The sequence below is a fragment of the Helianthus annuus genome, chromosome 5 (assembly GCF_002127325.2).
Source record: "Helianthus annuus cultivar XRQ/B chromosome 5, HanXRQr2.0-SUNRISE, whole genome shotgun sequence".
Classification (NCBI taxonomy): Eukaryota; Viridiplantae; Streptophyta; class Magnoliopsida; order Asterales; family Asteraceae; genus Helianthus; species Helianthus annuus.
The window spans coordinates 54,740,724-54,812,812 of NC_035437.2; the positions used below are offsets into that span (position 1 = coordinate 54,740,724).

Sequence of the window (72,089 nt, forward strand, 5' to 3'; positions counted from 1 at the left end):
GATTTTAACTCTGATTCAGTTGGGTTATAAGTTGCCTTCTTTGTCGCATAAAAATCTTTAACCCCTTTGGCCTTTCCCTCAACCATTTTCTCAAAAATCTTTTTCACATTTCCATTAAATGCTTTCTCGACATCAAATTCTTTCTTTTCAGAATAGAATTGATTCGAGATCTCAACCTTACCAACTTTTTGTTTAAAATTTTTATCCTTCAATGGTGGAAAAGTAACATCATCCACTGAAGGCACTGAGTTCTCTTCTTTAGACTCAACCTGTGGCTCTTCTGGCTTTGTGGAACCAGAATCATCGCCCATTTTTACATCAGACTTCTTAACAACCCACATTTGGTTGTCTTTGGATTTCTTTTTGTAGAATTTTCCTTTTGAACACTCACCAACTTCATAAGTTGAATTTTCAAAAATTTTGAACTTTTCAGTTGATGGTTCAACATCAACAACTTTTTCTTTAAGATTTTCAGAGACTCCCTATTTTGTTTTTGTTTCTTGAGAACAGTTCCATGCAATGTGACCAACTTCATTGCATTTGTAACAGGTTCTTGTCTCCTTTCTATGAAAAACTCCAGTCCCTTTCCTCTCAGCGAGAAACTCCTGGTTTGATTGTCTCCAGAAAGGTTTCTTTTGTTCTTCTTCAGCACTTCCTCCTGAAACAAATTTTGTGTTTGTTTTAGAAATTTTATCATTTTTATAATTTTCAGGTGGAATAAAACCAAGACCTTTCTTTTTGAAATTACCATTATGATTTGGTTTCTTTTGAAAACCAAAACCAGAATTGTAACCTTTTTTCTTGTTTAATCGCTGTTGAACTCTTGAAGTGTATTTTTTAGGTTTTTCAGTAAGATTTAAATCTTTTATTTCAGAAATATTAATTTCTGTCATTTTGAAAACTTTTTGATCATTTCAAATTTAACACTTCTTATTGGAAATTCTTTATCAGAATATAATTTGTCAGAATCATTCAAAGTATATGCAACTTCAAATGTTTCATCATCCAAATTCGATTTTGATAACAAAAACTCTTTACTGTAAGCCCGTTTAACCGACGTCTTTGAACTGTTGACCGATGAACTCGAATTTCCAGACTCAGACTCCTCATCTTTATCCAACACCTGATCAACCACCTTTTTTATTAACTCAGACTCATGATCAGTGTCAGACGATGTAAAAGTGATGTCAATGTTTTCTGGTAACTCATTGATTATATCAGACTTCAGTTTTATATTGACTGCCTTTTGAACTTGCTCCTCATTTGGTTTTCTGGGAGAATAATGTTTCTTACCAGTATCCTTTTTCTTCGGCTTTTCATTTTTAAATGCTTCCATACCTGCAACAGTTGGATAAATTCGATCAATAAGATAATCAGAACTAGAATAACTCTGTAATAATCGTCTGATTCTCTCGTTTTCTATCTTTTCAGTTTCTAACTCTTGCTTCCATTTTGCACTTTCTTCAATATAAAAATTTATAGCTTTCTGCTTCGACATCATCACAGCATTCGGCATTGTCAGTGCATCTTCTCTTTCAGAATTAGTCTTTTGCAGACCAGTTACCGTTCTGTTCAACACATCGTAAGATTCTTTCACGTAGTTGAGATCAAACAGTAACTTTTCTATCATCTTGTCTTTCTCACTCAGTTTCTCATCTTTTTCTGCACACTGCTTGCAAGATTCCAAGCATTTTTCACATGGCTTGATAACCTCAACAATCTTTTCGACTATTTTTTCGACTTCAACAACTTTCTCAACCTCAATCACCTTCTCAGCTTCACCATTCTTCTCAGCAATTTTAACTTCATTCTTTTGAATAGTCTCTTCCTTTTGAGCAACACTCTCACATTTCGTCTTCTTTCGTTCTTTTGCTGCTTGTCTCTCCTTCAACTTCTCCACACGATTTGCAAAATAAAACTGAAAACTTTCAGGAGATAAATGAGTTTTTGCAACATCAATATGCATTTCTTCCTCATAATCACTGAAATCATCAGATTCTATTGGAGATTGATCAAACTCTATTGTCTTTTCTGTACTATCATCTGAAGAACCAGAATCAGATGGTGTTTGATCAAAAACTGTTGTTCTTTCTGAACTTTCATCTGATGAAACAGACTCTCCTTCTTGACTTTTATCATCACTAGGAAACACTTTCATCCATTCTGTAAATAAATCAGGTTCTTGAATGGCTTTTGCAATGAGAGCAACAACTTTTGAATCAGGTGGAATATATTTGTCCCAACTGAACCCTTCTACCACTTTTTCATCATCTTGATCAATGATACCATAATAAGCTTTCTTATTTGCATCTTCGATCATTCTAGCATGTGCAGTTTGTGGCTCTTTTTGTTGTTGTTGTTGTGGTTGATGAGCAACTTGTTGATATATGGCTTTCCGATAATAATCATCCTTTCCAAATGGATTCTTTGCTCCACTAGCTTCTTGATTTTTGCATTCTCTTTTGAAATGACCTTTCTCCCTGCAATGAAAACACGTAACTTTAGATTTATCAAAACCCAAAGTAGAAACATGTGCATCCAGAAAATCATTTCTCCCTGTAATCATTCTAAACTTTTCTGCTTTCCTCAAGACACTAGCCAAGCACCATTTGATGTCCATGAGCTCCATCTCTTCAACATCGATCTGATCGTAATCCTCTTTTGTCAACATAGGATTTCCGATCCTTCCAGCAACCAAACCCTCATAAGATTGTAGCACAGTAGCAAGTAACTCCATGTGATCTTTAGCAACTTCTTCGGAAAAGCTCTGACCATTCGGAAGATTCAATGCCATATTGCACTGTATCACGCAACCATTTCCAGTTTTTGAGCTTTGATGTTGAAAGCTTGTAGTTGAACTCTTTGGATTCACATTTGGATATGAAGAAATTCCATTGCTACTGTTTGAACTTTGATCAGCAGTTCCAGATGAGTTCCCAGCACTAAACGCAGTTTGAATTTTCGGACTTATTTCAACCTCTTGAACACTACCTTTGTAATACATTTTCACATCTTGTTGATTACTTGGATTATTCATCCTTGCAATCTTTTGCTGTTCAAGATCTTGACTTTCAATCTTTTCAATGAACTATGAAATAGTCAATCCATCATATTCACCAGTGTTCTTTAAGATCATCAAAAATGTACCCCACACTTTTTGAGGTAAAGCATCAGCTAACTTGTCGACCCACTCATCTTGAGTTTTCTCTATTCCTAACAAAGACATAGATCGAACTAAGTGGCAATATCTTTCAATTAGCTTCTTTGATGTTTCTCCTACCAAGCTTGAAAACAAATCGAATTCTTTCTTTAGTAGTGCTTTCTTGCTCTTAATCATTTTCTCACTACCCTCGAATTTAACCTTCAAAGCATCCCAGATTGAACGCGCAGTGTTATCATGTTGAAGCAGGATAAAAATGTCTTCCTTTACAGCTTGCTGTACAAGACTGATCATCATCTTTTCTGCTTTATACATGTCTTTCTCTTTGTCATTCAATTCAGAAATTGCTTTTGTAACACCCAAATCTGTACGCGGTCTAACATACTTCTTCTCAATGCATTCCCAAGATCTCAAATGATTAGCTTGCACCCAATTTTCGAACCGATCTTTCCATCCATAATACTCCTCGATTCCCATAAGCTTTGGGGACTTTTGCAAAGTTCCGGTTTCGTTCTCCATGTTCATGCTTTGAGCAATGGCAGTCAGAGTAGTCGGGGATAAAGCAAACGCATTGTAAAATTCTTCGTTAGACATTTTCAAACGAGATTATATCCTTCAAACGAAAACACTCCCAAGAGATATTAGGTCCAAGCGAAATTATCTGAAACAATCAACTTTCAAACGAAATTAAACTTTTCAAACGAAATCAGATAATTCCGTGCGGAATTACTCAGTTTTTCAAACTGAATTAAGTTTGGAACGAGATTATCCAAACGAAATTAGAATTTCGTGCGGAATTAAATGCAGTTTCAAACGAAATTAACTTTTAACTGTAATCTCGTGCGGAATTAATGTACACTTTCAAATGAGATTAGGATGATGTCATCATTTCCAAACAGAATTTCATGCGAAATTACAGATTTTGTCAGATTTTGATTGAATTATGGTCCAATTCTCTCAAGGCTTTGTTAAAACACTGTTATGCATGTTATGTGTGAAATTCAGATCATTTTAACCATTCAAACTTGTTCAATTGATAAAAGAAGGTGTAGAAGTAAGAAAATGAGATGAAATCAGGCTGAATTTTGCAGAACTGCTCCTCCGAAGCTCTGATACCACTTGTAGGATCGTTGTCCGACCCTAGATGAGTCGATCAGAGGTGTTCTACTCAGAATGAAAGGCGGAAACATACATAATGAGTTGAATTCAGCTAGATTTACACTAATAACTGTCTTTGTATTGATTCTGAAACAATTACAGATCTGAAGATACTTCGACAGAGCTTCGCCGTCGGAAAACCCCAAAGTAATTTCGTACCAAATGAAACGGGATCACACCTATATATAGTTGAACTAATTCCGCATGAACACTACTCACACGAAAATACATTACACACGAAGTTACAAGTTCATGCGATATTAGCTGATTCCGTGCGGAATTACCAGAAGGTAATTCCGTGCGGAATTACTCTTTTCATGCGAAATTAACATTTTGCTTCATTTTCTCGATCTTCGTTCCATGAGCAATGCAAGACTCGATACAAGATGAAGTCGACAGACGTATGCACCAACAGTAACAAGTTTCAAACTCAAACACTTTCAAACGAAATCAGTCTTTCAAACGGAATCTCTCAAGCGAAATTAACTTTTCAAGCGAAATAACCTGCACAACTATTTCAAGCGAAATAACAACACAAGCGAAATCAGAATTTCAAACGAAATAAGTAATTTCGTGTGAACCGCCCAAATGAAACTTAATTTCGTACGGAATTATACACCAGTTCAAACGAAATTAACCTTTTTGAAGCGAAATTATAATTTCGTATGGAATCACTCAAACGAAATTACAATTCCATGCGAAATTATGTGCAATTTCAAACGGAATTATCCCCAAAATGTAATTTCGTGCGAAATTAGTATGTAATTCCACGCGAAATTTGTCACACCCCAACCACGTGGAACAACAAAACGTGGCGGAAACGTCGGGGAGTGTTGTAACAGAATCATTGTTTCATAACACATGGAAATTGAAATATTGTTTTATTGAATAAAAGAATTACAATGTCTTGACAATCAAAGAAATATAACATAAATAACTAGTCTTGCATCTTTTATTGTCACTAAGGCCCAAGTCCGCCTAAGTGTATCTTGATAAATCCTATGCATCATATCCTGAAACACATGTGAAAATAGGTACGTCAGCATAAAAAATGCCTGTGAGATACATAGGTTTTGTGAAAATAAGATTCATGACTTATGTTTAAGAAAATGCTTAGTCATGAACCTTGTAATTTGCTTTGTCTTGTAAATCATTTGAAAAGTGATAAATAAACCAAATGATATATATGTATAAAAGAATAATACATGGTTAAGTAAATAACCAAGTAAAATGAGTTTGTATTAGATAAGTTGTTTGTAAACAATGTATTGTGAAAAGTATGTTATTTGTAAAAAATGTTATATGTCTAAATTGAAATGATTCAAATAACGCTACGATATGTAATACCATACAAGCACTTATATATAGGAAGTACCAGCGGCGTATCCACCATGCTTGTATCATATTACACACGCCTCGTTACTTAAATCACTTACTCAAACCAAACCACCATTGTAAAATGTTTATGTATAATCAAATGTCAAAATGTTTGTGTGAAAACCATGTCTAATGTCTATGTCTAATGTAAATCATGAGTTGTGTATGTCAATGTCAAAATGTTTATGTCTAATGTAAATCATGAATTGTGTATATGAATGTCAAAATGTTTATGTCTAATGTAAATCATGTAATGTGTATCCAAAATATCATGTATGTTAAGTGAAATATATCAACTAAACCATATGTAAAATGCACAAAAACAAGGTATTGAAGTAAAACATGGTTTAAATCAAAGTTATGTTTTGTGGAACAAATGCATGCTATACTAATATAAACATCTATGCGGTATTGTGAAAATGCATACATCCAAGCCTTGTGACTGTGGCGATAAACCCCTAAACGAATTTAAAGGTCTATCTTGTGTAAATGTATATCGAATTCGGTCATTCCTTCCACTCAAACAAACCTAGGGTTCAGGAACGGGAGTTGTCAAGTCCTATGGTACCATTACCTACTAACGAGCGGCATGATCGGTGTTAATGAATGTACATTGTCTTATTTAAACAAACCAAATGTCATACCAAAATGTAAGCATGTGATGAATAAATGTACTAAGTATGCACACAATGGGCATACATAGCATAAAATGTAATGTAAAATGATGTACTAAATATGCACACAATGGGCATACATAGCATAAAATGTAATGTAAAATGATGTACTAAGTATGCACACAATGGGTATATATAGCATAAAATGTAATGTAAAATGATGTACTAAGTATGCACACAATGGGCATACATAGCATAAAAACAATGAAATCATGTACTATAAGTGTACTATTGAACATAACAAGCATATGATATGAAAGCATGAAAGGCATGAAAGTAACAAGTAGGCACATGTGTTTCACCCCAAAATGTTTGGAAAACAGTAAAAGAGGGGTCTATGTACTCACTTGAGATTGCTTAGTAGTCCTTGAGTAACAACCAAACAGTGCTAGAGATCACGGATATCAAACGGCACCTAATATAGGTAACTATGTTAATATACCAGACCTAAATCGGAGGATTGGATATAATGAGGGTTCGTAAACCAAACGAGTATGGGAACTCATGTAATATGGTTTAACAAAGCCCACATACTAAAATGAAACCTAACCTAAGTGCTTACGACCCATTACGACCCGTTTAGGTAGCTTATGCTACTTTAACGTGTCGTTCGCGTAAAACACGTTCGGAACGCCTAACAAGTCCTATGAAAAGTAAAATATGCCTTAACATGTCTAATATTGTTACCAAATCAGTTTAGATGTCAAAAGTTATGTTACATATGCTTAATATGAATTTTGGCGTAAAAAAGGCATTTTGGTAATTTACCTAAGGCATATAAACTACCTATCATACAACTACTTAAACGATGTGACCATAAGGTATAACCTCGGAAGGTTATTCCCTATACAACTATGGTCACCTAATGTGTTTGGTCGGATCCTAATGATCGACCAAACGGGTCGGGTTCGAAAGTATAAGCGATTGTTTAGATCGCTTATCTTACGACCCTATATAAGCACTAAACTAAAAGTGACGAGCTAAGCATGTTAAAACATGCTTAACTAAGTTTAGAAAACAGGTTTGGTATCAAAACAAACGGTTTTGACACCCAATAGTAGTTTGGTTACAAAATACGCAAGAATACGTATTTTGGCCGAAACTACGGGTCGTCACTGAGCCTAGATAACGTGGTAATCAGTAGGTATAGTCACTAGGGACTATAATCATCGTGATCACGCTCACATTATGAAGTTCGAACGAACTTCGCGTTGACCATAAACTGGTCAACGCAGAAAGTTAAACATAGTTTGACTTTCGGACACGAAAAGCGATAAAAGAACGAAGGAACACTTACAACGGGTCCCCGCAAGCTAATCTTGATCCAAATAGCTCAGGTATGAAGCAAGGGCATCAACTTAGAGCTCTTTAGATCAAATTTTGTGAGGAAGAATGAAATGGATGGTGGGTATTTATAGGAAATGGACCACCGTTAGGATCGTTTCTTGAATATCGTGCTTTGATCTTGTCCATACACTTGTTGAAACCTTATGGTAACATCAAAATGGCCCCTCATGAGCATGAAAGGACAAGTGTAAATTGGCCCCTCATTATCCTGAAGAGGCAAGTGCAAATTGGCCCCTCATTATCCTGAAGAGGCAAGTGTAAATTGGTCCCTCATTATCCTGAAGAGACAAGTGCAAATTAGCCCCTCATTATCCTGAAGAGGCAACAGCTGTTTAAACTGATCTGCTGTTCTGGGGACCCCTTACGGACCGTAAGGGTCATGGCTTACGGTCCGTAAGCCATTAACTTTGGCAGAATTACAGTTTCAGTCCCTGCACCTTGTTTCGTTGTGTAACGGCACTTCTAACACCCGTCAAACCCAATTTCAAGCTCCACAATGATGTTAAAACATAGGGAACATGAAATATGCTTGAAAACATCTCAGATGTCGGTTCGTTTGGCCGTACGATCGCGATGTTCGGTTAATTACGACGGAATGCGCATAAGCGCGAAAAATGATCCAAATGGCGTGACGAATGGATTTTTCTTATGCCAAACACTAAAATAAAATATTTTAGCGCTTACATAAATTTTTGGATGTCCGGATGTATTCAGAACGTAAGTTATGCGCGAAAGTGCAAACTTGTGCACTTTTTGACGCTTTTAGTCCCTGAATAACCCAAAAGTTTATTTTAGCACACCGAACCCCTCAAGGCCTATTTCTAAGCTATGTAAAGGATATTTATGGTATGTTTAACTTATTTTCATGTTCCGGAATGTCTGTTACAGTTCAAATTGGCATACTTTCGCAGTTTGTCAAATTTAGTCCCTATAGGCGAATTAACTTGTTTTTGACATACCAAAGCCTTCAAAACTTATTTCTAAGTTATGTAAAGGTTATTTAAGGTATGTTAAGTCTTTTTCACTATTCCGGAGTGTTCGTTGCATTAAACTGGTTATATTTACGCATCAGTGCGCGTATAACCTTCCAGAAAGCGATTTAGAGCCCAAAATCGAACAAGAATTGATATGTGCATATGATACACATATTTGTACAAATCCCAAGTATGAAATACAATATTTCATTGGTTTGGTATTTGTTTGATTGTCGCAGTGACCCAGGTGTCACAAAATTATGCTGATGTCATCATTTCGGTCAAACTTTTGTCAAATTGATCAGGATTTAGCTCGATTTTAGATCCAATTGTCTCAAGGCTTTGTTAAAACACAATTTCGCTTATAATGTGAGAAATTCAAGTCATTTTAACCGTGAAAACAAGTTCAATTTGAAAAAGAAGGTGTAGAAAACAGAAATTTTAAGCTGAATCGGTATGAACTCTTCCTCCTGAGCTCTGATACCACTTGTAGGATCGTTTTACCGACCAAACGAGTCCTTCAGAAGAGTTTTTACTCAATACGAAAGGCGGAAACAGTCGTATCAAGGTGATTCAGCAAGAATATCACTTTAAATGTCTTGTTTATTGATTTGACAAGGTTTTACAGCAAGACGACACTTCGGCAGCACTTCGGCTCTCAAACCGGAAAAGTTACAAATGAAACGAAATCAAGGCTATATATAGGAGAGGTAATTTCGCACGAACCTACACAAGCGAAATTAGCTCTCACACGAAATTAGATTTCGTGCGAAATTACCAAGTAATTTCGTGAGAAATAACTTGTTCTAATTTCATGCGAAATTAGCCTTTTGACAAGTTTTCTCGTTTTGCGTGCTCTGATCTATCTAATACAATACAAGACTCGATACAAGACGAAGTCGACAGACGGATGCACCAACATGTAGTAGTGTATTAAGAACTTGAAAAATACACTAAATACTCCCAAGGAGTATAATCTATATCTATACTATATTATAATGCATGAGTGATGGGTATTTTAAGATACCAAAAAAATAAGAACTTTTTCCCCACTTTATTTATAGAAAGACCCCTAAAATGAGGGTAGTTTAGTCTTATAAACACTATTTATTTTTTAGCCCATAAACTTATTACACTTAAATCCCTAAGGTTTTAAAAAAATTATAGATAATTAGTTACAATTCACCCATCCACAACAAACTTAGAATTTTTTACGTATTCTTGACATATCTTATAAACTATACTGTTTAAAAAAAATACAAAAATAGCATGACGACCTACACATTTTTGTCGACGGTTCAATAGTTGTCTTATTCAATATCGACGCACGGATTAAAGGTAAAAGCCGATAATGCTTTAATCTACAAGTAATTAATACTTGTGATCTAATGCCCCTAATATACAAAGATGGGCTCCATCTATGCAAACAAAAACAAAAAGAATTAAAAGTACCGTAACATAAATTGAAGATATTATGTGTCACATTTTATTTTATTAGAACTGCCTAATATCTGTACTTATATATATGTTATAAAAACTTAAAACTAACTAACAAACATCCTAAATAAAGGGGTGGCAAATCTAAAATTAAACCCTAATGCACTTCTATAATTACTACTATAATACATAGCAGGACACCTCTATATCTATTGCTAAATAAAGTTAAAAAATTGATCCAGTTCTGAATTCAGTTGCATGCGAGATTGAAAATTTTAAGGTCAGTTCTTTTATTTACTATTATGTGAATGTTAACTTATTTGATTTCTCAGATTCAGTTGCAGGATGAACATTCCAATTTAAACAACCCATTTGTTGAACAAGCTTCTAAGGTATTGATTTTGCTGGTTTTTAAGTATTATTTTTGCGTATATCTTTCATATTAACATGTTCGTTATGTTATTATATGTGTGTTTTATTCCAGGATGATGGTGATACAAGTGTTGATATTATTTCTTATGGTGCAATGTTTAGTCCATTTAAGTCTAATCTTCAACGTTAATTTAGTGAAGAGGTAATTTTAAGGTTTATTTAATCTTTTTTTTTAACTTTTGTATTCAGTTTTTGTCCTTTTGAAGGATCGAAAGTTTGAGACTCAAAGGAAGATATCCAAGAGATCCTACTGGGTTTACCACGCCACGTTAGCGCCACGTCACGTCCACATCACACAGGGGGCTTTAAGGCCCCTTCTCTTAACTTGCAGGGTGTGAGATAAAGCCCCCTTTAAGATATAGCGCCCCTCCATCCCCTCAATTCTTTGACCACCTTCCTCGATCAACTCAACAAATCTTCGTTGACATGCTGGCAAGAGTCCCATGGCGCCCCTGTTAACTTGCTCGGTATGGGTGGTGGCACCAGCGCGGGGGGGGGGGGGGCGCTATCGGCGGTGAGGTGGCACGGTGGCGCCCTCCATACCCTCCGGCCTTAGGAGCTAAAATTCAGAACTTAGTATGATATAAAGTTAATAAAGATATAAACTCTTAACATCCTATTTTTTATAAAAACATGTTTTCGAAAATTTATAAAAACATAAATTTTTTATATCTGTAAAAAACCGAAATTTAACAATTTAAGTTAAAGCTCTAAAACGTACTTACGAGTCAAATACTATTTTTTAGTTTTACAAAAACGAAAATTTTGAACTTAAAGTTTATTGAATGAGTACTATGTGGGTATTTAAAAAAAGTTTTTTTTTTGAACGGCCAACAAATCAATCCCGAGAACTCTCGGGGCACCCACTAGACAACGGAATACTCCGAGAGTAACCCGAGTCGTCCACCACCAATTCCAGTGAAAATCCTGTAATCCACCCGCCCGTAAGCACGATGGTAAATTAAATGTAAAACCCGTTTGGCTCAAGAATCGAACCCAGGTTTCCCTGGGTCTCCTATCACTGCCCACCAGTGCCTTAATCCTTTTTTTGCATCAAATGGGAATTGAACTTGAGTCTTCAAAGAAGAACACAAGTCCTCCTATCACTTGAGCTAGAGGTCATTGGCTAAAAAAGTTATATTTTATAATTTTATTCTTTAAAGTTCAAAAAAAGTTATGAACTTTAAAGAATAAAATTATATTTTATAATTTAACCAATAAAATTAACATACTTTACAATTATGTGTAGCCCTAATGAAATATATCCAATAAAAAGTTATGAACTTTAAAGAATAAAATTATATTTTATAATTTAACCAATAAAATTAACAACTTATCTTTTATTTTTGTCTTTTGATTACTAATTTTTATAAAAAAACAATATTTTTTGTCTTTTGATTATTATTTTTTATAAAAAAAAAACAAAACTTTACATATGTGTAACACTAATGAAATATATCCACCACAATAATGTGATCATAAATATATAAATATTATACGAATAAGAAAACTACCAGAAACGAGTGCCGCAATCCAAAGTGTCGTCCCCGCCGCATCGCGCGTACACCCTACTAGTACCAAAATACACATAAAAATCTACAAGGAAGTATTTATAAATATATACACAAGAATTACCCATAAAGGGGTATTTGGACAATATACAAAAAATATATATTAACATAAATATATTCCTCACAATATGTGGACTTGGAAAAATATTTGGACATTTTGGACTTATATATATATACATATATATATATATATATATATATATATATATATATATATATATATGGACAAATATATATATAGGCTAGGAGTTGGCCAGAAAGTCCAAATTTCCTAAAAAGTGTAAAAAGTCATAAAACACCATAATGTCAACCATAAAACACACCAAAAACCCACAAATAATATGATGAAGATTACTAAAACATCATGTATGTGGGTTTTGTGTTGTGTTTTAGATGTTAAGGCTCTGATTATGGAATGACAAATATTATTGTGTTTTTATATTGTTTAGCATTTTGTGTTTTATATTCATAGTTATATGATGGTGCGTTTGAAGTTTTTATGGACTATTAGAGTTTGAATATGGTGTTTTAGTAATACTCATTCTATTATTTGTGAGTTTTAGGTGTGTTTTATGCCTGAAATTATTGTGTTTTATGACTTTTTACACTTTTAGGAAACTTGGACTTTCTAGCCGAACCTCACCCTATATATATATATATATATATATATATAATTAATACCAAGTCATGAAGATTACAAAAAAAAAAAAGAAACCGGATAAATGACAAAAATAGATATATATATATATATTTAACAAGCATAACAAAATATATATATTTAAAAAAAACCTTAAAAATATATTATTTTTAAGAAATATAATTCCGGAAAGTATTAAAAAATCAAAGGATTGATTTTTGACAAATAATGTAAAATACACAAGTATTTACATATAAATACAAGTATACTTCCCTAAGTATACTTACACAAAAATAATATCGAAAATATTATTTAACAAATTACTTATATTTATTTTAGAAAATAATATAAGTATTATATTTTGGATAAGTTAAAAATATAGATTATTCTTAACATATATCGTTTTCAAATACTACAAATACAAATATATATTTTTGGGAATAAAATAAATATATTTATAAGTAAACAATACAAATTCAAATTACAATAACGCGACGAATGAGCGAGACCCGACAAACAAGGGCATGACCCTCACAAATGACGAATTTACACAAAACAAATACCTAACTTAAGATGGTGATTTGTAATTAGTAAGTTACAAGTCTAGTGATTAACATACGTAGAAACGTTTATAGGTTACGACGCCTACGAGAAGAGCCGGTGAAGTTTCGAAGTAGGATACGCAAATCAGTGAGTTCATGTCCCCATATTTAAACTTTTTCTTGTTTTCTAAACTTGGGGAAAATACATGTACTATGGTATGTAGAAACAAAACTAAGGAATGACCTATAGATCATGTTACAAATAGGGTGAAACTTAAGCACCATTAATCAACATATACATTTAGACCGGGGAGCGGAAGGTTAGATCTATTGGGTTTCAGGCAACCTCACTCTTGGCCTACTTCTACCAAAGTGTGCTTTTGTGTCTCGGTTAAGGTGACAAAAATGCCTAGGTTTGGATGCTTCCTATGTCGTGACATATGTTAGTGGCCTTGCAAACCATTAGCGATCTCGTATTCCTTACATTTACAGAACACACTTTACAAATACGTTTTACAAATTACATACCATGTTTTCATACAACTATACTCAGACATTCTATACAAAACTGCATGAATTCACACCAACTTTTGTTGACGATTTTCAAAACTTACATGTATTTCAGGAAACTAAGTGGATGCGCGCGGCCTATCTTTGCTCAAGAATATTGTTTATGTTTCAAGATATCATGTGTCTATGCTCCGTTGCCACTTTTGATGGATTTGTTTGTTATATCCCACCTCCTTGCGGAGATATAGCGAACAAAACCTTGATCTTTGTTTTGGAATGAGGTTGTAAACTTTTCAAACAATTATCTTTTGTTATGTTGTAAACTTTAAACTTAACTTTTGTTTTGAATGGTTAAATTATGAATGGCAATTTGGAGTTGTTTTAAATTCATGTAGCATGTTTACTTATCGTATGCAATGAGAACCTTTCAGATCACACCTCGTGCTTCCGCCTTTGAAAGGGGTATGGCATTACAAGTTTTACACAAAGGACCCTGGACAATCTTTGGATGGTAGATCCAGCACCTATCGCCAAAATGATGCACTTACAGACTACCCCTTGATATGTGGGGGATCTACAAAACTTGTAAATATCTTCATCAAGTCTTTGAGAAGTCGCTCCTAGCTCCTATCTGATTCTTCACGCAAAACTGGACAACCCTGGTTAAAGGAAGAACAATCTTTCTATCTTCGTTCAGATGCTGAAGCGAATGTCTTTTCAACCTCTTCAAGTCTTCCAACTTAAAAAAGTTTATTAGCAATACAGGACCCAGAATCTTGACTATAACATCGGTAACCTTCTTAATAATTACCGCTTCACCTGTTTTGCCGTCCACATACCAATAGCTAATATCATCGATCCTATCAAGATCAAACTCCCTCATCGGGATCTTCCTTAAGCATCTAGCAGGCCGGTACATAACCTTGTATTTCACCTCACCGGTGAACTTATCTTTGCTTTTAATGCGCCTGCCCACAGCCGGTTTGAAACATTTCCACCGACTGAATCTGCTTACTTCTTCGAGAATCTTTTTCAGCCCATTCACTATTCCATTTGAAGTCGGAGTGTTTAGATAAAGCTGGGCAATATGGTGCAAGTCATGTGTAGGAAGGGAGCTTAAGTGCCTTATGCTTGGTCTGAAATACTGTACCCCATCTGTTCTCTTAATCATCACCAAGCAGTTTTGCGGATCGAAATCCCAGCTGCGAATCTACCCTGAATATTCCCTATGGTATTACGGTAATGCCTTTTTTGGGTCAGATTGGGTGGAGGATAGCCATTTGTGTAGCACATTACATACTTCCCGAGTCACTGTTTCTGGATTCGATTCCACTTCAACTGGTGTATCGTTGTAGGCATGATCCCGCAAATCTTCAAAGTCAACTAATACGTAGTAAAAAACCGGTGATCAATCGTGTTTAAGTTTATGTTTTCGCATGACTTTTGGTTTCGAATGGCCTACTTTTGATTTGAATTGTGTTTTGCAGGTCTAACGGAGTTTAAGGAGCTATTCGGAGGCTTTACGGAGCATCGGGGAACAAATGGGATCAACCGGGTATGCGAAATGTACAAAACAGGAAAGCAACCTGATGTGCGTGCGGTGTGATATATATTTATGTACATTTTTAGCCCTTTTTTAACCACTTTAGTCAAGTTTTAAATTTATAAAACACGATATTTACTAACACCAAACACACATATGGGCAAGTGCACCCATCGTGAGCGTAATATAGTGTTGGTAAGATACCGAGGTCGTCCAAGGACACAAGAGCTTTTAATACCGGTTTACCTCAACGTCTAATCAAATCAAAAATTTAGAAAAAAAGTTTTAAACCAGAAAATAAAAACTAAAATGCTGAAACTAAAAATAAAATAAAAAACAGATAGACAAGATGAATCACTTGGATCCGACTCGCCTTTAGTGTAACCTTTGATTATTTCCGCACTTTTGCACTTTTTAAGAGATTATCTTAGTTATTGTAGTAGGCCCCTCTTTTGAAGGTGACATTACCCCCAACCCAGTAGTTTGAGTCAGCAAGGATACAATCCTAAAGGGTCGGATTATTGAAAGATAATTAATTAAGTTATTAATGCATATTGTGGGAGGCCCCTCTTTTGAAGGTGACGTTACCCTCGGCTAAGTAGTCTGAGTCAGCAGGGATACAGTCCTAAGTAGCCGGGTTAAAGTTTTAATAGTAGTTTACATATGAGGGGATCAAAGAGTTTGGACCCCCACCATCTAATACCATTGGGTATTGAAGGAGGTCCTACTAAATTTGACCCAGGTCCTTGCAGGATCTATACACTGAATAATGGCAAGAGTCTTACCAAACCATTCCCTTAACCCCCGACCAGGTAGCCAACATATCTCCATATAGACCGTGGAGATATGAATGGTGAAAATCTTTTATTTTATATAGACAATAAAATAATGCCAAGACACCACGGACAAATGATAAGGAAGAATCACCTTCAACATATAAAACTAGTTATTAAAGTCATTAATACATAAGCAAATAAAAAGTGCGAAAAGATTAAAAATAAAAAGTATTACACTAAATGCTTGTCTTCACCAAGTGATGCAAGAGACTTAGGCAAACATGGCCTTTGATTGTCAAGAACTCTTACGATCAATCTTGGATCCTGAGACGACTCACACACTCTATGATGGATGATGGATGATGGTGGTGGATGATGGTGTTGTGGTGGTGGTGGAGTGTGGGTGAAGTGTGAGAGAGGTGGTGTGCCAAGGGATGGTTTGCAAGTGAGCCAAGCACCCCTATTTATAGCCTGAACAGAAGCTCGGGCACGGCCCCGTGTCCATCCCTCTTCTCTTTCTTCATTAATTGCAGTTTGTCTGCATTAGTTGACCACGCCCCCGTGTCCGCTGGGCACGACCCCGTGTGCAGAAGCGTATCTGTACTATCAAGATTTCCTCAGATTCTGCGAGTCTTAGAGTTGACCACGGCCCCGTGTCCGTTGGGCACGCCCCCGTGGTGGGTGATAGAAGCTTCTACAACTTTGTCTTTTCTGCTGACACTTGGGCACGCCCCCGTGCTCATTGAGCACGGGGCGTGTTCAGCCTTCTGTTTTCTTGTTTTTGCTTGGGAAGATGCTGTCGAGGGGTCGGGCATGCCACGTTTATTCCTTTTCTTGTATTTATGTTAGATTTAGCTGTCTTTTTGCTTATTTTGTGAATTTGAGCTCATTTAATCCTGAAAATACAAAAGGAAGACAAAAGCACACTTTTTCCAACATTAGTACTAAAAAAGGGTTAGTTTTATGCCACAATTGATGTAATTTGTATGTTGCATTTTGTACACATCACAACCATACAGGTTGCGTCGCCGACGCCCTCCTGGGTCGTCGGCGACGCACCGCGTCGATGGGAGATTCGCGTAGGCAGTGGTTTAAGGCGTCGACAGCCTTCAATGTTTCCACACAGCATCGGCGATGCCAGGGGTGGTCGTCGGCAACGCCACTCCCTGGTCTCCGACGCTATTTTCCCTTGTTCTTGTGTTTTGAACGGGCTTAAGAGCCAAAAGGGGGTCACTAGTTGGGAGTTATGAAATTTTGAATAGGAACATCACCATTCACCAAACCTTAACTCCATCCCTCTCCAAGGTTTAAGATCATGTTCAAGTTCTCACCAATCGTTGATCGTGTTTCGTTCGTCATGAGCGGCTAATCTTCTCAGGTTTCACCCAGTGTAGGTTTTTGTAAGATTCTAGGGTTAAACATTGTTTTTGAGATTTGATTTGTGACAAGTTGTTTTATGTTTTTGAAACCTTTGATAATTGTCTTGCATTTGTATCGAATTCGTGAATTGTCGAATAAAGATTAAATTTGACTTTGCGAAATGTTTATGTGCAATTATGCTTTGTCTTAGGTTAGGATTTATATGTTCTTGGTAACGAGGTGCATTGCTGTCCGTCGTCTATGACGTTGATAGCTCTTGGTTCCTAAGCCACGCGACACTAAATCCGTTAATCATATATGCAATTGAGTTAAATCTAAAACGTGTAGAAACTCTAGGTCTTCAATTCCCGAACCGAGTATGAACCTTGTTTCAAATTATTTTTATAACCATGTAATCAAGTTTTCGTGCAATCGAAAGTATTCAAGCTTTAGTAGTTAAGTAATTTGGCATCAAACTTGTCGATACACTCCGACACCCTTTTTCAACAAACAAACAATTAAACCAAATTAGCAAGCTTCATAAACTGTGACAACATTAATAATCAATCACGTCCATACGCAAACCACAAACTCTTCGTGGTTTGACCCCTTACTACCACTAACACATTGTTAAGGGTAACTTGAGCATTATAAACTGATCTGTGAGTACACTAAGTATTCACAGATTACACAACAATGGATCACACACATTGAAAACACACACAAGCTAAGGTTTGTTTCTCTTTCTAGAAAGATATCTTGCATATAAAGTTTTCTCCAAAAGTCTCTTTCTTATTGCATATCAAACACATAAATATACAAGACTAAATCCGGAACACATGAGTTCCGGATTCACAAAGGCAAACTCGGACAACACGTGTCCACTAACTATCCTTCGAATGTACAATACAAATTCGGAATACATAATACCTTAATAAAAATTCGGACAAAACAAAGACTATAAGTTCCTTCCGAGTTTATCCAATAAACTCGGAATCACTAATACATACAAATACGGACAAAACAAACTAAAGACTTAACACATTACAAGTTTTACACAAAGGACCCTCGACAATCTTCAGATGGTAGATCCAGCACCTATCACCAAAATGATGCACTTACACTAACAATCATTCAACTCAAACTTGGGTAAGCAATTGGCCTCCATAACCTATGAATCATAACGGTCGTTAGACAATCGTAATAAACTCGGGGTCCTCAACTGTGTGATTTGGTTTGCTTTAACTTGTCGTTGGTATCCTAATCAACCGCAATGCAACACATAAGGCAAAAAGATCAATGAAATACAACACAAAAAGGCCAAAAGCTATCCCTGCCTCTAGGCCACCACCAAAACTGATACGCAATGATTATTTTGTCTGTATGACGTAACTAGTAAACGTCATTAATAGATGCTCTCCACCAAACCCACATGTATGCATTTACTACACAATTGCTTTCATATATTGCATCTTTGTGTCTAATCGAATTATTTTGACATGTTTCACATGTAGAAGGGCTATTTATAAATAGGCTTGTAAGACGCATAAAACCCCATGAATTAATTGGTAAATTTTATTTATATATTTTGTTTTTTTGGATCACACTATGCTGCGTGTTTTAAGCCTATAGAAATGAAGGATTAGGGTTTTATGGTTTACTCATAACTTTTTAAACACCGGGAATGTTTTTAACATAACCAATATTACGTCAAGAATTGTGAGAACCACATAATACACTTGTACACAATACTTTGTTGACTTAATGAAAGAGAAAGTGGGAAGGGTGGTTACAAAAGCGCCTTATGTATTACACTTAAAGCAATGTGTACAAGTGTATTATGCAGTTATTGTAATTCTCGACATGATTGTTCTGAAAAGCATGGCCAAGGTTAGCACGAGATCTTTGATACTGCTCATTCCAAACCCATGATTTCGGAGACTCGATGTTTGGTCATGAATGCATGACCGGATGGGACATGTTTTCAAAAGGAAGGGGATAATGAGTCAAATCTGAATAAAAAGCGAAAATATATGAAGAAACAATTCTTTAAATTTTTCTTTCACACAATTTGTTCCAACATGAGGTGTTATACCGTAGCAAGTAATTTAATCCGTGAATAATGAAGCGGCAACACTTTTCAACGATTCACATGCTTTCTGCAGATCAGATTCCGTGTGAGCAGCCGAGACGTATATTCTAATCCCAACAGGAAGGCTGCATTTATCGACAAACGATCTTTTTGAAGTCGTTACAAAAACCGAGTGTTCCTTCACTACCTGCAACGGCACCATTTTCACAAATGCACAAAGTATGACTTGTACCATACAACCCAATAATGCATACTACTGGAAAGACTTTTAAACACTTACCCGATCAGCAAGATCTTCAAGTAATTGAAGATCACTCTTCACTGACCCTGTGGACTTTTTAAGTCGGAGGAATACAAGAGGTGACATATATCGTTTGCAAGTTCCAGGCCTTGTATTCCCAACAATCCTGATTTGTAAAAACATAAAAAAAATGGCTGTGCATATTAATAAGGTTTAACAAAACATCCATAAAAAAATAAGAGTAAAATGCCATTTTCGTCCTTGAGGTGTGGCTAGTTTTGCGACTTTCGTCCAAAGGTTTGTTTTTTCGCATCTGGATCCAAAAGGCTTGAAATGTTGCCATTGTCATCCAACTCGTTAACTCCATCCGTTTTTCTCTGTTAAGTCAGGGTATTTCCGTCTTTTAAGTTAACTTAAAGGGCAATTCGGTCTTTTCACTTTATGTAAAAAGACGGAATACCTCTTAAAAAGACCGAATTGCCCTTTAAGTTAAAAAAATGGAAATATCCCTGACTTAAAGGAGAAAAATGGATGGAGTTAACAAGCTATATAAAAATGGCAAGATTTTAAACCTTTTGGATCCATATGCGGAAAAACAAACCTTTGGACAAAAATCGCAAAACTAGCCAAACCTCTACTCAAAAACCAATGTGGAAAATAGCACTGAAAAGAATGTAATAAAACATCATCAAAGAAAGACAAATAAAGGCATCTTGAAGGCCATCTACCCAGCACAAGACGCGTTAGCAGGTATTGAAGGGTTCTAACAGTTAAAAATATACAAAGATAATGACAAATAAATAAATAAATAAATAAATAAATAAATAAATAAATAAAGAGCTGACTTGTAGGCTAAAATCTATCACCTGTGCTTAATAATTTGGAATTATTTCGTAACTTGGTTATGAGTTGAGGGTTTTCCTCTATGACATCAATAGCAGCGATTGCAGCACTCGCCAAGTATGGGGGAAGAGATGCAGAAAACACATAGCCTGAGCTACTGAGGCGCTACAGAAATTACACAACATTTTAACGTAAGACACAAACCCATGCTAAACTTTTTACAATTATCTTGTAACTTTGTGCTGTTGGTCTCAAAATTCGCTGCATTAATATTGGTCCTTTCTTGAACTAAAACAAATCCGTATCAATATTGAAATATAGAAAAATCGTGTTGACCTTGAATGTCAGACATGTTATAGGTGTAGGAGTGCTTACTTGGTGATCAACGACTCTGTGACTCCCGGTGCAAAACCCGCCTTCTGAGGCCAATGCATGTCCCATAGCAGCTGTTATTATATCTATCTTATCAACCTACAACAGTAAGACCAGCATCGCCCTTTTTACTAAATATCAATTATACATGTATATGTGTGCACACACAGACACTATCTATATATATATAGGCAAAAGATCAAATACAAATAATCTTAACATACTAAACATACAAATTGAAGGAAAACCCAAAAAGACAAGGTGGCATTTTTGTAATTACCGCCAACTATCAAAGGTACAACTAATTTTTTTTTTTTTTTTTTTTTTTGCTAACGAAATGTAGCGATTTTTTAATAAAAAATGTTAAAAAAAATAAAATAAAATAATTTGTGTGTTTTTTTTTTTATTTTTTTAGATTTTTTAGGTTTTTTGGGGGTTTAGTTTTTAGCATTTTAGCTTGGGTTGTGGGGGGGGGGGGGGGGGTTAGGTTTTTTTTAGGTTTTTGGGGGGTGGGGGTAGGTTTTTTTTAGGTTTTTGGGGGTGGGGGTGGGGGGTTTAGGTTTTTTTTGGGGGTGGGGGGAGTGGTTAGGTTTTTTAGAGGTATTTGTAGAGTAACTTTGATAGTTATTGATAATTACAAAAATGCCACCTTGTCTTTTTGAGTTTTCCTTCAATTTGTATGTTTAGTATGTTAAGATTATTTGTACAAGAACTTTACCCTATATATATAAAGAGAGAGGGAGGAGTTTACTGGAACATCGTAGTGTTCAGTTAGACCTCTACCAGATTTGCCAAGCACACCGAAAGAGTTGCTCTCATCTAACAAAACACGAAACTTGTATTTCTCCTTCAGTTGGATAATCTCATCAAGTGGAGCAATTTGACCAAAATTCTGAACATTTTACAACATATATTAAACATCATAAAAAGCCCAACTTAAGATCCAGACTGTCAGAAGACTTAGTGAGCCCAGGGGTGCTAAAAGGGTCGTGTTCGCGGGTTGGTGAGTTCATCCTGACCTGAACCTGAAAATTTTAGACGAACCCGAACCCGACCGTACCCGAAAATTGTGTCATACATATGCACCCGAACACGACCCGTTCAACCCGATTTTTTTATTTTAAATTGTTTTCAAAAAACAACATATTAAAATTAAAATTCACTATAGAAAACACAAATGTATATAATACAATTACACTTAAGTTATAAAATCTTATGTCAATTTCTCTTTTTAAGTTATAATTAGACATAAAATACACACCCAATATAATTTATGACACAAATATTGCAAAAATATAAAATATAATATAAAAGGGTTAAACGGGTCAACCCACCAACCCGACCCGTTTAGCTAAACGGGTTCATGGATTCAACCTAAAACTGACCCGAACTCATTTAGACTAAACCCAAACCTGCAAATTTCGTGTTAGGTTCATTTTGTGTTTTCGGGATGGCTACCCAAGCTGAGATCAAACGTAGTGTGGTTCAAGATCAGCAGCTCAGCGAGCCTCACAAGGCAATCCCACCAAGCCAATACGAGTAACAATATATATCTAGCTTCTGATTGTAACTTGGTAGAAAACGTGTGTTTATTTGTAATGTTCACTTTAGTTTAATACGAACCCACATTAACCTAGTTCTGATCTGGTTGAAACTTAATGAGTTCAAGTAAAAGAGAATTAGAAGCATAAATGACTAGAAATACCTGGTATACAGCTTCAACAACAATGTAGCGTCTCAGTTTCTTAGCACGCTTGTTGGCTTGGTGTTAGATAATATATTTATGTTTCCTTTTGTATGTAATTTGTATATAGTCTTAGGGTGCTAAGTGTAACTTCTATGTCTATATATTGTTCTCTGTATCATGTTTATATTCAATGAAAAACAACCTTTCACATGGTATCAGCCGTTCCTAGTTAGTAGTTGATAATTCCCAGCCGATCTTCTTCCCACCCTTTTCTTCTTCCTCTTCCAGCCGATCTCCTTCCTCTCTTCTTATTCCTGTTTCCTTCCTTCCTCCCCTCCTGTTCCTATGGCTTCTTCCTCAAACCCTACTACTCCTCTCATGGCAGGCCTTGCCCCCATGATTACCATCAAGTTATGTTCCACAAACTATGTCGGTTGGCGAACCTAGATGTTGCCGATCATCACTTACCAAGGGTTACTTCCTCACATCGATGGCTCCCTTTCGCCTCCGTCTCTGATGATAAAATCGGGTGAAAAAGACGTTGTGAATCCTGATTATACTTCTTGGGCCAGAGACGAACAGCAAGCAATCATTCTCTTAAATGCTTCACTGACTGAAGAAGCCCTTTCAGTCACTTTTGGACTCACTTCTGCTCGTGAGATCTGGACTGCTCTTGAAGCAGCTTTTTGCAACACCTCTGTTGAACGAGTTCAAAATCTTAGGGACCATCTTCGTGCTCTCAAAAAGGAAGACAAGTCTGTTGTTGAATATGGTCGTGCTTTCAAAGCAATCTGTGACCAACTCGCTGCTATAGAACATCCTGTTGATGCCATGGATCAGCTTCACTGGTTCTTATGTGGTTTAGGACCAAGTTTTGAAAGTTTCTCTACCACTACTCGATCGGTACGTCCCATTCCCACTTTTGTTGATCTTTTAGCAAGTGCTGAATCTCATGAATTGTTTATCAAAAATTTGCATGGAATTCATGAGAAACCTACTGCTGCCTTTATGGCCCAAAGCCATGCCCAGCGGCCCAATATTCATGGCAGTTCTTATCGCCCGAATAGGGCCTCTCAAGTCCAATATCGGCTAAATAGGCCTCACTTTTATAACAACAGGGGATCCAATAAATCTTTTGGTCGCCAAAACCGGAACCCAATGTGTCAACTATGCAGGAAATCCGGACATTATGCGTCTCAGTGTTTCCAACTAGCCTCTTATGCTACTGCTGCCACACCCTCTCAAGAGCAGTTGGCTCAGGCTTTTCATTCTCAATGTCATATAAACTCAACCGTTCCTGACTGGACTTCGGACACCGGAGCCACTACACACATGCTTCCCAACAATACTTCACTTCAGAATTCTACTCCCACCCAAGGTAATCAACGCGTTTATTTCGGTAATGGTCAATCTCTCCCTATAACTCATATTGGCCAAACCAAAATTTTGGGCAATCTTGCTCTAAACAATGTTTTGGTTGTTCCTAATATTACCAAAAATCTGTTATCTATTGGAAAGTTAACTGAAGATAACTCTGTTGATGTCCTTTTTTCTCACCCATATTTTTATATTCAGGATCGCCAAACCAAGAAAACGCTAGCCCGGGGATGCCGTGAAGACGGCCTTTATGTTCTTCGCCAAACTCATGAAGCTTTAGTTACTACATCTTCGTGTCCAAAAGCTTCCTTTGAGTTATGGCATTCTAGACTTGGGCACGTTAATTTTGATACTCTTTCTATGTTAAAAAATAATGGTTCTTTATCGTTTACTTCTGTTTTACCTAAACCGGGTTTATGTTCCCCGTGTGAACTTGCCAAAGCAAAAAGGCAACCATTTTCCGTTAATGATAAACATGCATCCTTACCACTTGAAATAATTCATTGTGATCTATGGGGGCCTTCCCTAATAAAATCAGTAGATAATTTTGTCTATTATGTTGCATTTGTCGATGATTACTCCCGGTTTACATGGATATATCCATTAAGGGCAAAGTCACAATTTTTTGATGCCTTATGTATTTTTATACCGTTTGTGCAAAATCAATTTTCTACAACTATAAAAACCTTTCAAAGTGATGGTGGCACTGAATTCATCAATAATCGTGTTCGACATCTTTTTGAGCAACATGGCATTTTGCACCGTGTCTCTTGTCCTTATACACCACAACAAAACGGCCGGGTAGAACGAAAACACCGGCACATTGTTGAAACGGGTTTAGCCATGTTATTTCATGCTCACTTACCCACGAAGTATTGGGTTGATGCCTTCTCTTCGGCGGTGTTTATTATAAATCGATTGCCATCATCCATTCTCCAAGGCAAATCACCTTTTGAGTTATTATACAAACAAAAACCGAACTATGCGTTCTTTAAGTCGTTTGGTTGTCGCGTTTTTCCGCTACTTCGTGACTATACCCCACATAAATTATGTCCTCGGAGTATCCCATGTATTTTTGTTGGATATTGTTCAAAATATAAGGGATATCGGTGCCTTGATCCGTGTTCGTCTCGTGTATATGTCACTCGAAGTGCTCGATTTGATGAACTCTATTTTCCTTTTGATACCTCTTAAACAGTTGGCACATCTATTGACAAGCTAGATATTTCCACCTTTTTGGATACTACTTTTGATCAAACCCATAAATCAACTACCTTGCCCACTAAACCTACTGTTCCACACAACCCTTTACAAACTCACTCTCCCAATACTCCCATTACTATTCCATTTACACCAATGTTCAAAACCACTGAAAATCTCGGCCCACAATCTCCTGTGGCCAGTGGGCCTAATTCCGTTCAGCAACAACCAGAAAGCCCAACTTCTTCTGGTGTTGATTCACCTCATCCTCAATCTATCGGCCCAACTCCTATTGGCTCAACTCCTATCGGCCCAACTCCTCCTATCGGCCAAACTCCTGTTTCGTCGCACACTCATGAATCAATCCCTGATCAAACTTCATCCTCTGCCATTCCTATTCCATTACCGACTCCACCCCCCGTTCCAGCCCCCATTGTCTCTTCTCACCCGATGATAACCCGTGCTAAGGCCGGCATCTTTAAACCTCGTCATCAATTGGACTTGGCTCATACAAAAATCATTCCTCTTCATCAAGCTTTATTTACCACTTGTGATCCCACTACCTTTCACACTGCATCCAAAGATGAAAAATGGGTGCGCGCCATGCAAGATGAATTAACTGCTCTATACAAAAACAACACTTGGACACTAGTCCCTCGTCCAACAAATGCGAATATTGTGGGCTCCAAATGGATATATCGAACCAAATATCGATCTGATGGGTCGATTGAACGGTACAAAGCTCGTTTGGTAGCACAGGGTTTTAGTCAAGTTCCCGGTCTTGACTACTCTCATACCTTCAGTCCTGTTGTTAAGGCCACTACTGTTCGCACAGTTCTGGCTTTAAGCATCATACATAAGTGGAATCTTCACCAACTAGACGTCAATAATGCTTTTTTTGCATGGTCATCTTAGTGAAAGTGTATTTATGGAACAACCAAAGGGTTTCATTAATCCTAACTTTCCATCTCATGTGTGCAAATTAAACAAAGCGATCTATGGCTTGAAACAAGCTCCCAGGGCTTGGTTTCATCGTCTAAGTATGTTTCTTACCAATAATGGTTTCTCTTGTAGCCGTGCCGATCCTTCATTATTTATCTACAAACGAGACTCATGCATAATGTATCTTCTTGTATATGTTGATGACCTTATCCTCACAGGTAATCATCAGCCTACTATTCAATCTTTTATCTCAACCCTTCATAACGAATTTGCAATCAAAGATCTTGGGAAACTCAACTACTTTCTAGGTTTGGAGGTTACCTACACCAAAAATGGTCTCTTTTTAAATCAGTCTAAAGATGCTTTGGATATTCTAACACGTGCAAAGATGTTGGATGCAAAACCTGCTCCTACACCTTTAAGCACAAATGTTTCATTTGTTTCTACAGGTGACAAGTTTTCAGACACTACGCTTTATAGATCTATTGTAGGTGCTCTCCAATATCTGACGATCACAAGACCTGACATTGCATATGCTGTAAATCAAGTTAGTCAGTTCCTTCATGCTCCCACCACAGATCATTTTCAAGAAGTTAAGAGAATTTTACGTTACCTCAAAGGTACTCTAGCTTTTGGATTACATTATACTCGCCCCACTTCATCATCGCTGCTTGGATACTCTGATGCTGACTGGGCTCGTTGTCTAGAGACTCGACGTTCTACGTATGGGTATTCAATTTTTTTGGGGGGTAATTTAATCTCTTGGAGTGCTAAAATGCAACCCACTGTTGCTAGATCTAGTTGTGAATCTGAGTATCATGTCATGGCCAACACTGCTGCAGAAATTGTTTGGATCACTCATCTTCTTCAAGAACTTCATGCTCTGCCTCCTGAACGACCAACCATTCTTTGTGACAATCAAAGTGCTATTTTCTTGACTCAAAATCCAATTGCTCATAAACGATCTAAACACATAGATCTCGATTATCATTTTTTACGAGAGTTAGTAACAGGAGGCAAATTAGCCACTAAATTTGTTCCAACCAAGCTTCAGGTGGCTGACATATTCACCAAAAGTCTTCCTAGTAGCCAATTCACCAATCTTCGTCAAATGCTTCATATTGGTCCTCCACCGTTCAGCTTGCAGGGGAATGTTAGATAATATATTTATGTTTCCTTTTGTATGTAATTTGTATATAGTCTTAGGGTGCTAAGTGTAACTTCTATGTCTATATATTGTTCTCTGTATCATGTTTATATTCAATGAAAAACAACCTTTCACACTTGGGTTACTTTTTCGAGTGTACTTTGTAGAGTCTGCATGTCGTTGTGCTTAAAGTATACAATTGTGCTTCTTGACAAGTATAACCCATTCTGTATCCCCCAGTGCACACCTTCATCTCTACAAATATAGCAAAGCGGACTTGTAAAAGAGAGCTTATTACACATACAGCTTCGTAATAAATAGCAAAACTTACACAACAATGATATCTCCTTTCTTACAAAATGCCGGAATTGCACTAAACATAGTTGAGAGTCCATAAGAATAGAGTATGGAATCAGGCGTCCCCAAAAACTCTGCTATTCTGGTTTCACAGTCAAGGTGAACATCTAAATAAAAAGAAAAAAAGATACGGTTTAAAGAGTATATACTTGCTTTCTAAAACATATAAGGACTTGATACCAAAGTGTAGTGTAATAAGAAGATGTTTTATATTACTAATAATAGATATATACCAATGGTTCCATAAAATTGACGGGGACCACAAGAGCCAACACCATATTTCTCCAGCGAGGTAGTACAAGAATCCTGCCATTTTAAATTTTAAATTTATATAAATGAAACTATATGTAAACAGTTAAAGTAAATTATGAGGGTAGGGTACGTACTCACAAGCAACTTTTCATGACCCATTAATCCTAGGTAATTTGCTGAAGCAAAGTTAACCACTTTTTTGCCATTGATTATTGTATGAGGTCCTGCAGAACTGTAAGTAATGCACCAGTTATAATATGTTTTGTGCACTATATAGTCAAGTCAAGTCAATGATTTTTCATATTCATATTAACTAGAGTACTTCTCCGCGCGTTGCGGCGGTACGTACCGCGAGCATTCGGTGGGTATTGGTTCGATTCGTTAAAGTATTTGTATGATGTATACACTTGGTATAGAAATCAGCGCGTGCTTTACATCGACCAAAAACAATAAAAACAAACAGCAGTACCGACACCAATGATCTAACGATATCGATTGGTTCAAATCATGATGGTACTGTTACTGATATTCATTTATTAGTGCAAAAAGAGTTGAATAAATGAAATATTATCGAAATTGAAAACTATAAAATGAATCATGGTATCGTTGTACCGGTACCGATGTTGTTCGGTACAGCACGATAGCAATATTATTGTAGTTACGTTATTACTTTGATGAATTGAGTGCTTTATTCTTGTCTGATAACATTGAGTAATATCAAAAAATATCTATAATGACATGATAACATTGAGTATTACCTTTATCTCATGTCATATAATGATACAAAAAAATTATGAACTTTATATTGTAAAATGAAATTATACATATTAATTCAAAATGCTCATGATAATGATACAAAAAAATTATGAACTTTATATTGTAAAATGAAATTAATATTAATTTTAAAATTCAACTACTGTTCATGAGCATTTTGAATTAATATGTATAATGTATAATATAATATGTAAAAAATTTCACTGCATTTGAAATTTTGTAAAAGTTACCAAGAATCTTAATTATTATATTATACATAGTAATTTGAACTTGTGATGAATAGTAAACCAAAATTTTTCTGTTATTGTATTTATTTTTTTTTAATTTCCCATTTCACATACCTTAAATTATATACGTTTTTAATCAATTTAATTCTTATTTAATTTGATTTTTTCCTATAACTCACGTTCATTATTCTTACTAGCTAAATACGCGATTGTATTTAATATATTTTTTTATCGACGCATTTGTATAAATTTTGTTGAGAAAAAGAGTTTTATTTAACATAGTTTAGTGGTGAACCGAAATGATACCCACATCGGTTCTGTTATTGTTTGTTATTATCGGATCCAATACCGATATTTTTTTTATTCTCTATCGACATCGGTACCGCTGTTGTTATTATCGGAACCAGTAACGGTATTCGTTTTTTTTTTATTTTCAATGTAATACACATTTCTTTTTGTGTGTTATTGACTTTAAACCGAAAGCCGGTACAATAGTGATACTGTTACGAGCCAAACCAATAACGAGCGAATTCCCACCACATTGCGCACAAAAAATATAAATTTAGAACCCTAATGAATAGTAACATCAGTTTTTAAGATATTAAATAAAAAAATTATGTTCCAGTTCACCCATTATACCATAAATAATACACGATTCTAACCCATTTTGTTTTTATTTAATTTGATTTTTCCTCTGATAACTTGCATTCATTATCTTTTTATTTTAAAAGATGACTACAAGACGCGACTTTGTTTAATATATTTTTCTCGGTGTTCATGTATGAACTTTGTTGAAAAAAAATGACTTTAAACCAAGTATCAGTCTAAGTCTAATACAGATACCGTCAGGAAACCAACTGATACTGGTCGAATTCCCGACGCATCGCGCGGGGAAATATTGCTAGTATAATTAATGATCAAAGTATCATAACCATGAATATGAATATAAATCTATATCTATATATAATCTAAAATTTAGTTACATGTTCTGTTTTAAAATCAACATTTATGATGTTTTAAATGCAGTACTTAAAATAATATTGATTAAAATAATCTATAATCTATAATATATTAAAAAGAAGAAGTGATGGATCAAAATGTAATTTTACTATGTGTGCAAATTTAGAAGCATAATGTACAAAGAATACAAGCCATTTTAAAGGAATATATAAAGAAAGTCCACAAAATTTTAAGACACGATAGGGTTAAAATAGGGATTTCATCCACCGAGTTTTGGGAAACCCTGTATTTATGTCGCGGCGTTTCATCTGCATCAGCGTATATCTTCCTCTCAAAACCCTACAACCGCAAAACAAGTGAGAAATCAATCGCCACTCCATTTGATCTAATCCGTTTATTGACCAAAGAAAACGGAGAGTGGGGAGCAGACACCAGTTTTGGAGGTCATTCAAATCAATAAGCATAATCGGAACTTGGTCATTTGTTTGGCCGATCATGGAGCTGTGAGGGTTTAATCGGAGCACCAAAGTCCATCGGGTCAAAGGTTTCTACCATGATATGACGAAAGGTCAGTGATGATTTTGTTTGGGGCAATAGCAGTGGTAGGTAGTGGAAAAATCGAAGCCTCAACAGTGGCGGCTTTAGGGTTCCTTCTTGAGTCAGTCGGGGGCGGTTAGATTCCGGCAGAGGAATCCTCAGATGGTGAAGTTGTGGTTTGGTGGTGACTATGGTGGTGATTACAGGTAGTCACGTATTTTGCTTATATTTGTTGTTATTTGATCTTTACAAGGAATGATGACAAGAAGGACCAACGACAGGGTAAGTTTTACATCTTTTTTATCAAAAAAATTAAAGTTTTCTGAATGATTAAGATTATTGTTATATTGTTTATAATTAAAGGGTCTGGCTACAAAAAATTTTCACTACATAGCCATTAAGATTTTTGTTTAAATTTATTTAGTGTATACTTCATTAAAAGATGATTTTGTTTTTGTCAAAATCAGGTGAACCGAAGCAATCATCGAAGAGTATTGAGATCTTTGAAGATGAGGAGGATGATCAATATGTACCCATGGTATTTCATCTTTCTTTCATGATTTTGTGTCTAATTTATAACTATTTGGCTATTAGTTTGGATTTGATACAAAACCTACCATATAAGATTGAGATGGAAGACTTATTTGAAGAACCTGTTGTTTATATTGACTTTTCTGACACCAAAATCTGCTTGTTGATGTTGATCATGTTGATGATATCTACGCTAATTACCGAAACAGGAGGTAAAATTTCGAATATGTATTTATACGGTATAAATTTAGGGACCTACATTATCTAGGTGAAGTTTTGTTTATTAAATTGCAGGTTATAGCATGGTTTTACCAAACTATATGTTAACACAACAATCTGACACGAGTGAGAAGATGAGAGCCGTGCCTATTGGCTAACACATTGAGGTACCTTCAAACTGTTTCTTTTAAATAACTACTAACAAAAGATTTTGAAAAAAAACCCGGTGCCCAAGCTTTAATTTTTTTGCTGGCTTGTTTTGTTACAACTAATTTTTGGATTTCTTAATGTCACATAATCACTTACATGATGTTATTCGTGAGTTTTAAAGAGTAATTAGTTTGACTTTTGATCGCAAACATGTTGATATTTATTGTTTTAATTTAATAGGTATTGGTGTTCTTTTGGTCCAGACTCCAGATCATCATAGAAAAGGTGAAATTAGACCAAGCAGGAATACTCTGGTATTATTCGTGAGATTTAATTGACAATGATTCGTTTTTGTTGGGCATTCAAACAGAATGGCAGTTGCAGCAAATGATTCGATTTGGAACAAATAATCTAAAGGTATGCATGACCCATTTATTTGTCAATGGGTCGATCTGGGTTCTGTTTGATCTCAAACGGGTTAAATCCAAAAATATCAACTAAAAGGGAAACTGGTATAACGGGTCGGGTCAGGCGCGTTTGAATTGCTGGTTAAAAGGAGTTGATTCAATAAAGGGTTATTGGCACCAGTTACAGGCAATCATGCCTCGGTTTACGCATTGTCAATTAAAAGGAGGGAATTTCTGGTCAGAACGGTTAATTTTGAAATTACTGTACAGCTTCTAGGTTCTGACTTTTTGGTTTTTGGCACCAGTTACAGGCAATCATGCCTCGGTTTACGCATGTTTAAAAGCCGGATAAACGTGCAGAGCCGATTACATGTACCAGAGCTGGGAAACGCGCGTCTGGCGACACGTTACTTGGCCCCGGCACGCAGTGAACTAGCCGCTCGACACGTAACTGAGTCTGTCATTCAGGCATAATGCGGCGTCTGTAACGCGTTTTTCTCGATCACGTGTAACGGAGATAGAAAACGCGTGTTCGATACCATGTAACGGGAGTAAACTGTCACCGGTAAGTGCTTAACGCAGCGCTTGACGCGAAACCGGCTTTGCATGAGTAACCAGCGCCAGTTACGAGCATTCAGGAAGAGTTGTTGGTGGCAGAGAGATAATGGTTCAGTTTGCCAAATACGGGCCAGATGTTGAAAGAATGTGAGTCGAGTATTTGGTAATTTTGCGTCTGAATTAGCATTTTACGCGAATAGGAGCGTTCCCAAACGCTAAATCAGTCGGAACTTTCGCAAAACGTGATTTTATATGATTTGTAACGAATTTAATGAAAATTGCGTACACCCTATTTTTTCTGGTCCGGATCGCGAACCCGTGTCGCTTGGTTTGATTTTGTACTCCGTTACGGGTGATCTGGTTCGCGATACGGGCGGAGGGGGTCTGTGATTCTTGTGATTATGGCTAATATGCATAAATATTAACTCATATGGGACTTGCTGGTAACTGGTGCGTTTAGTGAGGGGAAGGCATCTCATGTTCTATATAGACATTCCAAGCTTACTACTACATTCAGTAGCCTTTTGGATCCTGATGTTTGTTTTAAGGAGATTTTTTTTTTATCAAACCCTTGAGATTAGGGTTTTTTTAAACCCACCCACTGTGGTGGCTTCTATCTTTTATTCCCAAATGCCATTTTCGTCATTGAGGTTTGGCCTATCTTTTGCGACTTTCGTCCAAGGTTTGTTTTTCTGCATTAGGATCCAAAAGGTTTGAAATCTTGCCATATATCTTAGTTATATACAATTTTTCCATCATTGATTATCTATCTTTTTGATAAATAATTTTAATCATTAGAAAGCATATATAATTCACTGGGTTAGGCTTGATCAGTATCCATCCACCGAAGAAGCTTACAAAGATGGAGTCAAACGTTTGGAAATATTGGCGTCTAAAGTACGCGATTGTGATCTGTAAGTGACTTATCTTCTCTATAACATTCTGGTTGTTTCGTAATCCTTACTTAGTTCTCAATCATTAGGCCAAAGTTAGCTCCGGACTCTGTTGAGTTAAGCACCCAACAATTCAGAACTCCTTTAACCCAGTCGAGCATGACCAGTGACGAATACAAGTCAGCAGTATTACAAGCGAAAGAACACATTCTTGCAGGTGATATTTTCCAGATTCTTTTAAGTCAGCGTTTTGAACGCCGAACGTTCGCAGATCCTTTCGAGATTTATCGCGCGCTAAGAGCCGTGAATCCAAGTCCATACATGACTTATTTGCAGGTACATTTACATTATTTATAAATTTAAGTTTTCGAGTTTTTTTTTACTTAACTCCTTGTGTCGTTTCATGTTGTCAGGCTCGGGTGTGTATCTTGGTTGGTTCAAGGCCAGAAATTCTGACTCGTGTGAAATCTGTAATAGTGCTCTCTAATTGTTGGTTTTTAAACATGTAACAAGTTTATGTAAACAAAGTGATCTCTAATAGTGCTTACTAATTGTTGGTTTTTAAACATGTAACAAGTTTAGGCCATATGAGTTGATAGCCGTTGCAACATCCAATGGATTATTAATATGGAAAATGGCATCAAACCCTGACCATGATCGAAGTTTTCCAATTGAGAAAGTTGTCACGTTTCCTTGCCATGACAATGAGGTATATGTCCTCTTAGAAGTTAATGTATAATATTTGTATGAGTTATCCATCTTCAATGCAAAGGGATTTATAATCGAGTGTATGCATGTGAAATATTTAATTATAACAAATGTAATAAGAAAATCTAGAGTGTGAATTTGCAGTATTCTATAGTTACTTGACTCAAATCAAATTGTGTTTTTATGGCAGCAAGCTACCTAACTATTAGCGGTTGATCGGCAACGGTCCCAACTTCAAAAAATAACCGGTGGTGGTTCCACCTTTTCACATATTGTCAACTAATAGACCTTTACCAATAGAACCTTAATTTATTTTTGTCCCCTTATCCTTTTCGGTTTAGTAAAGGTTCATTGGTTTATAATATATGAAAAGGTGGGGCAACCACGGGTTATTTTTTAAGTTGAGACCGTTGTCGGCAAACGACTTCGGAACACCCGATGCAACGCGCGGGCCTTCCCACTAGTATCTATAATACATTAATATATTATAAACAACATAAATACACTAAAGAAAATAATTGAAACCGTTGTTCATAAATTGGAATGATTAAGCATAAATTGGATTAAATGATTATTTAATAAACTATAAAACATTAAAGAAAATAATACGAACAGTTGAGCATAAATTGGATCACATGATTAACATTCTAAAACTGATATAGTCCTTTCTTGGATTGTAATTGGAATCGTTGAGCATTAATTGGTTTAGACCATTAACATTCTTAAACCGATGAACATTTGTTGCTCGGATGCTATTTAACCGTTCAAGACAGTATTGCAAGTTTCACATGTACAACACTTATATACGATGCTAAAGCAATCCCACCGCGTTACACCTTCGCCGTTGTCACCAACCAACTACCGCTATGAACCAGAACAGCCACCGCCGTGAATCACCATTTGACGCAACTTGGTTAGTAACCACTTACCACCACTGTTCCGCCACGAAACCAGGTAACTATTACAACCATCATTATGAGCCTCTTAAATATATTTGTGTCTTTCAAGTTGTAATTGCCTATTAACAAAGGACCAGAAATAAACAAAATTTGACCCGTTTCTAATTCCCCCTTTCCTGTTTCTCACACCCTAAAATGTTCTTCCCTTTCGTCCGTGAAATTGAACAGGCCCTCCATGGAAGCACGAATCGGTCTTCTTTCTTCTCTATTATGGCAATCGATGGGGCAACAAATCCTTACCAAGATAAGTTTTGCAATCTTCAATACAGGTTATTGATGTCCAATGTTCTCAATCGACCTTCAATCTTCAATACAGGTTATCGATCTCTCTCTATATAATAAAGAATTTTACTTTTGAATGTTAAATGTTTAATCTGCAAATTCTCAATTGAAGCAAAGCTAGGGCATGAAACGAAACAATTAATCAATGCGATGTTAAATTAAAACCGCATTTCACATAACTGGATACGAAACTACTTCATCAACAACCAAAATCGAAAATACGAACAGCTTTTTACACCTAAAATGAGTGTTCGTGTATGAATCCCTAGCAAAACAACTACCAGGAGAGATTAATTGCACAGTACATTCACTATGTTCTTCGGAACCTGAATTTAACTACGATTTCTATCGCGATTAGGAAACTCGGAACGAAACCAATAGGTTGTTTTCATTTGCACAAATCTAACCTAAAAACCATTAATCTTTATGCCTATGTTACAGAACACGTTTATGCTTTGTTTTTATCTTCTTTACACGTATCTGTTGTTTTGTTCTCTACCTTATGCAAAACTAAATAAGTTGCAATGTATTAGGATTGGTTTAAGCTATGTATCTTTTCTAAAACCAGGTGCTCGAGTCATGTACCAGATGCAGTTGGACAAAATCCTGCTCACTTTGACATATCATCAGCAAGGCGCCAGCGAGCCAATGCGCTGATATCTGGTGACTGGTTAATCCTCCAGGTTCAAGAGCTCATATCTCTTGCTTATCACAACTATAACTTCCAACCAAATTACATGTGACATCCTAACACTTCTAAAATTCCTTTCTATTAAGTCCCTTGATTTTAGATATATTGTTGTTGATCATACGTATGATGCGGTGGTGGTTGGGGCAGGATGTGCTGGACTTAGAGCTGCTATAGGCTATCTGAGCCTGGATTCAATACTGCTTGCATCAGCAACCTCTTTCTAACTCGGTCACATACTATTGCTGCTCAGGTTTGTTGGTTATTAGATGTTCATCCTAGGGATTTTGAGTATTATTATTATTTTAATATTGCTGAAGAAAGGCTTAATGATATAGTTGGAAGTACATATTATGTCGCACCAGAAGAAGTTCTGCATAGAGCATACAGTTTGGAAGCAGATATATGGAGTATTGGTGTTATTTCATATACAGTCTGCATAGATCATACAGTTTGGAAGCACGTATATGCGTTAGTTCTTCACTCTTCATAGATTTTAATATTTTTTAATATTTCCTAATTACAATTATATTTTTTCAACAGGTTTCAAGTGAAAAATAAGCAATTTTTCCGCAATTTTACGACCATTACTTCATTTGGAGTTGTTGGTACTCTGATTTTATTTGCCATTATATCGTTCGGTATGTTAAATGCGTACAATTAAACATCTCGGTGGTCTTATATTTTTTAGGATGTGTTGATTTTATTTATGTTTATTAGACTTTAACTTGATTATTATTATTTTTATTTCAGGGGCAACGCGTCTGTTTCCTTTATTGGATATTGGTTACCTTGAGCTCAAGGACTATCTCGGTATTTATTCTTTTTCCTCATTTTTCTAAAATTTTGATGAATTTTTTATTTTATGACTTGAATGTGATATATACTCAGTATAAACTTAAAATATCATATATACCCCTTTTAAATGAACTTTTAGTTTATGACGGTTTTACCCTTTTCAATCAAATTAACTTTTTTAACCTTAATTTAATTTTTGCGGATATATTTGTTGCTTCGATCATAGCTTAGTCTGAGAAGTCTTCTTAATTAAAAAGAAAATTTCAATCACAATATCACATGCAAATTTGATTAATTTGTTCTTTTTTAAATTGTTAGTTACGAGGAAAAATAGGTAAAGGTTTTTTAAGGTTCATTAATGATACTATATTTAGGTTAGCCACACAACTCTAAAATATGTTTTCAAATCAAATTAAAAGAATTAAACTTTTTATAAATCATGTGATGTCCAAAGCCATATAAATGAACCATCACATTCATAATTAATAGTGTACAAGTGGTAGGTATTTCTTAATAAATTGTTCTCTTTTATAAAGTCTAACATTATATAAAAACCAATTCAAGAAACTCTAACTACAACCTAGGATACCAAAAGTCGCTTTAAAACTAATTAAATTGCATTGTTTTATTGTGCCTCTTTGAATATCCCTGTCATTTAATATCATTCATTAGTATATGATTAATTTGTTGACAGTTGAACGGTCTTTGGTTATGCTATAAGATTGCCGGTTTTGTTATGTTTGTAGGTTCATAGTTCCCTTTCCTCCTCTATTGCCATGACCAACCCCCTTAGTTTGCAAACGTCCGACGGTAGTACAAGCAGTCATATGTTCCTTAGTGAACTCTGTGAAGGGAGCACCGGACATGTCATGATAATGGTTTGTAGCAAATGGGACGTGACAAGTGTTAACGACAGGTACATGAGCAACAACTATTTTGTCACTGAGATAAAGGTAGTTTTTTACAACTTTTCGATGCATATATACGTAAACATAGTATACCATTTTTAATAGTTTTATTTTCGTTATTTCACTGCAGTCAGTTGGTTGGTGATGGGATTGGGGATGACGGTGCCATGCGTTAGCAAAAGTTTGGTCTATGTGTTATCCAATAAGATAGGAAGGCGTGCGAGAGTTTATGCGTTTTTCCTTTTTCTGTTTCATTTTTGTTTCTTGGAAGACCAACGTTTTTAAAACCGGACCAGACCGGCTGGTCGGACCGGTCTGGCCGGGATCCGGAAACACTACCGGGCCAGTTCAGCCCTTTAACCCGTTTCTACACTGAGCCGGGCGGTCGGGCCGGGAGCCGGGCGGTCGGGCCGGCGGGTCGTCAAGTAAGGGTCGGGCCGGTTATCAGCGGCGGAGTTCCATCAGATCACAAGCCAACAAATGGATCTCAATCGCAGGTGGTTCTAGCCGGAAACCAAGACATTAACGTCGTATGTTTTGGTCCCAATCGCTTGGTGAAGAAGGTGAAAATGTGGTACCAAATCGTTTGGTGAAGAAGGTGAAAATTGCTTCCACTGGTTAATGACTGAAGAAATTCAAATAAAATATGTGGAAGAGATTTGCTTCCATTAGCTATTACCAACTTACCATCATTTTCTTTCTCGGGAAACAAAGATTTAACAGCTGGCACAAAGTCTTTATGTGCATCTTTTCTAGAATATGTTATAAAACTTTTATGTTTCCAACACCCATTAATTTTTTTTTACTTTGAGTTTCTCTGTTTTTACTTTTTTTCATATTTAATTTTCTATTTCCTTATTCAAGTTTTCTTTTCTTTTTACGTAACTATTATACTATTTTTAGTTTCAAAATATTCGTAGATTCGGACTACCCATAATGTACAATGGTTATAGAGTTATTTCAAAACATTAATCTTTTCTTATTATACGTTGGTTATAGTGTTTATTTCAAAACTTTTTTTTTATATTCTATATATATTTTTATATAATTTATGACGTAATCCGGGTTTTAAATCCGGTCGAACCGGTCGGACCGGTAGGCGACCGGGTCAACCTCCGGTCCGGTTCTGAAAACATTGTGGAAGACATCTTTTTTCACTTCTTTTTAGCCGGCAAGTTTTGCCAAGGAAACAACTTATGGTCCATGGTTTAATAAAGTTTAAGCACGCCCCTTTGTAGGCGTATTGTCTTACATGTTATGCATCGGCCGTGTCAGACGTCTTACCACGAACAAACAATAACTATTATGCATGCCGTGCATCGCACGGGGCTTTCTCCCTAGTATACTTAAAAATTTAGTTATATCAATTTTTTTACAACCTTCATTATGAGCCTCTTAAATGCATTTGTAGTAAATACAAGTTTTTATGCTTACATTACAATACTAAATGAGGTTAGTTTAGGGGTAAAATCGCCTTTTTGGCACCATCCTCTAATAAATGTATTGTAATAATCATAATCTATATATAATCTAAAATTTAGTTACATGTTCTGTTTTAAAATCAACATTTATGATGTTTTAAATGCAGTACTTAAAATAATATTGATTAAAATAATCTATAATCTATAATATATTAAAAAGAAGAAGTGATGGATCAAAATGTAATTTTACTATGTGTGCAAATTTAGAAGCATAATGTACAAAGAATACAAGCCATTTTAAAGGAATATATAAAGAAAGTCCACAAAATTTTAAGACGCGATAGGGTTAAAATAGGGATTTCATCCACCGAGTTTTGGGAAACCCTGTATTTATGTCGCGGCGTTTCATCTGCATCGGCGTATATCTTCCTCTCAAAACCCTACAACCGCAAAACAAGTGAGAAATCAATCGCCACTCCATTTGATCTAATCCATTTATTGACTGAAGAAAACGGAGAGTGGGGAGCAGACACCAGTTTTGGAGGTCATTCAAATCAATAAGCATAATCTGAACTTGGTCATTTGTTTGGCCGATCATGGAGCTGTGAGGGTTTAATCGGAGCACCAAAGTCCATCGGGTCAAAGGTTTCTACCATGATATGACGAAAGGTCAGTGATGATTTTGTTTGGGGCAATAGAAGTGGTAGGTAGTGGAAAAATCGAAGCCTCAACAGTGGCGGCTTTAGGGTTCCTTCTTGAGTGAGTCGGTGGCGGTTAGGATTCTGGCAGAGGAATCCTCAGATGGTATCTATGGTGGTGATTACAGGTAGTCACGTATTTTGCTTATATTTGTTGTTATTTGATCTTTACAAGGAATGATGACAAGAAGGACCAACGACAGGGTAAGTTTTACATCTTTTTTATCGAAAAAATTAAAGTTTTCTGAATGATTAAGATTATTGTTATATTGTTTATAATTAAAGGGTCTGGCTACAAAAAATTTTCACTACATAGCCATTAAGATTTTTGTTTAAATTTATTTAGTGTATACTTCATTAAAAGATGATTTTGTTTTTGTCAAAATCAGGTGAACCGAAGCAATCATCGAAGAGTATTGAGATCTTTGAAGATGAGGAGGATGATCAATATGTACCCATGGTATTTCATCTTTCTTTCATGATTTTGTGTCTAATTTATAACTATTTGGCTATTAGTTTGGATTTGATACAAAACCTACCATATAAGATTGAGATGGAAGACTTATTTGAAGAACCTGTTGTTTATATTGACTTTTCTGACACCAAAATCTGCTTGTTGATGTTGATCATGTTGATGATATCTACGCTAATTACCGAAACAGGAGGTAAAATTTCGAATATGTATTTATACGGTATAAATTTAGGGACCTACATTATCTAGGTGAAGTTTTGTTTATTAAATTGCAGGGTTATAGCATGGTTTTACCAAACTATATGTTAACACAACAATCTGACACGAGTGAGAAAATGAGAGCCGTGCCTATTGACTAACACATTGAGGTACCTTCAAACTGTTTCTTTTTAATAACTACTAACAAAAGATTTTGAAAATAACCCGGTGCCCAAGCTTTAAATTTTTTTGCTGGCTTGTTTTGTTACAACTAATTTTTGGATTTCTTAATGTCACATAATCACTTACATGATGTTATTCGTGAGTTTTAAAGAGTAATTAGTTTGACTTTTGATCGCAAACATGTTGATATTTATTGTTTTAATTTAATAGGTATTGGTGTTCTTTTGGTCCAGACTCCAGATCATCATAGAAAAGGTGAAATTAGACCAAGCAGGAATACTCTGGTATTATTCGTGAGATTTAATTGACAATGATTCGTTTTTGTTGGGCATTCAAACAGAATGGCAGTTGTAGCAAATGATTCGATTTGGAACAAATAATCTAAAGGTATGCATGACCCATTTATTTGTCAATGGGTCGATCTGGGTTCTGTTTGATCTCAAACGGGTTAAATCCAAAAATATCAACTAAAAGGGAAACTGGTATAACGGGTCGGGTCAAGCGGGTTTGAATTGCTGGTTAAAAGGAGTTGATTCAATAAAGGGTTATTGGCACCAGTTACAGGCAATCATGCCTCGGTTTACGCATTGTCAATTAAAAGGAGGGAATTTCTGGTCAGAACGGTTAATTTTGAAATTACTGTACAGCTTCTAGGTTCTGACTTTCTGGTTTTTGGCACCAGTTACAGGCAATCATGCCTCGGTTTACGCATGTTTAAAAGCCGGATAAACGTGCAGAGCCGATTACATGTACCAGAGCTGGGAAACGCGCGTCTGGCGACACGTTACTTGGCCCCGGCACGCAGTGAACTAGCCGCTCGACACGTAACTGAGTTTGTCATTCAGGCATAATGCAGCGTCTGTAACGCGTTTTTCTCGAGCACGTGTAACGGAGATAGAAAACGCGTGTTTGATACCATGTAACGGGAGTAAACTGTCACCGGTAAGTGCTTAACGCAGCGCTTGACGCGAAACCGGCTTTGCATGAGTAACCAGCGCCAGTTACGAGCATTCAGGAAGAGTTGTTGGTGGCAGAGAGATAATGGTTCAGTTTGCCAAATACGGGCCAGATGTTGAAAGAATGTGAGTCGAGTATTTGGTAATTTTGCGTCTGAATTAGCATTTTACGCGAATAGGAGCGTTCCCAAACGCTAAATCAGTCGGAACTTTCCCAAAACGTGATTTTATATGATTTGTAACGAATTTAATGAAAATTGCGTACACCCTGTTTTTTCTGGTCCGGATCGCGAACCCGTGTCGCTTGGTTTGATTTTGTACTCCGTTACGGGTGATCTGGTTCGCGATACGGGCGGAGGGGGTCTGTGATTCTTTTGATTATGGCTAATATGCATAAATATTAACTCATATGGGACTTGCTGGTAACTGGTGCGTTTAGTGAGGGGAAGGCATCTCATGTTCTATATAGACATTCCAAGCTTACTACTACATTCAGTAGCCTTTTGGATCCTGATGTTTGTTTTAAGGAGATTTTTTTATCAAACCCTTGAGATTAGGGTTTTTTTAAACCCACCCAGTGTGGTGGCTTCTATCTTTTATTCCCAAATGCCATTTTCGTCATTGAGGTTTGGCCTATCTTTTGCGACTTTCGTCCAAGGTTTGTTTTTCTGCATTAGGATCCAAAAGGTTTGAAATCTTGCCATATATCTTAGTTATATACAATTTTTTTCCATCATTGATTATCTATCTTTTTGATAAATTTTAATCATTAGAAAGCATATATAATTCACTGGGTTAGGCTTGATCAGTATCCATCCACCGAAGAAGCTTACAAAGATGGAGTCAAACGTTTGGAAATATTGGCGTCTAAAGTACGCGATTGTGATCTGTAAGTGACTTATCTTCTCTATAACATTCTGGTTGTTTCGTAATCCTTACTTAGTTCTTAATCATTAGGCCAAAGTTAGCTCCGGACTCTGTCGAGTTAAGCACCCAACAATTCGGAACTCCTTTAACCCAGTCGAGCATGACCAGTGACGAATACAAGTCAGCAGTATTACAAGCGAAAGAACACATTCTTGCAGGTGATATTTTCCAGATTCTTTTAAGTCAGCGTTTTGAACGCCGAACGTTCGCAGATCCTTTCGAGATTTATCGCGCGCTAAGAGCCGTGAATCCAAGTCCATACATGACTTATTTGCAGGTACATTTACATTATTTATAAATTTAAGTTTTCGAGTTTTTTTTTTACTTAACTCCTTGTGTCGTTTCATGTTGTCAGGCTCGGGTGTGTATCTTGGTTGGATCAAGGCCAGAAATTCTGACTCGTGTGAAATCTGTAATAATGCTCTCTAATTGTTGGTTTTTAAACATGTAACAAGTTTATGTAAACAAAGTGATCTCTAATAGTGCTTACTGATTGTTGGTTTTCAAACATGTAACAAGTTTAGGCCATATGAGTTGATAGCCGTTGCAACATCCAATGGATTATCAATATGGAAAATGGCATCAAACCCTGACCATGATCGAAGTTTTCCAGTTGAGAAAGTTGTCACGTTTCCTTGCCATGACAATGAGGTATATGTCCTCTTAGAAGTTAATGTATAATATTTGTATGAGTTATCCATCTTCAATGCAAAGGGATTTATAATCGAGTGTATGCATGTGAAATATTTAATTATAACAAATGTAATAAGAAAATCTAGAGTGTGAATTTGCAGTATTCTATAGTTACTTGACTCAAATCAAATTGAGTTTTTATGGCAGCAAGCTACCTAACTATTAGCGGTTGATCGGCAACGGTCCCAACTTAAAAAAATAACCGGTGGTGGTTCTACCTTTTCACATATTGTCAACTAATAGACCTTTACCAATAGAACCTTAATTTATTTTTGTCCCCTTATCCTTTTCGGTTTAGTAAAGGTTCATTGGTTTATAATATATGAAAAGGTGGGGCAACCACCGGTTATTTTTTAAGTTGAGACCGTTGTCGGCAAACGACTTCGGAACACCCGCTGCAACGCGCGGGCCTTCCCACTAGTATCTATAATACATTAATATATTATAAACAACATAAATACACTAAAGAAAATAATTGAAACCGTTGTTCATAAATTGGAATGATTAAGCATAAATTGGATTAAATGATTATTTAATAAACTATAAAACATTAAAGAAAATAATACGAACAGTTGAGCATAAATTGGATCACATGATTAACATTCTAACACTGATATAGTCCTTTCTTGGATTGTAATTGGAATCGTTGAGCATTAATTGGTTTAGACCATTAACATTCTTAAACCGATGAACATTTGTTGCTCGGATACTATTTAACCGTTCAAGACAGTATTGCAAGTTTCACATGTACAACACTTATATACGATGCTAAAGCAATCCCACCGCGTTACACCTTCGCCGTTGTCACCAACCAACTACCGCTATGAACCAGAACAGCCACCGCCGTGAATCACCATTTGACGCAACTTGGTTAGTAACCACTTACCACCACTATTCCGCCACGAAACCAGGTAACTATTACAACCTTCATTATGAGCCTCTTAAATATATTTGTGTCTTTCAAGTTGTAATTGCCTATTAACAAGGGACCAGAAATAAACAAAATTTGACCCGTTTCTAATTCCCCCTTTCCTGTTTCTCACACCCTAAAATGTTCTTCCCTTTCGTCCGTGAAATTGAACAGGCCCTCCATGGAAGCACGAATCGGTCTTCTTTCTTCTCTATTATGGCAATCGATGGGGCAACAAATCCTTACCAAGATAAGTTTTGCAATCTTCAATACAGGTTATTGATGTCCAATGTTCTCAATCGACCTTCAATCTTCAATACAGGTTATCGATCTCTCTCTATATAATAAAGAATTTTACTTTTGAATATTAAATGTTTAATCTGCAAATTCTCAATTGAAGCAAAGCTAGGGCATGAAACGAAACAATTAATCAATGCGATGTTAAATTAAAACCGCATTTCACATAACTGGATACGAAACTACTTCATCAACAACCAAAATCGAAAATACGAACAGCTTTTTACACCTAAAATGAGTGTTCGTGTATGAATCCCTAGCAAAACAACTACCAGGAGAGATTAATTGCACAGTACATTCACTATGTTCTTCGGAACCTGAATTTAACTACGATTTCTATCGCGATTAGGAAACTCGGAACGAAACCAATAGGTTGTTTTCATTTGCACAAATCTAACCTAAAAACCATTAATCTTTATGCCTATGTTACAGAACACGTTTATGCTTTGTTTTTAGCTTCTTTACACGTATCTGTAGTTTTGTTCTCTACCTTATGCAAAACTAAATAATTTGCAATGTATTAGGATTGGTTTAAGCTATGTATCTTTTCTAAACCCAGGTGCTCGAGTCATGTACCAGATGCAGTTGGACAAAATCCTGCTCACTTTGACATATCATCAGCAAGGCGCCAGCGAGCCAATGCGCTGATATCTGGTGACTGGTTAATCCTCCAGGTTCAAGAGCTCATATCTCTTGCTTATCACAACTATAACTTCCAACCAAATTACATGTGACATCCTAACACTTCTAAAATTCCTTTCTATTAAGTCCCTTGATTTTAGATATATTGTTGTTGATCATACGTATGATGCGGTGGTGGTTGGGGCAGGATGTGCTGGACTTAGAGCTGCTATAGGCTATCTGAGCCTGGATTCAATACTGCTTGCATCAGCAACCTCTTTCTAACTCGGTCACATACTATTGCTGCTCAGGTTTGTTGGTTATTAGATGTTCATCCTAGGGATTTTGAGTATTATTATTATTTTAATATTGCTGAAGAAAGGCTTAATGATATAGTTGGAAGTACATATTATGTCGCACCAGAAGAAGTTCTGCATAGAGCATACAGTTTGGAAGCAGATATATGGAGTATTGGTGTTATTTCATATACAGTCTGCATAGATCATACAGTTTGGAAGCACGTATATGCGTTAGTTCTTCACTCTTCATAGATTTTAATATTTTTTAATATTTTATAATTACAATTATATTTTTTCAACAGGTTTCAAGTGAAAAATAAGCAATTTTTCCGCAATTTTACGACCATTACTTCATTTGGAGTTGTTGGTACTCTGATTTTATTTGCCATCATATCGTTCGGTATGTTAAATGCGTACAATTAAACATCTCGGTGGTCTTATATTTTTTAGGATGTGTTGATTTTATTTATGTTTATTAGACTTTAACTTGATTATTATTATTTTTATTTCAGGGGCAACGCGTCTGTTTCCTTTATTGGATATTGGTTACCTTGAGCTCAAGGACTATCTCGGTATTTATTCTTTTTCCTCATTTTTTCTAAAATTTTGATGAATTTTTTATTTTATGACTTGAATGTGATATATACTCAGTATAAACTTAAAATATCATATATACCCCTTTTAAATGAACTTTTAGTTTATGACGGTTTTACCCTTTTCAAACAAATTAATTTTTTAACCTTAATATAATTTTTGCGGATATATTTGTTGCTTCGATCATAGCTTAGTCTGAGAAGTCTTCTTAATTAAAAAGAAAATTTCAATAGCGACAGACTACCTATATGCTACGTAGCGATAGCGATGAAATAGCGCTCGTTATTTCGTATTTAGCGATAAGGTAGTAGATAATTCAAAAAATAAAAAACAGCTATTTATAATTTATATATGTATTTATAATGTTAATTTTATACTTTTTATGTATAAATTAAAAAGTTTAAGAACCAGATGTAAACTACTGAAGATAGAGGGGGTTAAATGTTTAAATACACAAACTACTTTTACACTTTTTAAGTAAAAAAATACAAGTTTTAGGGACTGAATGTAAACTAATGAAAGATAGAGGGGTTAAATGTTTAAATACCTAAACTTATTTAAACCCTAAAAGCCTAAAACACTCATATACGCAGCCGCTCTATTCTTCTTCCCCCTTCTTCCTGGTTTCCGGCTGAAAGCAGCACCGTCGCTGGAAAATTTCGCCTGAATTCGCGTCGGAAGTCGCTATATCGTTGCTATGTGGTCGATATGTACCTTGTAGCGGCATATGGCCGCCACGCCATACTATTCGCTATAGCGACCACCCTAGACGTTATTGATAACTATGGATCCATCTTACTTCATTCCGGATGAGCACAAGTGAACTAACCCCAAAAGAAACAAACAATTAAAAAAACACACACACAATAATGATGAATTAAATAGCTACACTAACATGATAGATTGAAACTCTGAGATTTCAAATAACTTATATTCTAAAACAATTACCAGATCCAAAGTATTAAGACAACAAAACTAAGTTTTGCCAATCACAGAAAGCATAACCTCATTTCAAATCCACTTCCAATTGAATAACACGCTACTAGTTACAAAACTAATTAACTAACAATAAACATTAAACAGTGAAATGATTTAAAATCAAACCGTCAATGAAGATACGAATGATGAATTGATGATTAATCTGGAAGATTCGATACTTGCGCAACAATAACAAATAATAATCTAGAATAATATAACAAACATAACCCATCATCATCATACTCAGTAAATCCCACCAAAAGCAAAGCTAAGGTAGGGTCTGAGGAGGGTAAGATGTATACAGCCTCAGTGGCGAAGCTTGAGATTTCCGACCGGGGGTCGAAAACGTATATACCCAAAAAATTCTATACGAAAACTACACACTCTCCACTACTGAGCGAAAAGTTCGACGGTCGACCGCCCCTTCCCGCCCCAACAAAGTTGCGCTCTTGGACAACCTTGCCACTACCCGTGGAAATAGAGAGGCTGCTTCCAGCGAGACCCCCGACTCGTTAGTAAAAAAGGCCGATTAGTGCACGTACCCCTTGTCTTCCGGCTATCAACACCAACACATGATGCATGATTAAGCTTTCGTCGCTTTTAACGTTATTTTCACGAAACTAGTAAAATAACATTATAATTAGTGCAACTTCGCCCATCCATATATACATTATATCCACACACCGGCCGGGCGTGATAACGGACATAAATGATAACCTAAATAATGAATAGTGAAATGATATAAATCGAATCGTAAACTAGAAGATAAGAATGATAAGACAGTGATTAATCTAGAAGATTCGATACTTACTTGACAATACCGAATCATACTTAGAAGTACGTGATTAACATAAACATTAAACAGTGAAATGATTTAAAATCGAATAGTCAACTAAATGATACGAAGATAAAACGGTGATTAATCTGGAAGATTCGATACTTACTTAACGATAACGAATGATAATTAAGAATAATATAAGAGGCTTTTTGGTAGCCGAACCATTAAGAATTTTACCAACGAGAAGTTAGAAGAATGTGACATGTGATGATTTACCATTCAGAGGTTACCTCTTAACCATTCAGACTTGAGGTTACCTCTTATTCATTCAGAGGTTTTAAACCTTTAAGAGGTAGCCCCTGAATGGTCATTAAGATGCTACCTCTTAATGGAACCATTAAGAATTTTACCAACGAGAAGTTAGAAGAATGTGACATGTGATGATTTACCATTCAGATGTTACCTCTTAACCATTCAGACTTGAGGTTACCTCTTATTCATTCAGAGGTTTTAAACCATTAAGAGGTAGCATCTGAATGGCCATTAAGAGGCTACCAAACAACCCCTAATAGAAATATATGATTAACCTTACTCCGTGTGATATGGATCGAAGAACGATTAGCAGATCCGGTGGATTTGATGCGGAAAGCGTAACAGAGATTCAAGAAGCCTAATTTGAGGGAGGGAGCGAACGATATAGAGAAAATAGCAGACGAATGGTGAGCTCCAGCAATGCGTTTGATTGGTCAAACAATCAATGTTTTAAAAACCGGTTTTTAAGTATTACTGATACTGATGGGTCAAAGAAGTAATGTTTTAAAAATCGGTTTTTAAGTCATATCGGGTTGTGCTCTAAAATGGTTTAATCGGTTGAACTGGGTTGTATCGGGCGGTTGAACCGGGTTACTAGTTAACCCTATAAATTCCACAAAATAGAAATTCATCTCAAAAAACAATCCAATCTCAAGTCTCAACTATGATTTATGTAACTGATTATAGTTCTATATAAAAAAAACTATTTTTATTGTAAACTATTAAGCATTTTAAGAATATTTTTATTAGTTATAAACAATATTGAATTGTACGAGGTGGGTAGGGGTGTTTATCGAATCAAATAACGAATTTTCGAATTATTCGAATCGAATTTTTCGAATTTTTTTACTTGAATTCATATTCGATTTGATTCAATTATTATTTGAAAGTTGAATTCGAATAAATTCGATTTAATTCAAATTCACCCTAAACAATAAATTATTTTACTTTCATTTTTTTTAAAGTACTACAAACTAATTACATTCAACATTAAATATAATAATCTACAAAATTAATTAACTATCAATATGTGAAAACACAAAAAATTAAAAGATGGGTTGGTTTTCAGTAGCGATTTAAGTTATGTAAAAATTTAGAAATAAGTAGTATGGACTATTTATCAGTAGGTTTGTTAATGTAATGAATAATAAACTTGTCACTTATGGAGATAGATCATAATTTGGCCAAATTTAGAAATTATATGTGTGTGTATATATGTTTGTGTGTGTATATACATATATTAAAAAATTATATATAAATGGAATTCGAATTTCGAATCGAATCGAATTGAAAATCATAAATTCGTATTCGATTCTAATTTGATTAGTCGACTCGAATACGAATCAATTCGAATTCGAACCTTTTTAATCGAATTCGAATGGAGTCGAATTTCGAATCCGAATCGAATTCTGAACATACCTAGAGGTGAGTAACAATTTCAACAACGACGAAATATTGGAACAGAAGGCACTAGGTTAATTACCGGAAATATGGAACATCAATATTACCTTAATATTGTATTTTATTAAAATTAAGAAATCAAATCTTAAGATAATGCAAACCGGTTCAATGGTTTGAACCGGTAGAACCAGATTTACCGCCGGTATATAAGACATACCGTATTCGGGTTTTACCGTCCTTTATAGTACCGGACTCGTGTCCGATATCCGATTTAACCAATATAATTGGCCGGTTCATACTGGTATTTAAAACATTGCAAAGAAGAGAGGCTCCAAATAAAGTATTTGCAGTTTGGATCCTTAATTTTTAGAGTATGTGCAGTGTTCAAGCCCTATAAGAGCATTCACATCTATTTCACCATTTTTTATTTTAAATTACACTAAAAAATACCATAGTTTTTTTCTCCTTTTCAATTAAATAATATTTTCTTTTACTTTTATTATTACCTTTTTCTCTTTCCTGCACTCACAACCACTTTCAAAATATATTAAAAAATTATAGAAGGTCAACAGTGTCCCCTAAAAAATACAGATAAATGGTAACATTTTCTCTCTCCTCCATTCACAATCACTTTTTATACTCTTTATATTATAAAAACTTCACTCACACAATTTGGTGGAATAGATGTGAATTTTCTAACGCCTTAGTTATGGGGTTATATAACTTGAGTGTGTAGTAGGGTTTTGAGGAATGATACATTAAAAAGTGTGTTTTGCCTAAGTAGCCTAAGAATGATTGTGACGAAGACATGTGACACTCCTTATAAGTAAGTAAGGACGTTTTGGTACTAAAACATTTTGGTCCTTATAAATAGGAGTAGGGATGAGTACGGTACTCTTTCGGTACCGAAAGTACTAGTACCGAAAAACGGGAAAAGTGGGTACCGGTACCGGTGTTTTACCCGTAAGTAAATGCTGGTACCTGTACCAAAAAATGGGGAAAGCGAGTACCGGTACCGAATATGCCCGTTACGGTTCGGTACCGATTCAGTACCGGCACCCGGTACCAATTGTTCATCCCTAGGTAGGAGTGTGAAGATGACATGTGCCACCCATTTGTTTTCTCAAAAAATACAACAAAAGAAATCCAGTACAAAAAATATAACACAAAAATATCTAATACAAAAAATATAGCAAAAAAATACAACACAAAAAATCTAGTACAAAAATTCGAATACAAAAAATATAGCATAGAAATTTTTAGTACAAAAAATCTAGTACAAAAAATTCAGCATAAAATTCAGCAAAAAAAAAAAAAAAAAAATTAAACACAAAAATGTAGTACAAAAAAAAAATGTTATACACATAGAAATACAACACATTTTTTGAGTTTTTTTAGTTGTCATATTTTATATAGCAATATGGTACTCAAATTAAAGATAAAAAGACATTCGATGTTATGGTGAAATTTTTATGAAAAAATAATGTGGTATAAAAAAGTTATAAACGTTTACAAAACAGAGGTGAAATATGCATGTGTCTTGTATGTGGAAAAAGAAAATCAATAAATAGGATTTTCCATAGATACCCTTACACTCCTCTTTTTTTTTTTTTTTTTTTTCTACATTTTCATCTTAACCATTGATTTAAAAAATGAAGGGTTAAGATTCATTCTCATCCTACTTATGCAAGATATCATCTTAACCATTGATTTGAAAAATGAAGGGTTAAGATTCATTCTCATCCTACTTATGCAAGATAAACTTTTTATTTGATCTACCCTGTGGGGTTATACTGTAACTCTTCGCATTTTTGTACTTTCCTTATGTAGAAAGTTGTATTCCTTTTTCTATTTTTAGAAACATTGTAATTTGTATTTCGTTTCAATCTCGAGACATTTTCAATCTCGAGACATTGATTATAATGGGAATTCAGAAACAACAAGATCTTTCTTTTCTCAGGCGATTCAAGGCCAAAGAATTTCCTGCTGCTACCATAATATTCATACATGTTACCTTTCATATTTGTGTTATATACGCAACCAATTTTTAATTACGTGTTTATACGCAAAACTGAGACTTAAGATACACTTTGTATACTTAAAAACAAGTTAAAATACAAGAAAACGACATAAACTAACCTAGTTACAAAGTGCAGAGACTAAAAGTGAGCAAAACCAAAAGCTTTTCCATCTCCTTTATCCTCCAATCACCTTCCACCCTTCTTTAGCCAATCATATTTCACCCTTTTCCACCTCGTTTCTCCTCCAATCACTTTCCACCCTTCTTTAACCAATCAGATTTCACCCTATTCCACATCCTTTCTCCTCCAACCACATTCTACCTTCATTAACTCTCAAACCCTAATCCACACTTATAAATTGAATAAATTCAAGCATCCACCACCTTTTAAACACTTTCCACACACCTAATAATCTCTCAAGTTCTCTAATCCTCTCAAATATCTCAAAGCAATGCAAAAACATTCAAGTGTTCTAAGTGAGTTTTCACTCACTTTTCTTAGAGCATCCCCAATAGCTCATTTTTTGGGGTTGTTTTTTTTGCCATATTTACATGTCATCCATTTTTGGTTATTGTGGGGATCATTTTTTCAACTCATTTTTAGCACATGTATGTCAATAAAAATTAGAAAAAAATGGATGGACGGTGGGCCATGATGAAGATTATTGGGACGGGTGGTCGGTTGGGTGATGAAACAAAAAAAATCTTAAATATAAAAAGAACAATATTATTTGTAATTAATACATATAATAAAACTAAATATTCTAAAACTATTAATATAAAATTAAATATTATAAAATTTAAAACTAAAGTTTTAAACGTAAAAACAATACCTTATTAGCAATTATCAAATAATATAAAATTATCCTTTCAAAAAAATAATATAAAATTAAACATTCTAAAATTACTTACAAAAATATCTTTAAATTTATAAAGTTATAAAATTTAAAACGAAAGTTTAAAAAAATATTTTAAGTTTTTTAATTTATTACTTATAATTTATCTTTTAGATTTTAAATTAACTTTTAAATTTGAATTTTTAAAATTTTCCTCCAAACCGCTATATTTTCAAATTTCAAATTTAAAAATTTCCCACCCAAAGATCATACATCCAAATTTCAAATTCCGAAATTCCATCCGCTCTGCTCACTATAAATACAACCTTCATCATTCATAAATTTCATACCTCAATCCCTTTTATCTCCTAAACCTGTCCTGAATTAGAAACCATGAATTCAAACACGAATTCGTTTTTGCAATTACTTGACGATTCCAATCCTGATGAAAACCCAAACCCTTACCAAAACTTTGTGTGTCCATAATTTCAAGGATACCCAAACACCCAATTCCCAAATCCCACTTTCTCTCAATTCTCATATACTGGGTTCACTCACTATTCAAATCCTGGGTGAACCCATCCTGGGTTCACCCAGTACCTAAATCCTGGGTTCACCCAACACCCGAATCATGGGTTCACCCAATACCCAAAACCCGAGTTTACCTAATTCCCAAATAATGGGTTCTCTCAACCATTAACTAACCTCCCGCAAAGTCCAACTATCTCAATCACTAAAACATCAACGGTTGAACCACTCACTGGTAGTGTAGATGAATCCCCATCCCCACAGCTCAAGGCCGCCAAAAAGAAAAAGGGCAAAGCAGTTGAATCTTCAGAACCACAAAAAAGACAATTGTGTTCAACTGAGGAAGAAGTCATTCTCACAAAGGGGTGGCTACATATTTCAAGTGACGAGATTACTGGGAACTCCCAAAAGAAAAATGATTTTTGGAAGCGCGTCCATGCATATTTCACCAAGGGTACCAATGTGAAGAGAACAGTGGACACTGTGAGAACTCATTGGCATATGATAAGACCAAAGGTGATGTCTTTTAACAACATCTACAATCAACTATTGGGCCAAAAAATAAGTGGTTGTTCTGATGACGTGTTACTTAATCGTTCCCGTGAAATGTACTAAGTAGTATGGAGTAAAGGGAAAGAACCAACCCCAGCCTCGTAGTTTATGTACCATCATGTTTGGGAGATTGTAAGAGACCAGCCTAAATGGAAAGAACAAACGTGCAAGGAGGGAAGCCAAAGCTATAGCAGCAAAAGATCTTTTGAAAATATCTCATCTGATGCTAACAACTTTGACCTCAACGATGATAATGATGTGTCGGTTGAGGATTATAACTTCAATGTGGAAGAGCTTCCTCGCCCTATCGGCACAAAGAAGGCCAAAGCAATGGCTAAGGCTAAATAGGCTAAATGTAAGAATAAGGGTGGGTCATCAAAAACTGAAGACCCCATGGAACGCTTTCAACACTTTAGTGACCTTAAGATATCTGCCTATGATGATATTATAACCCAAATGCGTGAATATGTCGATGTCAAACGCAAAGAGAACGAAGTGCGTGAATACGAAATCCTTTTTAAGGATACAAGCTTCATGACTCCCGAGCAACTCGCAATGCATAAAATTTATTGTAACAAAATTAGGGCAAAGTATGGTATTTAGGTAGTTTAATTATTGTAATTCTAATTATTATGTTTAGTTATTGTAATTTCAAATTATGTGACGTTTGAGTTTCAAAATTTGATGTAGGATGGAATGTGAAAAGTTGATGTAACGTTTGAATTTCAAAATTTTCGAAATTTCAAATTTTCCCTCCAACTAATTATTTTTAAATTTATTTACTTAATTTTGATTTCTTATTTATCTTTTTATTTGTTAAATAAAACAATTAAAAATTCTTAAAACCCAAAATATAGCCATTGGAATTTAAATTCAGAATATAGCCGTTAGAATATTCCCGTTTTTATTTTTAAAATTTCAAAAATTCCCTCTCCAAACGGCTATACTTTCACTATAAATACAATCACTCACCTTTCATGTACTCCACACCTTACTTCTTCCCAACTTTCATCTTTCTCTCATTGTTTCCAATTCTCACATAAAAATGAGTTCTAGTGATAATGAAAGTCCGTATGCATCACCTCCCGCTTCGCCATTTATGGATTTAGCCAATAGAGCATTGCATGAATTGATGGATGATAGTGTGGAAAAAATGTACGCGGACATGTTAGAGGCACATGTTGCTGAAAGTTCTCAAAGGACAACAAGAAAACGTAGAACTACATTGAGGAATCATGAAGTGGGGGATGCTCGTATTTGGAAAGACTACTTTTCTCCACAGCCGGTGTACCCTGAAAATTATTTTAGACGAAGGTTTCGGATGAGTAAGAAACTTTTCAACCGAATTCTCGAAGGTATTTCCCAACATTCTCCCTACTTTACTCAAAGATATGATTGTTCTGGTAGAAAAGGCCTTTCGCCACACCAAAAATGCACATGTTCCATACGTCAATTGGCATATGGCACAGCAGGTGACCTGCATGATGATTACATAAGGATAGGTGGACCAACTGCTGTCGAATGCCTTCAAAAATTTTGTAGATGTGTTATTGAGGTTTTCTTAGTACAATATCTAAGAAGGCCAAACTCTTCCGATATAGAACGTCTACTGGAAGCATATTCAACCAAGCACGGGTTTCCTGGAATGCTAGGAAGCATTGATTGTATGCATTGGGCTTGGAAAAACTGTCCAGTTGCATGGAAAGGTCAATACACACGAGGTGACCATGGATATACCACCATTATGCTAGAGGCAGTTGCATCTTATGACCTTTGGATTTGGCATGCATATTTTGGAGTAGGGAGCTCTAATAATGACATCAATGTGCTGAATCAATCTTCAGTATTCAACCAAGTCTTACAAGGTAACACTCTTCCATGTAACTTTACAGTTAATGGTACTTCGTATACAAAAGGATACTATCTTGTAGATGATATATATATCCAGAATGGGCTACATTTGTCACACCCTGGCCGCGTATAACATGCAACCGCGGCGGAAACGCCAGGGAGTGTTGGAACAGAATTAATTGTTTCATAACCATGGAATTTAAAGTTACATTTTATTTATCAAACAAACATGTTACATCGTTTCAAAACAGGAAATAAAGTGTTTATAACATATTCAAGCTAAGTCTATCTTCGTTTTATGTCTCTAAGGCACAGGTCCGCCCTTGTATCACAATCATCATCCTATACGACAGCTCCTGAAAACACATGTGAAAGTAGGTACATCAGCATAAAAATGCCTGTGAGATACATAGGTTTTGTGAAGATGGGATTCATGACTTGAGTTTAAAGAAAATGTTCAATAACAGTCAGTCATGAACCTTGTAATTTGTTTTGTTTTGTAAATCGTATGAAAACGATAAGATCAGATGATATGTATAAATAAAGTGTAAGGTTAAATAAATAACCTAGTAAAATGAGTTTGTATAAGATAAGTTGTTTGTAAAAATAATGTCTTGTGAAGAATATGTTATTTGTGTAACACGTAATATGTCTAAACTGAAATGATTTAGATAACGCTACGATATGTAATATTATACAAGCATTTATATATAGGAAGTACCAGCGGCGTATCCACCATGTTTGTACCATATTACATATGCCACGTTACTCAAACCATTTACCCAAACCAACCACCATGTAAATTGTTCATGTATAAACCAATTCTCAAGTGTTATTGTGTAAACCATATCGAAATGTCTATGTTCAATGTAAACCACCAAGTATGTATATCAATGTCAAAATGTTTATGTTTAATGTAGATCATGTAATGTGTACCCAAAATATATCTTGTATGGTAAGTGAGATGTATCAACTAAACCATATGTAAAATGCACAAATCAAGGTATTGAAGTAAAACATGGTTTAAATCAACGTTATGTTTTGTGGAACAATGCATGCTATACTGATACAAACATTTATGCGGTATTGTAAAAATGCATATATCCAAGCCTTGAGACTGTGGCGATAAACCCTTAAACAAATTAATGGTTTATCTAAGTTATGTATATCGAATTCGGTCATTCCTTCCAATCCAAACAAACCCAGGATTTCAGGAACGGGAGTTGTCAATTCCTATGGTACCACTACCTACTAACGAATGGCGTGATCAATGTTAATGAATGTATTGTTCCATGTTAAACAAACCAAATGTCATACCAAAATGTAGGCATGTGATGAATAATTGTACTAAGTACGCACACAATGGGCATACATAGCATAAAAGTCATGTGAATCAATGTACTAGCATGCTCAGTCAACATACATAGCAGAAATGTAATGTGTTAGGATCTGAGGCTGTCATGATTCGTGTTTGTTTGCATAAAACTAATAAGTGCAGCGGAAATGAGTTGCAAACAAAGTAAACACAAACAAAGGAAAGTATAGATTGATAAACAATTGCTTTTCATTGAGTCAAATGATTGAAATACAAAGCAAATGATTACAGTAAAAGCTTACAATCTAAACTCCCCCTCAGCCTGATACACCAGAGTTGGTTGCACAAGATGAAAGGATGAATTGAGGAGAAGAACTCACTCAAAACGATCAAGTGTAACAGTACAGAGTACTGTCATACTTATAGGCAAACCAAACTACTGATATACTTCAGCTGACGTCACCATGATAGTGACATCTAACGACCTAACAAAATACAAATACTGTCCTATACAAACCACTGTTATGTAACATCTGATATTCACTAACATACAAAACATAAGGAAACTACTGCTTCACGTTCCACTGTTGTAGCCTTAGCACAGATGTTGAGTCTTCAGTGCTTTCTTCAAAGGTGATCAGTCTTTGAGAGGGCAGTGCTTGAATCTTCAGCAGCACTTAGGAAACAGCAGTAGATAGAGCAACAGAGTTTGTCTTCATCAGTTGTTAGGTAATCATCAGAGTTTGGTTTATCAGTTGTTTTAGTTGAGCAGCACTTAACATTTATCAGTTGTTAGATAACCACTATCAAGGGGAGAGATTAGAGTAAACTGCTGCTTATTAAGTGTCCACTGATGTGATCCGGTTTTGGCTTTACATTATCTGTTCCTCTGTTAGGGTTCAATCCCAACAATCTCCCCCTGGAACAGATAATGCCAAAACCCTTCCTCATTCAGGACCTTTATTTTTCATCAGAAGTTCCATTGCTTTTCTTTTAAATTCTTTCTCAAAATCCTTGGAACTTGTATCATCCTCATCCCTGCACAGTGTAAGCTCAAGGAGATCCTGTAGATCTTCAGCACTTAGGCCTAGTGCCTGATTCCTTGATATATGCTTCACTTCACCATTGAATCTGAGCAAAGTCAATACGTGGGTCTTTTGATCAGACATCCACTTTAGTATTTTTGAACTCAATGGGTTTCTTGGGAGAGCTTTATTATCTGATGAACTTGAAGTGATTGGCATGAAGAAGTGAAGAGCAGCATCCTGAGCTTCAGACACTCGTATGAATGCTTGTTCAATGATCTTGTTGGCTGTAGCTATGTCTGCTTCAACTTCTTTGTCAATCAGCTCACTGTTTGTGATGCCTGCTGATGACTTTTGGCTTACTACTTTAACCTTTTTGGCAAGGGCTTGTAGTTTAGCCAATCTTTCTTTATCTGAAGCTATTTTCTTCATAGCTTCTTCAATCTGTTCGGCTTCTTTCTTCTTATCTACTCCAGCAGATAGCACTTCCTTCTTTTCGTTTCTCAACTTTGTGACAAAATCTTCTGCTGTGCTGATCTGTGTTTCGAAAAGTTTAACTTGCTCTTGAAGCTTTTTTTAATCAGACCTTTTAGGAGAGTTAGAGGCTTTCATCCTCTGCTTCTCAAGTCTTTCATAAGCTTCATCAATTTGCTGCCTAGACTTTTTTGATATGGCTTCAGCAGTGCCTATCTTAGCATCCACCAACTCCCTCTTCTTTCTTTTATACTCAGCAGTGAGATCAGCAATGAGTCTTTTGTACTTACTCCAGTTTGGAGCAGTTTTCTTCTTTGAGGGATCATTTTTGATTCTTTGGATCCTTTCAGCCTCATGCTTCAAAGCTACTAAAGGCCATTCTTTAAACTGGGATTCTTCAGCAGAATAGAACTTTTCTTTCATGATGAAGGCTAGAAGTTGTTCTCTTAATCTCTTCTTTTGATCAGCCTTTTCTGTGTCTAGCTCTTGTGCATATTCTTCCATCTGCTTCACATTTGCAAGGTAGAACTCCAGTCTATTCGCAATGCCTTCTTCGCTTAGCCTTTCTTTCTCACTGTCAACCTTGGCTTTAACTTTAGCTTGCCTTGCCTTTATCTTGAGATAATCATTTATATCTTCTGGAGCTATATAGCCTATGAGTGAGGAGAATTTTCTTTTTGAGGGATCTGTTTCTGTATAAAACTGCCTCATCTCATCTTTGATGGCTTCTAGTTCCAGTGGATACTTTGCAGCATAAGGATCAAGTATCCCTACTTCGGCAGTGATTGGCTTTCTTTTTCTGCTAAAGTGCTGTGGTTGTGATATAGGAAGAATTAGGGCAGTTGTGGATGTCTGACTAACAGTGGTTGAAACAACTGGTGTCTCAACTGCTGTTGTCATTACAACTACTGATGTATCAGTTGTTATCTTCTGCTTTTGAGCAGGGGATGGAGAATAGGAAATGATATTTGAAGGTGGTGATGGTGGTGGTGACTCATCATCAGGAATGAAGACCCTTCTCCTTTTTGAAGAAGAGGCTGATGATGTTTTGGGTGGATCAGTGGTTTGAGATTGGATGGCAGTGGATTGTGATTGACTAACAGTAGTTGAAACAACTGGTGCTTCAATCGCTGTTGTCACTACAGCAGATGTTGTAACATCTGCTGTCTTCTGCTTTATGGCAGGAGGCAGTGGTGGTGTGGCTTTGGATGATGGTGGTTTGGTGGTTTTTGGTTTTGATGAGGATTTTTGTGTTGTAGACACAGATGGTGGTGGAACAGTAGTTGTGATGGTGTGTGATGAGGTGGTGTGTGTTGGAGGTGTGTGTGTTGATGAGATGGCAGCTGTTTGGCTACTTGCAGCAGTTTTTGTAACTGCTGGTGTATCAGCTGTTTTGGGTTTCTCAGGTTCAATGTGCATCCCATCTTCTATACCTTTCTTTTTCAACCTGTTTTTCTCCCCCTTTTTGGCATTATCTGCCAGGGGTGTATCCATGAAGAAAATGGCAGATGGAGCTTTCTCACTTTGAGCATTCTGTTGAATGCTGGCCTTTATAGCCTTGATATCAGCTTGAGTATCTTTGAACCGAGACTCCATAGCATTTCTCAGCTGTTGAACATGTTTTTCATGTTGCTGATCTGCTAATTGTGCCTGATGATGGAGATAAGGTTGAAAGAGATTCCAGAGCTCATTTGTAGCAAGTGCTTGTTGTAGAGCAGGTGCTTGAGGTGGAACAGCAGTTGATTGTACCTTTTGTACTTGTAGCAACTGTTGGAGCATATCTTTCAGCTCTGCAACAGAGTTATCAAGTTTTTCAACACGATCCGTCAATTTCTGGTACTTTAAATCATCACCCAATTTAATGGGATCATCTGATTTCCCACTAACAGTGGTTTTATCAGTGGCAGATGTAGGGAATTTATTCCAAACACTAACCACTGATGCCCCTTTTTCTTGGTACTGGGGTCTTCTTCCTTCAACACTTGACAACCTTTTGATGATGCCAGTTGGATATATAAATCCACTGGTGGTTGGCAGAGGTGCTATGTAAGGAATTGCCTCCAAGGAAGTCTTATTAATGAAACCACTGCCCAACTGTAAACCTGTAGGTTCAACAGTTGTAGTGGCTGCTTCACTTGGATTACCACAAAGAGTTACTTGTAACTCAATGGGTGTAACCTCCTCAGGCGTTGTTGGTGGGTTAGCAATGGATGATACAGCAGGCTCAGTCATTTGTTGAGGTATATTCTCATTGACAGGTGATTGAGAAGGACTGGATAGTTCCTGGTTCAAGTCAATTGCATCCAACAGTAGTTGTGTTTTTGGTGGAATTGAGGGTGTGATGGTGGGTTTAGAAGGCGGGGTTGCTCCGGGCATTGAGCTGTGGATGATGGAGACAAGTGTATCCAGAGCATCATGATGTGGTGGCCCTTTGTGTACAACCTGTCCTTTTTGTGAAGAAGCAGGAGGAGTTATGGTTATGGGTTGAGATATTTGTACCAACTGCTGTGAGGAAGAAGCAGCAGTGGTTTCTAGTGACATTTGTGTTGTCACAGGCATTAACTTTGGTATCTCATCTGCCAGAGTTGCCTTTTTGATTGGTTTGGAGGGTTTTTGATTTTTATTTTTGGATGGCCTTTTTGGTTTGGTAGGTGTGGGTTTCAAAACAGTTGTTCTGCTGCTTTGATCACCTAGAGCAGTAGGCTCAGCAGTGGTTGCTACAGGGTCAGTGGCAGTTTCTAAAACCTGCTCTGCCTCTTTTGTTTTTAATTTTATTGGTGCCATCATTCTTGAAAAAGTTTCTTTTGTTAAAAAGTTTATTTTGAATGAGACACCTTGTTTGGGCAGTTCTGCATCTTTCTCTACAAATGTTTGTTCAAAATAATAGCTTAGAAATCTCGGAAAGAGCAGAAAAGCCTTATTATCAACGTTCTTTACCAAATCATCAAATATTACCTGGGAGTAGTTAAAGTTTTTATCGTTTAAAATTGCATACCCCTGGCATTGAATTTTTGTTGGTATCTCATTGAAGGACGTTGTTTTATTTGAAACACACATGAGCAGTGTGTGAAATAAAAATCTGGGTGCAGAAGGGAAGTAACCCTTTTGAAGGGTATCTACCTTTGGTTGTTCTGCATAACCCCTGTTCATGAAATCCTTTACCAACTCGTCTTTTGTAAAAGAGGTTTTTCCATTTAAATCATCGAGTTTAAAGGTTTCAGAGATGGATTTCGGAGAAATTTTTACCTTCTTACCCTGTATCGAGGAGTTGATAACGGCGGTGACATCTCCTTGTTTTTCAAGGGTGGCATTTTTCCAGAACTCTCTCTGGGTATCAAGGTAAATGGGTGCATCTGCTGTTATCAAAGTTTTGTACTTTGATGCAGAAAGAATGTTAAGGATGGAGTCGAATGTGTGGTTATCGGTGGGTTTTGTGAGTATACCCACATAGTTGTGTGGAGACTTGAAGCGAATCTCCGTGGTTTCAGCGGCCATTTCAGTGGCTTCTGCTGTTTTGGAGGAAGATGATGAAGATTTTGATTTTGATTTCGATTTTGGCTTCGTCATTTTTGATGATGAATATCGAAGAAGATTTTTGGAGTTATGAGAGGGAAACTGTTTTTGTGAAGAGAATGTTTGGAATTCAATTCGACAATGTAATCCTCTGTTTGGATTTAATCAGGGTTTTATTCAAGGAAAAAGTGATTGCTGATGTGGCAGCGGTTATTTTGATCTGAAGGCTAAAAACTGACCACGTGTCGAACATCTGATGAAATGGTAAATGATGGAGGTCAGTTGTTTTTGACAACTACTGATGGATTAAGCATCAGTAGTTATAACGGTAATAAAATGAAGCAGTGGAAGAAACAATGATTTTGAGCATCAGTGTTTTTGAAGAACAGAGGTTGACACTTTAGCAGTGGACAGACTTTAGAGAGCAGATGTTAAGGCACAACAACATTTTAGATACAGCAGTGGATAAAAACAAATGAAGGTCATATGTTTAGCAACTGTTTGTGCAGCAGTGTTTTGACTTTTGACAAATAATTTTAGCATCTGTTGGTTTAGATGTAGATATTGATCTTTGTCTTTGTGAAAACACAATATCTTATCTATCATCTGTTGTTTACAGAAATGCTATTCTTAACAAGATACATTTTAGATGTATCATATCAAGATTAAGTTGTCAGCAGTCATCTTTAGAAATTTTGTTCAAGGTTTTGCCATCTGTCTATTATTTCAGACAGTGGTTTAGCATCCCAGATGATGAAGTCTTGCTTTACTTAGAACAACTCATTTTATGTCTAATTACTAGAACATGAGTGTCTTAGTAGTTCAAAAATGAATTTACAATCAATTTCTGATATGTGACAAACTAAACTTGAGCTTAACATGACCTTGATGTGTGAGTCATTTCCTTTTGACCAGTTTTAAGGATAGTAATTTCACACAAAAATAAGGAGATTACATCCAGACCAGAGATGAACTTTCACTATTAAAAAAAAGAGTAAAAGTACAAAATACATTTTATAAAGATTAAAATGCATCTGGTTTTATTAAAAGGAAAACACCCAAAAAAAATTCAAGGATGTTTTGGAGATAATCAAAAGGATCTGACACTCTTTTCAAGTAAATGATCAAATTATTCTCAAGTTATTCTGACCATTATTTGGGTCATTTTCTTGTCAATTGATTGTAAATTTCTTTTAAGCACAATCACTGGATATGCCATTGTTACCAGAACAATTTCTGTATTGATGAATGCACACAGTTGTATGATGACCACTGAAGCTTTAATTCTAACCTCACAAGTGTTTTATGCTAATACTCTTTTCTTTTGATTTCAAAAGTTTTGAGATAGCCACACTTTGAGATTTTTATTTCCCTTTTCCCTTTTTACCCCTATTATTCATATGTTCAGAAATACTCACTAGGAGATTTTATTTTGAACATACCTTGTCCATAATCACTTTGAAGCAATGTTTTAAGAAATCTGACCATGGTTGAGCATGTTTTAGTTCAGATCTCACATTACTTATGATTAGGACTGTTTTGACATTTTATTTTCTCATTGTGTTTTGGACAAAGTAGATTTGGTCCTTTTGAAGACACTCAACCTTGCCTTTTGAACACATGAGAAATTTTTTTGACTAAAGTTTTATTTCCCTCTTTTCTATGTCAGCGGTATACTAGTGTCTTAGAAGAACACAAGTTTTGCTGATCTGAGGTACATACTTTAGTGTTTATTGAAAAATCACAAATATCGAAACAACAAATGAAATCAATATTGAATACATCGAACGAACCCATAATTTATCAGATATTTTTCAGATTTAAAAACTATGAGTGACATATGTGTGAAAACATTCGTTGTGTGAGATTTGTGTGTCGTATGACATCTTGGTTGAATAACAAAGTTTTTGAATAACCATTTTGAACATGATTCACTCATCACTCTGTTTTTCAACTAAATACAACCAACCTTAGTATCAATGAATTTTGAGCTGAACTGTTATGTCAAATTGATTGTAAGATCGAATTTGACTGTCCAGGCTCTGATACCAATTGTTAGGATCTGAGGCTGTCATGATTCGTGTTTGTTTGCATAAAACTAATAAGTGCAGCGGAAATGAGTTGCAAACAAAGTAAACACAAACAAAGGAAAGTATAGATTGATAAACAATTGCTTTTCATTGAGTCAAATGATTGAAATACAAAGCAAATGATTACAGTAAAAGCTTACAATCTAAACTTCCCCTCAGCCTGATACACCAGAGTTGGTTGCACAAGATGAAAGGATGAATTGAGGAGAAGAACTCACTCAAAACGATCAAGTGTAATAGTACAGAGTACTGTCATACTTATAGGCAAACCAAACTACTGATATACTTCAGCTGACGTCACCATGATAGTGACATCTAACGACCTAACAAACTACAAATATTGTCCTATACAAACTACTGTTATGTAACATCTGATATTCACTAACATACAAAACATAAGGAAACTACTGCTTCACGTTCCACTGTTGTAGCCTTAGCACAGATGTTGAGTCTTCAGTGCTTTCTTCAAAGGTGATCAGTCTTTGAGAGGGCAGTGCTTGAATCTTCAGCAGCACTTAGGAAACAGCAGTAGATAGAGCAACAGAGTTTGTCTTCAGCAGTTGTTAGGTAATCATCAGAGTTTGGTTTATCAGTTGTTGTAGTTGAGCAGCACTTAACATTTATCAGCTGTTAGATAACCACTGTCAAGGGGAGAGATTAGAGTAAACTGCTGCTTATTAAGTGTCCACTGATGGGATCCGGTTTTGGCTTTACATTATCTGTTCCTCTGTTAGGGTTCAATCCCAACATAATGTAAAACAATGTACTAAGTACGCACACAATGGGCATACATAGCATGAAGTGTAATGTAAAACAATGTACTAAGTACGCACACAATGGGCATACATAGCATGAAATGTAATGTAAAACAATGTACTAAGTACGCACACAATGGGCATACATAGCATGAAGTGTAATGTAAAACAATGTACTAAGTACACACACAATAGGCATACATAGCATGAAATGTAATGTAAAACAATGTACTAAGTACGCACACAATGGGCATACATAGCATGAAGTGTAATGTAAAACAATGTACTAAGTACGCACACAATGGGCATACATAGCATGAAATGTAATGTAAAACAATGTACTAAGAACGCACACAATGGGCATACATAGCATGAAATGTAATGAAATCATGTACTATAATGTACTAACAAACATAGCAGGTATATGATGTGAAAACATGGAAAGCATGAAAGTAACAAGTATGCACATGTGTTTCACCCCAAAACAGTTTGGAAAACAGTAAAAGAGGGGTTCAATGTACTCACCTGAGATTGCTTTGAAGTTCTTGTATAATAACCAAATAAAGCTAGAGATCACGGAATATCAAACGGTACCTAATAGGTAGCTATATTAATATATCGGACCAAAATCGGAAGGATCGGATAGTATGCGGGTTCGTAAACCAAACGAGTATGGAGACTCGTGAAATATGGTTTAACAAAGCCTACATACTAAAATAAAACCTAACCTAAGTGCTTGCGACCCATTACGACCTGTTTAGGTAGCTTATGCTACCTTAACGCGCCGTTCGCGTAGAACGCGTTTGGAACGCCTAACATCATGACCACAAGGTATAACCTCGGAAGGTTACAGCTACGGTCACCTAATGTGTTTGGTCGGATCCTAATGATCGACCAAATGGGTCGGGTTCGAAAGTATAAGCGATGGTTTAGATCGCTTACCTTACGACCCTATATAAGCATTATACTAAAAGTGACGAGCTAAGCATGTTAGAATATGCTTAACTAAGTTTAGAAAACAGGTTTGGCATCAAAACAAATGGCTTTGATGCCCACGAGTAGTTTGGTTACAAAATACGCAAGAATGCGCATTTTGGCCGAAACTACGACTCGTCACTGAGCCTAGATAACGTGGTAATCAGCAGGTATAGTCGCCATGGACTATAACCATCGTGATCACGCTCACGTTATGAAGTTCCAATGAACTTCGTGTTGACCATAGGCTGGTCAACGCAGAAAGTCAAACAAAGTTTGACTTTAGCACTAGAAAGCGATTAAAAGAACGAAAGAACACTTACGAAGGGTCCCCGAAAGCTAAACTTGATCCAGGAGCTCAGGTATGAAGCAATAGCATCAACTTAGAGCTCTTTGATCAGTTTTGTGGGTTTTAACACAAATGAGGGGGGGGGGTATTTATAGGAAACGTAAAGCCGTTAGGATTGTTTCTTGAATATCGTGCCATGATCTCATCCATACACTTGTCAAGATGTTGTGGTGGCTTATAATGACCTTAACTCTACAGATTGTGAAAGGGCATTGCCCTTTGGAGTGTTTGAAAGGCCAAGTTTTGCAAGAAAAACAACTTTCTGCATCTGTAGGGGCCATGCGGCCCGCGTCAGTAGACAAGCAAAACCCAGGCGGGCCGCCTGGCTATGTCTGATCTGCACAAACTTTCAGAATTGGCAGTTTTGGTCCCTGTTGCATGTTTAAGCCATTTCCGACACTTCTAAGGATCGTAAAGCCAACTTTAAGGCCCTAAAATGATGCCTAAACATTTAGGACATGAAACATGCTCAAAAATATGTCGGATGTTGGTTCGTTTGGCCGTACGATCGCGATGTTCGCTTAATTACGACGGAATGCGCATAAGCGCGAAAAATGATCCAAATTGCGCGACGAATGGATTTTTGACAAGCCAAACATCTAAACATAATATTAGGATGCTTACATAAATTTTTGGATGTCCGGATGTATTCAGAACGTAAGTTATGCGCGAAAGTGCAAACTTGTGCACTTTTTGACACTTTTAGTCCCTGAATGATCCAAAAGTTTATTTTAGCATACCAAACCCCTCAAAGCCTATTTCTAAGCTATGTAAAGGATATTTATGGTATGTTTAACTTATGGACATATTCCGGAATGTTTGTTACAGTTCAAATTGGCATACTTTCGCAGTTTGTCAAGTTTAGTCCCTGTAAGCGAATTAACTTGTTTTTGCCATACCAAAGCCTTTAAAACTTATTTCTAAGTTATGTAAAGGTTATTTAAGGTATGTTGAGTATATGTTGATGTTCCGGAGTATTTGTCGCATTAAACTGAGTACGTTCACGCACCAGTTTGCGTATAATTCTCTAGAAAGCGATGTAGAGTTTAAAATCGAACAAAAGTCAAAACATGAAGAATGTAAAACACAACGAAACAAACATTGGGATCAAATAACATTGTTTTATTGATAATAGAACTGTTCATAATGATTACAAGCACAAATGTTACAGTCTCCCCTACTTGTGGAAATTTTGTCCCGAAATTTATTTAGAGGAAACTCGTGGAAAAAGATGCGGATATTTTGCCTTCATTTGATCTTCACGTTCCCAAGTAAACTCGGGTCCACGTTTAGATTCCCAGCGAACCTTGACCAAAGGAATGCGCTTGCGTTTAAGCCACTTGACTTCACGTTCCATTATTTCCACTGGTTTCTCAACAAATTTCAGTGTTTTATCAACACGAATTTCGTCAAGCGGTATGTGGAGGTTCTCATCAGCTAAACACCTCTTGAGATTGGACACGTGAAAGGTTGGATGAACATTTCCAAGTTTAGGAGGTAACTCAAGTCTGTAGGCTACCTTACCGATTCTTTCGACGATCTTGAATGGTCCAACGTATCTAGGTGCAAGTTTTCCTTTCTTTCCGAATCTGATCACACCTTTCCAAGGTGAGACCTTAAGTAATACATGATCACCGACTTGAAAATCCAAGGGCTTGCGTTTTAGGTTCGCGTAACTCTTTTGACGGCTTCTAGCTGTTTGAAGGTTATCATGAACTTTCTTAACTTTATCTGTTGTCTCTAAAATGAGGGCAGGTCCAGTAAGTTGAGCCTCGCCGATCTCATTCCAGCAGACTGGTGAACGACATTTTCGACCATAGAGAGCCTCGAAAGGAGCCATGTTGATGCTGGAGTGATAACTGTTGTTGTAGGAGAATTCAATCAACGGAAGATGTGAATCCCAACTACCACCAAAATCGATCACACAAGCTCTAAGCATATCCTCCAGTGTCTGGATTGTTCTTTCAGATTGACCATCCATTTGCGGATGATAAGCTGTGCTCAGATTGAGTTGGGACCCCATAGCAGATTGCATGGTTCTCCAAAAATGAGAAGTGAAACGAGCATCTCTGTCAGAAATGATGTTCAAAGGAACACCATGTCGAGCCAATTTCATCCACGTAGATTTGAGCAAGTTTGTCAGCCAAAAAATCCTCACGGATTGGCAAGAAATGCGCTGACTTGGTAAGACGATCAACGACTACCCAGATGGCATCGTGACCTTTCTTTGTGCGCGGGAGTTTAGTAATGAGATCCATAGTAATGTTTTCCCATTTCCAAACTGGGATCTCTGGTTGTTCCAATAAACCAGAAGGACGCTGATGTTCAGCCTTAACCTTAAGACAAGTAAGGCATTTGGATACGTATAAGGCAATGTCCTTCTTCATACCAGGCCACCAATACTGAATACGAAGATCCTTATACATCTTATCTGAGCCAGGATGAATAGAATAACGAGACTTATGGGCTTCATCCATAAGCAAGGTACGAAGATTATTTTGGCTTGGGACCCACAAACGGTCCATGAAGTAATACGATCCATTATCTTTCAGTTCAAGAGCAGGAGTTATGTGATAAGGAAATTCCTTATCCATCAAACCTTGTGAAACACAAGCTTGTTGAGCCTGAGAAATACGTGCTTGGATATCGGATTGAGCTTGAATAACAGACTAGACACGAACACAATGAAGCTTAGTACGTTCCTTGCGACTCAAAGCATCGGCTACGACATTCGCCTTACCAGGATGGTAGCGAATCTCGCAGTCGTAGTCGTTTAGAAGTTAAACCCAACGTCGCTGTCTCATGTTGAGTTCCTTCTGATTGAAGATATGTTGAAGACTTTTGTGGTCTATGAAAACCACACATTTTGTACCGTACAAATAGTGTCTCCAGATCTTAAGAGCGAAGACAACTGCACCCAACTCAAGATCATGAGTGGTGTAGTTTTTCTCATGTATCTTCAACTGCCTCGATGCGTAAGCTATGACTTTGTTTCTTTGCATTAGGACGCAGCCCAGACTCAATTTAGATGCATCGCAATAAACGACGAAATCATCATTGCCCTCAGGCAAAGTTAGAACAGGCGCGTCGCAAAGTTTTTGTTTCAAAGTCAGAAACGCTTCCTCTTGCTTGAATCCCCAATCAAAGGGTTTGTTCTTCTGAGTTAGAGCAGTTAGAGGAACTGCAATCTTTGAGAGTTTTCAATGAAGCGGCGGTAATAACCCGCTAGACCAAGAAAAGAACGAACTTCAGTAGGAGTAGTAGGCGTATCCCAATCCTTAATCACACTGATCTTGGAGGGATCTACATGAATACCTTGTTCGTTGACAATATGTCCTAAGAATTAAACTTCTTTAAGCCAGAATTCACACTTAGAGAATTTGGCGAAAAGTTGCTCTTTCTTTAGGAGTTCCAAAGTAAGACGAAGATGTTGCTCATGATCAGCTCGCGCCTTAGAATATATTAAAATGTCATTAATGAAAACGATGATGAACTTATCCAAATAAGGCTTGCAGACCCTATTCATTAAGTCCATGAAAACAGTAGGAGCATTAGTCAAACCGAATGGCATGACTGTGAACTCATAATGTCCATAGCGAGTGCGGAACGCTGTCTTGGGAATATCTTCTTCATGCACAAGAAGTTGATGATATCCAGATCGCAGATCTATCTTTGAAAAATAAGAAGCGCCTTGCAATTGATCAAAGAGATCATCAATGCGAGGTAGGGGATATCGATTCTTGATGGTAAGCTTCTTAAGCTCACGATAATCGATACACATCCTAAATGATCCATCCTTCTTATTGACAAAAAGAACGGGAGCACCCGAAGGTGAAAAGCTAGGACGGATGAAACCTTAGTCAGAGAGCTCCTGAAGCTGCTTAGATAATTCTTGCATCTCAGACGGTGCAAGACGGTATGGAGCTCTGGCAATGGGATTTGCACCAGGTACGAGATCAATACGGAACTCGACTTGGCGTGCAGGAGGTAGACCAGGTAACTCTTTAGGGAAAACTTCAGAATAATCCCGAACGACAGGAATATCTGAAATAGACTTACCCTTGCCTTTATCTGCTGTAATATGTGCTAAGAAAGCCACATAGTTCTTCCGTAGATACTTCCGTGGTTTAAAACAAGACATGAGTTTGAGACCACCGGCAGGCTTCTCACCACGAACCTGTAGGATCTCGCCTGTCGACAGCGGCACACGAACAATCTTCTCAGAACAAACTATCTCTGCGCGATGCTTAGATAACCAATCCATACCCACAATAACGTCGAAGCTTCCAAGTTGCATTGGCGTGAGGTCAATAGGAAAAATATGGTCGTTAAGGTTCAACTGGCAGTTGCGGAGAACAGAATCAAGAACAATGGGTTCACCATTGGCAACCTCTACTGTCAATGGTTTACCTAGTTTCGTTCTAGACACTCGAAGCATTGGCTCAAAAGACAATGACACAAAACTCTTGTCGGCACCCGAATAAAAAAGAACAGATGCAGGCTGATTATTAATAAAGAACGTACCGTTCACCACTACATTATCTGCTTGTGCCTCTTGAGCATTCATGTTGAAGACTCGCCCTCGAGCCTGAGCCTGATTCTGGTTTGCATTCTGATTCTGGTTGGCTAGTCTTGGGCACCGGTTTCTGTAATGGGTCAGATCCCCACAATTATAACAAGCACCTGGTGGGTATTGTGGTCGTGCAGCTTGACCCTGTTGCTGAGCAGGAGGCTGAGCAACTTGTTGAGCAGGGTTCTGAACTGCGCGATTTTGAGCAAACCGACAAACATCGGCAAGATGACCTGACTTCCCATAGTTAGTACAGAAACGGCATTGATGTTGCGGCTGATGGTGACTGTTGCATCGATTGCACAAAGGTGCACTTCATGAATAGGGCTTCTTTGCTGGAGGCTGTGCTGGTTGGTTGGGAGCTGCCTGGTTAGCTTGGGCAGTGACAACATAGTTTTGGGAAGCCTTATGCTTCTTTGCCCTTTTCGATGAACCAGAATCCTTTCCATTCTTGTTTTGACCTTTCTTGCTATCTTCCTTGTCAGGCGACTGTTTCTTGCCCTTGTCACCCTTCCTGTATAATTTATTCTTTCGAATCTGCGACTCAGTCAGTGTCGCTGATAACTCGATTGCCTGACGGAGTGTGGTAGGGTTACTACCAGTAATGATGTCTTGCACTGAGTCAGGTAGGCCGTCGATGTACCTTTCGATGGCCTTGTCGAGTGGGGCAACCATAGTCGGGCAAAGCAGACTCAACTCCTCAAACCTATCAGTATATGCCCTGTGCTCGCCACTATCTTGCTTCAAATCATCAAACTCTTTCTCCAACGCTCGTTGCTCATGACGAGGACAAAACTCCCTCATCATAAGAGCTCTAAGTTCAGCCCATGTCTGTGCTAGACCAACTTCCGCACCACGGTCTCTCATTACCCCATTCCACCATGTAAGAGCCCTCTTTTGAAACACGCTCGAAGAAAACTCGACCTTGCGATTATCCGGACACTGAACGTGGCGAAAAGTATTCTCAATGCTCTCGAACCATTGAAGAAGCCCAGTTGCTCCCTCAGAACCACTAAACTTGAGTGGTTTAGCCGAGTTAAAATTCTTGAAATTGCATGTACCATTGTTGTTGTTGTTGGCTTGGTTCCATTGAGTAAAGAGATTTGGGAATTGAGCAGCCATCTGCTGTGCAATAATTTCTACCAGCTCGGCAGTTGCTATCTGGTGTTCGTGTCGAGGAGGCATTCTAAAAGAGGAAAACATGAAAGGAAACGAGTGAGATGATTGGATGAATAGAATGAGATGAAACAGAATCAACAAAAGCAAAGATGGTGGTTACGCATCGCAAAGCAAACAAGTGACACGAAATGTCTAGTCAAAGTAAGTGGGTCAAAAATAATGTATCGCGAAGACATGTTCGCCTATAAGTGAACACTCACCCCAAGAGTTCCCAGGTAAGAGTGACTGGTCCGATTATGTGGATTTGTACGAACACTCTAGCCTTAGACAGAAAACTCAGGGTACAGGCATTCACTCTTCCAGTTCGCACGTGTTCACACTTATTAAAACCCAAAAACATTGACGAGACTTTTCGAAAATTTAAAGGGTTCAAAACCATATAACAGAGGGTTCAAAACCTAGTAATCAATCATCCTAGAACAGATGATTAATTTTAAAAGCGGATTTGAAATCGAAGTTCCCGTTGTGGTTATCACCTAAGGATAGGTGAAGTGCATGTTTTAAAATCTAAACACAAGATAACTTGTGTTAGGGTCCTAGAAAGTTATAGTCTAGGTCAAAGCATTACTAACAACCTAATTCCCTATAACCATTGGCTCTGATACCAACTCTTCTGTCACACCCCGACCGCGTATAACATGCAACCGCGGCGGAAATGCCGGGGAGTGTTGGGACATAATTAATTGTTTCATAACCATGGAATTTAAAGTTAC

At 36.5% G+C, this 72,089-nt stretch overlaps 2 protein-coding genes, 2 long non-coding RNA genes and 1 pseudogene across 8 annotated transcripts; 4 read left to right on the forward strand and 1 right to left on the reverse strand.

Moving 5' to 3' along the window:
* Positions 1–19,529: 19,529 nt before the first annotated feature.
* LOC110942927 lies at positions 19,530–30,694 on the reverse strand (annotated as a pseudogene).
* On the forward strand, positions 22,957–24,622 carry LOC110940333 (retrovirus-related Pol polyprotein from transposon RE1). The gene is made up of 2 exons (XM_022181892.2): positions 22,957–24,110; positions 24,308–24,622. The coding sequence occupies exons 1-2, from the start codon at positions 23,180–23,182 to the stop codon at positions 24,346–24,348; spliced, it is 972 nt and encodes a 323-aa protein (XP_022037584.1). The 5' UTR covers positions 22,957–23,179; the 3' UTR covers positions 24,349–24,622.
* A 630-nt stretch (positions 30,695–31,324) lies between the features above and the next one.
* Positions 31,325–33,866, forward strand: LOC110938723. Of its 2 annotated transcripts, XR_002591633.2 has the most exons (7): positions 31,325–31,422; positions 31,646–31,690; positions 31,776–31,822; positions 32,118–32,517; positions 33,169–33,267; positions 33,353–33,599; positions 33,677–33,866. It is a non-coding gene; the product is annotated as an uncharacterized LOC110938723 (long non-coding RNA). The 2 variants fall into 2 exon arrangements; XR_002591631.2 differs by lacking the exon at positions 33,677–33,866 and having other exon boundaries at positions 33,195–33,267; positions 33,353–33,393.
* Positions 33,867–39,269: 5,403 nt separating this feature from the next.
* Positions 39,270–42,513, forward strand: LOC110938725. Of its 4 annotated transcripts, none has more exons than XR_004893336.1 (8): positions 39,270–39,929; positions 40,115–40,185; positions 40,273–40,390; positions 40,473–40,565; positions 40,789–40,965; positions 41,261–41,660; positions 42,308–42,406; positions 42,492–42,513. It is a non-coding gene; the product is annotated as an uncharacterized LOC110938725 (long non-coding RNA). The 4 variants fall into 4 exon arrangements; XR_004893337.1 differs by having other exon boundaries at positions 42,334–42,406; XR_004893335.1 differs by lacking the exons at positions 42,308–42,406; positions 42,492–42,513 and having other exon boundaries at positions 40,789–40,833; positions 40,919–40,965; positions 41,261–41,791.
* Positions 42,514–54,325: 11,812 nt separating this feature from the next.
* Positions 54,326–55,264, forward strand: LOC110942928. The gene has a single exon (XM_022184688.1). It carries the CDS (start codon positions 54,326–54,328, stop codon positions 55,262–55,264), a length of 939 nt encoding a protein of 312 aa, XP_022040380.1.
* Positions 55,265–72,089: the final 16,825 nt, after the last annotated feature.

What these genes read in the sequence shown, in the direction of transcription:
- LOC110940333 (XM_022181892.2), top strand. Translation starts at nt 23,180, where the DNA reads ATGTTGCCGATCATCACTTACCAAGGGTTACTTCCTCACATCGATGGC. An exon ending in GAATTCTACTCCCACCCAAG is followed by an intron (nt 24,111 to 24,307) that starts GTAATCAACGCG and finishes TTTTATATTCAG; the next exon opens with GATCGCCAAACCAAGAAAAC.
- LOC110942928 (XM_022184688.1), top strand. Translation starts at nt 54,326, where the DNA reads ATGAGTTCTAGTGATAATGAAAGTCCGTATGCATCACCTCCCGCTTCG.